This window comes from Rhinatrema bivittatum, chromosome 7 (genome assembly GCF_901001135.1).
Source record: "Rhinatrema bivittatum chromosome 7, aRhiBiv1.1, whole genome shotgun sequence".
Classification (NCBI taxonomy): Eukaryota; Metazoa; Chordata; class Amphibia; order Gymnophiona; family Rhinatrematidae; genus Rhinatrema; species Rhinatrema bivittatum.
Genome location: NC_042621.1, coordinates 55990779 through 56062867, shown reverse-complemented (window position 1 = coordinate 56062867; position 72089 = coordinate 55990779).

Here is a 72089-nt window from a genome sequence, read left to right as displayed (position 1 = left end):
TACTCCTACATTTTCAAAGGCTTCGTCAGAAACATAGCAGGTAGAACTGGGGGTTACGGGGGTAGAATGGCTGAATTCACCTATGTTCGGCCAGCTAAAAGTAGGTGTCTATTCTCATAACAAGGGTACTTTTAGGGGGCATGAGTTGGCATTAACCATGCAATAAATTGATATTCAAACACAATGTATAAGGCAGGGGTCCTCAAACTGGTCCTACGGGCACCCCCCCCCCCCCTGCCAGTCGGGTTTTCAGGATATCCCTAATGAATATGCATGATAAATATTTGCATACACAGGAGGTAGTGCATGTAAATCTCATGCATATTCATTAGGGATATCCAGAAAACCCGAATGGCTAGGGAGGAGGCCTGTAGGACCGATTTGAGCACCCCTGGTATAAGGCAACCTTGTGTTTTGGCTCGATTTCGGTGAGCTAAACAGTAAAGTATGTAGAGTGCCATCTAAGCACCCTATTAAAAGCCAACTCCCATTAAGCTTATTCTTTTGAGTTTGCACAAGATTTCTTCCTCTCTGTCTGATTACTCACAGGCCGATACAGTACAGTGTGCTCCGATGGAGCGCACTGTTAGCCTGCTCTGGGACGTGCGTTTTCCCTTACCCCATATTCAGTAAGGGGAGGAAAACGCGCGTCCAACCCGCGGCACTTAATAGCGCCCTCAACATGCAAATGCATGTTGAGGGCCCTATTAGGTATGCGCGCGGGATACAGAAAGTAAAATGTGCAGCCAAGCCGCACATTTTACTTTCAGAAATTAACGCCAACCCAAAGGTCGGCGCTAATTTCTTCCGGCGCCGGGAAAGTGCACAGAAAAGCAGTAAAAACTGCTTTTCTGTGCACCCTCCGACTTAATATCATAGCGATATTAAGTCGGAGGTCCCGAAAAGTAAAAAAATTTGAAGTCGGCCCACGGCTGTCGGGCCGAAAACGGGACGCTCAATTTTGCCGGCGTCTGGTTTCCGAGCCCGTGGCTGTCAGCAGGCTCAAGAACCAACGCCGGCAAAATTGAGCGTCGGCTGTCAAACCCACTGACAGTCGCCGCTCCTGTCAAAAAGGAGGCGCTAGGGACGCGCTAGTGTCCCTAGCACCGCCTTTTCCCCGTTTTTACCGCGTCACCTAATTTAAATAGAGAATCGCCGCACGCCGGGAGAGCGGGCGTTCGTCCGCTCTCCCGCAGACTTTACTGTATCGGCCCGTCAGTGAGAGGATTTCTTTACCAAATTGCTCTAATACAATTTTCACTCTGGCATGATGTCACTTTTCCTTTCCCTCTCCGCCCAGAGAGCATGCGTACACACAAACACTCACACACATACTTGCTCTGCTCTGTAACTGGGGTGAGATGAAATTAAACTTCCCAAAATGGAACTAAAAGATTTTATGAAAAAAAAAAAAAAAGTCTTTCAAAGACGCTTGTTAAACTCACTCTGCCACTTCCAATCTCCTAATTTTTTTGGGTTTGTCCTAGGGAGGGTAATTTTATAGCGTGCGAGTTGTTAAAGTCTACTCCTAACTTCTGTGTGAAGACTTTACCCCACATTTTCTGAGAATTTAAGGGCAAAACTGTCCTCATAAAATGTGCTGTTAAGTGGCTTGGAAGGCACAAAGATTTGACCCACAGAAAGTTGCACCTGCTCTATGAAAGGTGTAACTTATGCTGATTAACTTCAATGCATGGGAGTACATTTTCACATGAATTATTATGGAAAATCAGCATATATGTACGTAAGTAGCCTGTGTTTGCCTACATGCTAGTTTATAATCGTGGAAAGATTACACGCTCACATTTCCCTGTACAAAAAGGAGCAATCTAGGGATGTTCCAGGGTGTGACCAAGAGGTAAGCACATAAGCTGTTATTTTCAAACAGATTAATGCAAATACATTAGGAAATTTATTTGCAGTTTTATACCTGTTGATTAACTAGCACAATTGATATCAGACTCATCTGCCGTGTAATGTTCAGCCGACCCTGGCAGCGATGCCACAGTCGGCCTTGTTTAACCCCAGCCATCACGCTGGAAGCTACGATCTTCACTGCTGCCATGGCATTCGTAGGCGCACGCACACGCCTCTGGTTCTTAAAGGAGTCACCGCGAGAGCCTTACTCTTGGTGCTGAGGGATGATGTCGGCTGGCCAAGATATTTAAACAACAGCCTCACCCCAGCCTTCACCTTCATAATAGGTTTCCTGTTGCTTGCTTGCAGTGCTAGTTGCCCAGTGTGATTCTGATCATTCCTGGAATTCCTTTTTGTTTCTTCTTCCTGCCTTGTTCTTGATATAATCCATGTGAGTCCTGTCTTGTCCTGTTCCAGTCTCCACTGTCCTTGTCTACTCCTCTACCTGTTCCTGTTTAGTATCCTCATCTCTTTGACCTTGGATCAGACCTGGACCTTGCCTTACCTTCTGCCTGCCTTGTCCTTGGACTGGACCTCACGCTCGCTCTGCTTGGCCTTTGATCCAGCCTCTCTACCACCTTTGGAACAAGTATGATGGCTGCCAGAATCTTCAGGCTCAACCCAAGGGAGAGATGGTTGGTTAGGCAGAAGACCTACTCCCTTGGTGCATCACCCGCTGCCTGTTAAGTCCTATCTTGTACAAACTTAACAGTGGCACAGAGGCTAACAATCCCGTGTCTGCTATTTTTGGGTGAGATGACTGGGTCTACTTGGGGAAGTCAGGATGAAGTGCTAGGAGGTTCTCAGTGAACTGGAGATGGCCTGGGTGGACTGGAGGGAGGTATCAGCAAACTAGTGACTTCAAATGCGTGCACTTATTGTAAAATATACCTACCTCCATGTATAAATCATGGTTTTACATGTACATGTTATATTTTATTTGCACATATGTTTATAAAGCAAATAGAGAAAGCATGTGCTTTCAATGCATTACAAACATTCATGCATACTGAAACATATGTGCATACTTTCAGAGCAGAACTACACGGAATTTATTAACTCTGTAGCAACCCACTGCAGTTTATAAAGTACTATGATACATTTTCTTGCATCCACTTGCATGTGCAAATCCAGTAATACAAACAGGTTTGGAAGTTGTCCTCAAAGTTTTTAAAATACAAAAGTATATTCGTAAGTCCCAACTTGCCCCCTGAAATGCCCCTCCTCAGTTCGCATATAAAGATGCATAAAATCAGGTTACATGCATAATTAAATGTGAGTTGAGCTCCAAGCTACTTAAAATAGTCATTTGCTTGCATAAAACTGTGTTTTATGCACATAAAAGGCTTTGAAAATCTGGCCCTTACTGATAACAGAAAAAGTTGCCCTTCAGATGGGAACTTACAGACATAGGGCCTCATTTTCCAAAGCTATTGCAGGCTTGCACTGTTAGCGCAAGCCTGCGATAGCTAGAGAAAGTAGCGCAGGCCTGCGCTACTGAAATCGGGGGAGAGTCGGCCCCGGAAGAGGAGGAGTCGGGGCATCACCGGGGCCAAGTCCGCGATGATGGCGTGCACAGCGAAAAGGTAAGTGCCTTTTCGCTGCCTATTTCGCGCCCAATAACTACACCTTCTATGGTGTAGTTATTGGGCGCGATGCCGGCAGGACCACCCCCCAGTAGCGCAATTTTCTAAAGTATCGCAGGCCTGCGATACTTTAGAAAATGAGGCCCATAGTGACTTGAAAGCAAGGCAGCTGATCAACCTCTAGGATAGGAGGAAATGCAATGAAAATCAAAAGGTTTGGGTGAAAGAGTAATTTGCTATCACCTCGTTCTTTTTCAGAGCTTTTCATGAACTGGGTACACTGTACCGCAGTCTTAATCTCTCCAAGTAGTTGTCAGTGAACAATTTAGAAGGGCAAGTTATTTTAGTCGAAGACATTGATGATTAGAAATGGGCCCTTCTAGTTGTCAATTCATATTCTAGGATTTTCAGACACAAGAGCCTTAGGTGATTTGAGATCATTTTCATTTGTCATTTCAGCCGGCTCCCAGTATTCTGCTGATACTCTTACCTGCTTTCTAGTTCTTTATCTGCCTTCTCTTTCAGTAGACAAAGAATTCGCTCAGTCCAGCTTTTAGAGGAACTTACAGTTCCTCTAAAACGATGAGATGTATGCTCAGAAATGGCGAGAAGCTGAAATACCTAGGAACAACCAGAAGCGGAAGTTTTCATGATAATTCATGGATCCTTTACATCAAGCTACCAGAAACCCATGTCACTCTCTTCTCCTTTTCTGAACAATGCGAGCAGGAAACTGCTCTCTTTTCTCCTCATCCAAACTACTTGCCTCTCTGACTCCCATTCTCACCCACCATTCCTTTCTGTTGCATTCTCAGTCTTTCTACAGCAATTTTCTCTGCCTTGAAACATGCAGTAATCATTCCACTACTCAAAAATCCTTCATTGGACCCTTCCTATCCTGCCATCTATAGTCCCCTCTCCCATATTCGCTTTATCTCCAAACTACTTGAACAAGCTGTCTGTCTCCACTATCTCAACTGCTTTTAATCTCAGGATATTCTTGATTCACTTCAAACTGGATTTTGCCCTAAACTCCATCAAAATAGCTCTTACCAAAGTCTCCAATGATCTTCTCATAATTAAAGCCAAAGAGTTGCACTTCATCCTTATCCTCCTTAATTTATTTGCTGCTTTTGATACTGTTGACCACCATCTACAACTCAACAGTCTATCCTCCTTTGGACCTTGAGATTCAGGTCTATCCTGGATCTCTTCTTACCCTTCCCAGCATTATTCAGTGGTTCCTCCAGTGAAAGTTCTTCCACTGTGCCGCAAGGCTCTGTCCTGGGTAAATTGATGTCCTCCCATGGACTCCAATACCACTTTTATGCAGACAACTTCCAGATATATTTCTCCACATAAGAATCCAATTGCCTGATGTTGCTGCTTGGATATCCCACTGTTGCCTCAAGCTCAACAAGAACAAAAGAGAACTCTTAATTCTTCCCCTAAAGCATCCTCCCCTCTCCCCCTTCTATTGATCATTGATCATTGTTAATAACACTACTATTCTCCCCATCCCCTATGCCTACTTTCTTGGGGTCACTTTCAACTCTTCTCTCTCAAACTCTGATCACATCCACAACACTGTTAAGAATTGTTGCTCCTTACAACATCACCTAAATCCATCTCTTCCTCTCTAAGTATACCACCAGAACCCTTATCCACTTGCTGATTACCTCCCACCTAAACTACAACAACCTGTTCATCACTGATCTACCGCTGAATGACTTCTTGCCCATCCAGTCTGACCAAAATTCAGCAGCATGATTAATCTACCACTGATGCCACTGCAAACATGTAACTCGTTTTCTCAGTTCACTACAGTGGATCCCCATCTGCTTCCACATAAAATTTAAGATTTTTATGTTTGCCTATAAGTACATTCACTCTTCAGCTCCTCTCTACCTCTCTTTTCTCATTTCCCCATATATCTCTTGTCTCAAACATTGCTCTTTGGGTAAGCAGCTCTTAGCTGCACCCTTCTCCCCATTGCCAAACTTCATCTCTGCCTCTTCCACCTGGCTGCACCAATTGCCTGGAATGAATTTCCCAGGCAGATGCACCAGGCTTCCTCTCTAGCCAGATCTATGTACAATCAAAAAATAGCATTCAACTTAAATTTAAATATATTTTGATTATACATTTACAAATTAATAGAAAAATCAATATCAAGAAAACACAGACAAAGAAATAGAGATGAGGACCTTCATAAAACCTGTACGTGCAGCACAATTTTGCAGCACAAAATGCCCAGGTCATAACTAATCATAGGTCAATCAGTTAAGCATGTACACAGTGTCCCATTGTTCTCAAATTTTTTTTTAAAGATTTCTTATGCAGATTAAAAAAGGAAAACTTCCCTTAGTTGAGAGTATCGGCAACAGCAAAGCTCGTTCTTAACGGCAGCCGCACCCGACATAATAATATTATGTTTCATCCAGTACTGCATCAGGGGCGCTCAAGCCAGTGTCCGTGTCTCTATCAAACCTGCATCTAGAGCCTCTCATCTATCACTAAGGGAAGTTTTCCTTTTTTAATCTGCATAAAAAATTCTTTTAAAAAATTTGAGAATGATGGGACACTCTATACATGCTTAAATAATAGACCTACGATTAGTTATGACTTGGGTATTTTGTGCTGCAAAATTGGTCTGCACGTACAGGTGTTATTGCTTTGTCTGTGTTTTCCTGGTATTGATTTTTCTATTATTTGCGAATGTATAATCAAAATTTCTTTAAATGTAAGTTGAATGCTATTTTTTTTGATTGGACTATTTGGGCTGCATTTACTTTGTGACTCTCTTTCTAGTTTGCAAATCTATGCACAACCTGAAAAAGTTACCTCTTTGAGATCGCTCTTAACACCTGAACTCTGACTCATCCTGCTCATGTAACTGAATCTTCTGAATATACTCTGTTAAAAGTTGCCCTTCCTCAGTTTAATCCAACCCACTATTAACATGCTCAGTCATGGCCTTGCTGTCATACCCATCTGGTTTTGGGTTTTTTTTTCCATTGTGTGTCCTTTCTGTCTGTTTTGAGAAGACTGTAAGCTCCAAGAAGTAGGAACTGACCATTTTGTGTCTCTGTACAGTGCTGCGTACATTTGGTATGCGCTACACAAATCAGGATTATAATAATAGCAATTGCATTCCTTTAAACTGGAATCTGCATGGGATTTCCAGCAGCCAGTGCTAGCAGACCTGGAGATTCCTAAGGGAGCTCACAAGTTTTAAAATGGCCAGCATTTTACATTTTTTGTAGGTAACATTCATCAATCTTATGTTAACTCTACTAAGATTAATACAACCAATGAGGGGAAGAGGGTTGCTCTAATGGTGTTATTTAAAAGACCATACTTTGCAACTGCGAAATCCATACAATATGACCATACATCTTGGTAATGTCATGAGTTAATGTAAGTAGATGGCATTCAACTGTTTCAGTCTGGGTCTAGAATTTCCATTCTAGGCTTCAAACTGTGCCTTTCAAATATTGTTTCAATCATGCATCAAGTAATGGATCAAGCGAGGCTCTGGATTTTTTTTTTTTTTTTTTTACTGAGACAAGATCTTCACATCTATTTGGAAAAGCTGTAAATCAGTCATTCCCTTGTACAGCGAGACAACTACAAGGGCCAAAACATCTGTCATCAGTTAATACCCATGATTTCCTGTGGAAACAGACGAGAGCCAGGAGGGAGATGACTTCTACGACATGGGAAGCAACTGTGGGCTGTAAGAGGGTGGTGGTAGTGGTGGAGATGTGATGTTTGTAGAGTGAAATGAAGATTTTTTTTTTCCCTAATGTGCTACAAAAGGCAATTGTAGATTAGTAACAAAAGGGTCTTATCTGAGCTGGTCTTGGTGAAGGAATGAATTGTGAAGACCTCTGCACCTAGTGTTTTGTCAGGATTCTGATTAATAGTAAGTTGCACTTAATAATGTATAACTTTGTATAATAATTCTATCAGTGAGCACCAAATTCCCTTCGAAAAAGATGCAATTAGAAAAAATATTACCCATAAATTGTTTTCAATACTTAGCCTGAGTCCTAAATTTATGATCCTCATAATGTATTTTTTTTTTTGCAGGCATGTAATAAACTGTATAATTAATTTTCAAATAACCTGTTACTAAACAACGAATGAATTATGAAAAGATTAGCACATTGCCTATTTAAATATATAAATATACACATTTCTGAAAAACTTCCATATGGACATGCATTTATAAAACTCTGTTTTCCCTGCTCCCCCATCCCCCCAATTCTCTACACACATACGTATATATTACACACATTTCCCCTCCACTCCAGAAGTGTTTTACAGTAAAAGTGCAAGAGTTCCAATACACTAAAAACAAATACAAAATATGAATTCGTATACTCGCAGCCTACTTTCTCCATTTGACTTGTGGTTTCCCTTTTTCCTGCTTATGACGTCATCAATAGGGCCTGAGTCAGAATGGATCTTCAGCAGTCCAAGTTAAATTTAGCAGTCATATTTGTGGAGGGTGAGTGGACGGTCTGCTCAATTAATCGCACTGAAAACATTTGTTGTCTTGCAGTGTTGCTTTTAGAAGTGCCCAAGAAAATTTGCAAGGATGAATGACAAGAGAAAGACTGTATAGGAAAATGAATTAGGTTGTTATAGGATAGAAATTTAATTTAGCTTAGTTAATATTTGATTGATCACCTCTCTTTATATTATAATCAAAGCGATTTAAAAAGGTTTATAACATTTTTGTAAACCGAAGGAAGAGGACAAGAGAGTAATTGCACCCAACAGACAGCATAGGAGAAGGTTAGATAGGAGGCACATCAGAAGTTGACAGAAGAGCGGAAAAAAGGAAAGCCTTGCAGGATAGGCGAAGAGGCTGATGTATTAAAGTACCCCGAATTTCACACAGAATTTGTGATTTTACACACATTAAGATTTCTAGTAGAATCATATGCAAATTACCCCAGTAGAAAAAATTTACAGGCAGAAGTTTATTATGGACAGCTTCCCAAAAAAAAAAAAAAAAAAAAAAGAGTAACTACGCTTCGTTATAACTACACTTCATTAAGGTGTAGCTAACTTCTGTGAAAACTTGCAAGGCCCTTTTGTTCATGTTTTAGCACTACGAACATAGTTATGGAGCTGCTTTGCATGATTCTGCATTGTAGCAGCTCATTCATTTTGAATTTACATACAATTTTGCAGCGTAAACTTAAGTTTACGACATGCACAGCCAAAACATTTTTGCAAAGTCTGCTTTGCATGTAAAAAGGAAACCTTTTGCATTTATGTGCAACTTGGAAGCACACGGTGCCGTTTTTATGTGTGAAGCGAACTACATAAGGAGCACTTTAGCACATCGGCCTCGAAGACAGGTGTAAATACAACTTAAAGAAACTGCAGAGAAAAAAAGACTGTAGAATGTGTACTCAGGGAAAGCTGGCAAAGAGAGAAGCTAGGAGAAAACCAACAGAAAATAAAACAAACTGACGGAAAAAGAGAGGACACAAATTGCAGTTATTAAAAGAATACTCACTTCATAGCATCCTTTCTAGGCTATACTTTATGGCATATAAGTCTATTCATGCTAAACATTTAGAAGTCGATATTCAGGGGAGAAGAGAATGCTGGGATCGGAGGGCGCTGGGGTTTGGATGGAAAGGGGAAGAAAAGAGTGCTGGGGTCAGGCCGGAGGGGAGGAAGAGAGCACTGGGGTCAAGCTGAGCAGAGTGTCATAGTGTGCTGGGGTCAGGCCGGAGGGGAGGAAGAGAGCACTGGGGTCAAGCTGGGGAGAGTGTCAGTGTGCTGGGGTCAGCTGGAGGGGAGGAAGAGAGCACTGGGGTCAAGCTGGGGAGAGCGTCACAGTGTGCTGGAGTCAGGCTGGAGGGGAGGAAGAGAGCACTGGGGTCAAGCTGAGCATAGTGTGCTGGAGTCAGGCTGGAGCACTGGGGTCAAGCTATCCCCAGCTTGACCCCAGTGCTCTCTTCCTCCCCTCCAGCCTGACCCCAGCACACTATGACGCTCTCCCCAGTTTGACCCCAGTGCTCTCTTCCTCCCCTCCAGCCTGACCCCAGCACACTATGATGCTCTCCCCAGCTTGACCCCAGTGCTCTCTTCCTCCCCTCCAGCCTGACCCCAGCACTCTTTTCTTCCCCTTTCCATCCAAACCCCAGCGCACTCTGATCCCAGCATTCTCCTCTCCCCTCCCCAGCACACTGCGACATCCTTCCCAGCTCTGGCACGGCATCCTCCTCCCTTCCTGCTCAGTGTGATTCCTGCACTATCTTCCCAACCTCTCCAGCCCAGCTCCAGCACACTCCCAGGATTCTCTTCTCCTCTCCCCAGGACCAACCTACTCTGATCCCCCTCCCTAGCCTAATCCCAGCACACTCAGACCTACCTACCCAGTCTGAACCAAACACTTCCTCTCCCCCCCCCATCACCGCTATCTTGGATATTTGTCATCCCCTAGCCTGAACCCTGCATTCTCAGCCCACACCTCTCCCTTCCCCCTTCCAACCCACGCAACCCAATCCAAGTAATCTTGCATTTTTCCTTCTCCTTCCCCATCAGTCACAAGACCACTTTTTCATGCCTCCCATCATCTAGCTCCCTCTGGTCCTGCAGCTCTGTTTCCCTGTGGCCTTGTTGATGGCCCCTGTGCCCATTGGAGTCTCACAGAGAAGAATGAGTGCATTCACTCAGCACGTACACAAATAGGTTCCCAGCCCTATGCATAGGTCAGCACATACAGGGGTAGATTTTTAAAACGTGCGCGCGGGAGTACATGCGTGCGCGCTACCCGGCACGCACACATGTACTCCCGATTTTATAACATGCAGCGCTGCCTTCCCCCATTCCCTACCCCCCATCCCACATTCCCTTCCCTTCCCCTACCTCCCCCGCTCTTTCCCCCCTACCTTTTTCCTTTTTTCACTTTTGTTTGAAAACTTACTTCAGCTCTGCTGAAGTAAGTTGCGCACGCCGGCCAAATGCCGGCACGCGATCCCTGGCACAGCAGCAAATGGCCGCTGTGCCAGGAGCCTCTGACCCTGCCCTGCCCTCTCCCCGCCCCTTTTTTGCAAGCCCCAGGACTAACACACATCCCAGATTTACATGTGTAACCTTTTGAAAATCTGGCCCACAATGCATAAGTTCTGAATTACGCATGTAAGTTCCTCAGTAGCCAGCAGGGTACACTTAAGAACATGCCATACTGGGTCAGACCAAGGGTTCATCAATCCTAGCATCCTTTTTCCAACAGTGGCCAATCCAAGCCATAAGAACCTGGCAAGTACCCAAAAACTAAGTCTATTCCATGTTACTGCTGCTAGTAATAGCAGTGGCTATTTTCTAAGTCAACTTAATTAATAGCAGGTAATGGACTTCTCCTCCAAGAACTTATCCAATTCTTTTTTTAAATACAGCTACACTAACTGCACTAACCACATCCTCTGGCAACAAATTCTGGCTCGATGTCTCACCAGTTGCCACCAAATAGACATCCCTTACTATAGACATTAGAGTCTTCACAGACCCTGGATATGTGATGTCACCGACCAGTTGGGAGCTGTCTTGTCAATAACTGTGATTTCTCAAAACTTTGACTCAAGATCTTTTGTCCAGTCTCCCATCCTGGGACGGTGCCTGAGTCCTCAGGCCTTCCAGGAGATTTCCTGGGGGTCTGAGCCTGAGATTGGAGAGAACCAAAAGTGGTGAAGAATAGTGAAAGAGGAATTAGTCCCATACTCCTTACATTTCAATGCAGATTTGACTTGAGGGTTTGCAGAATGGATTTCTGATTGGAGTCGGAGTAAGGCCTGCCAGACTGCCAGAGTGGCTGCTTCGGAGGAGCTCAGCAGAATCTCGTCTGGTCAGGAGAGCGCTCCGGTTCAGCTACTGTACCGCAGAGATCTGCACATCACACAGCAGATATCAAGAAGGGGAATGCCCAGGGAGGGTCCCATTCTCCTAAAAGTACCTTAAAGCTAATGGGTAGTGGAAGAAGAAAATCCTCTAGCAGATTTGCAGTGAATAAGATTTTTGACTGTGTGCTGTCAGATTTTGTATCCCGTATGGATTACACCATGCCCCATGCAGCATGCTGCTTATTTTATTCATCTGTATCAGTGAAGGATTTCATATTTAACAATACCATAATGTGTGGCAGTGTGTTATTTTTTTACTGGGACTGTGTCAGGAGATAGCTGGACAACCTATACACCTTGGAAGACTTTAATTTTACCCCTGTCAAGAAAGAAACCAAGAGCATAGGTCACCACTCGGCCTCAGCACTCCCATGGGGGGTCTGCTGCTCCCAGCGAGAGGATGAGGCAGGGGTTACATATAACTAGATTATATTTATGAGAGGTTTTTGTGGCTTTTGTGACAGCTTTTAGTTTTCTTCTTTTTCCTGTGCATGCTCACTGGCAGGACACTGATTGGACCCTGGCTTTGTGCTTTAGTGTGTTGGTCTTCTACAGCTGCGGGGGAACTGTCTGTGGATCCTGTGGGGTTGGCTTTGTTTTGGTTTTTTTTTTTTTTAATTAATACAAGAATTGTTTTCACTTTAATTCAATAGAAAGGTGTAAAAATAATCCTTTTCCTCCATTTCACTCCAGGTCATAGTCTACTTCTTGAAAGGCCCCAACAAACATATTGTTAGGCCACAGAGTTCATTCGCTGCCACCTAGTGGCTGCTTTCATTGCGCTTAATGCAACGGTATAGAGCTCAGTGGACATTAAACAGGCAGAACAAGCGAGGTGAACATAATAATTACTTGCTATTCTCTAAATGGCAGACCGTCTGGAACAAGTCACAGTATACGGAACACTGTCATGGGATGTAAATCTTCCCATCAATATCTGTCATTTTTTTTTTCTCTCTGCCTCTTCCTCCTCGCTTTGATTGTGCTTTACCTCTTGCTCACGTTAGTAATTAGCGCAGCATTAACAGCGCCAGAAGCCGCCCTGTTCTGCAGGCTGAGCACGAATGAGGGGAGGGGGACGGGGTAAAACAGCAAGTTAAATGCTCTACACAGCCGACGAGGGGAACTCAGGCTCGCCCGAACAAGTAAGCGCCGGCCACCTCCATTTTGCTGAGCTGCATTCTCCCGGGCAAGCACAGGATTGTCCTGCAGATTCCCCACCCCACTTTGCAGTCCGTTGGCGAGGCTGCCGGTGTCGGCCATGACAGATTTATAAGCCATTCATTCATGGGAACAAAAAAAAAACCCTGCCAGGGCCGGCCATGGAACATGCCGGAGCAGTTGATTCAAAAGATGACGGCTGCGATACCTCACTTCCCTGTTCAGCGCCCCATGGCAGGCAAATGCCTTGGAAGTAATAAATGCCCCTTGCTTGTATTTCCTGAGCAAGGCCGGTGGAAAGCTGCGGGCCCGGATCTGTTCACAAAATGACATCAGAGAGCAGCGGAGTACATTCCCGGCCAATCTTTCATGTTTCTATCCTGGGGTCTCTGGCGGTATTAGCAGGCTACCTAACTTAACCCATTATGTCCCTATTTAGGGGATAGCTTCTTAAACATTTTGGGACATAACGAGGTTAAAAAGCAGCACTGAGGATCTCTCATGCCTTGCGGCTTTGGTTAATTAGTGCAGGCCTTTCCACCAATAAGTCACCCAGTTTGGGGGGGATGGGTCACCAATAATTTCATTAACTCAAAGCCTCTTATTTGGGTTGGTTTTTTTTTTGGTCTGTCTTGTCAGTCTGTCTTGATTAAATTGTAAGACCCGGGTTCTCTTTTGTGCCTCCGTACATCCAGTCTACGCCATTCAATTGATTATGAAGAATTATAATAATCATCATACTTTAAAGTTAAGTAGTAGTGTGAAGGTTTATAGTAACTGCACTGTGAAAAATATTACTTCTTCATTTCTTTCTTTCTTGCATAACATTTAATGGCTGGAATTGTCTGGCATGACAGTAGGAACCTGCAAATTTATATACTTTTATTTCTCAGTGTTCACATACAGGCCATAACAGGGCATGCAAACCTTTCTTTTTTTTTTTCTCTCTTCAGAAAATTAACCAACCCCTTTGCTGGTGGGAAAAAAAATATTTATTTATTTATTTTTTGCATCAATGGAGAATTACATTCAATTTTATAATTGTTCTTGCCATTCAAATTACCTAAAATGACAAATGCTGGGAGATACTATAATTCATCTTCTAAAGAGTGTCTTTATGAGTTAAGTCTTCAAGATTTTTAATGGGGAAATTGCCTGATTTAAGAAAATTTAGAGCAGGTACCCTCCACGCCAAAAGTAAAAACCCGTTTATAACCTTGGCTTGCAATAGCTCGTTCAATCGTCCACAAACAGGTCACAAAGAAATCTCATTTCCACAGCTAGGATTTAAGCTCACCTTAGGTAGCCTTTACACCCCAGCTCGTTTATTAAGCAAACAGTTTAGGCAGTAATTTCCAGCAGAATTAAAAAAAAAAAACTTAGAACAAAAAAGTTTTCTTCATCAAATATTCCAGAAAAGTTAAAAGCTGCAGTAAATGCCCGATTGTCAGTGGGAAGAGGAATTATACTCCGGGGTGTAATTCAACTGTGCAAAGGCCCCTACACATTGTGAGAATTCGTTGCCACGCCTCTGCCTATGGTGCAAAATGAAAGTCCTCGGTGAATAATTATATTATAGTTATATGGTTACAATGTAAAAATAATCCCGTAATCTTATTATTCTCCTTGTTAGCATGTAAACCGATGTGATATTCCCCAATGAATGTCGGTATAAAAAAGCAAATAAATAAATTGTAACCCCCAAAATGTGGTTGTGGGAGAAAGTAACTCCATTTACTATTCTGGGTAGGAGAACCCCTGAAAGAGACAAATCTTTTTAAGATCTCCTCAGCACCCGATACAATTGGCAAAGGCTTTGGGCCTGCGTCATTCTCTTTTCTCTTCGTGGCCTGGCTTACTTGAATCTTTATTGGCTCCCAAGCGTACATAGTCTGGCGTTTCATAGCCATTTCTTAACGATGCACTGTACACTTAACGCTTCACTTGGGTTTTGACTGCAGTCTTCTTAAAAGCACTTCTGCATTGAAGCAAAGAAGTTTCTTGCAGCTGAAAAATGCCATGCCCAAGAGTAAAGTTTATTAATGCATCTTTCACAGTCCCTTATTTATCATGTGCATTGGTATCGAGGACGTCTGTGGGGGAGAATTCTAATGGACATTTTACCTTCTATGTGTGGCTGCTGGAAATCTGGCATTGCACCCAGAGAATTGCCCGTAACACCGTTCAGATGAAAAAAATGTAAAAACCCTTACTCAAGATGGTGATTGCTGAGAGATACGCTGGGCTTCTGTGCAGCTACTCAGGTCTCCTGCCCCTGTCTGCATAGAAGAATGAAAAGTGTAATCCCAGGTCTTCTATCAATGATTCATTCTGCGGCTTGCACGCTACTTAGCTCTTTCTCCCTGTGCTGTGTTAAAGATGATATCATTTCCCTATGGAAGGAGCAGGCCATGGAGCAATCCACTATTCTGCAGGCAGAGCAGCTTCTGTCCCTCTCTTGTCAGAAAGGTTAAGAACGTCTCCAGCCAATCGGGAAAACCTTTTGTGTACTCTGCTCCTCTCTGTCCCCGGTTGCATGCTCATCCTCTGAGGGCCAGACGCCTGGTGAACACAGGGCTAATTACCCTTGGTTCCAATGTAATTTGTAATCCATTATGCGTTTGGAGTAGCCACTAGCAGCCAAATTGATTTTCTAGGTATAAATTACCTTTAGTGCTAAGTTAGGAGGAATTTTCTCTGAAAGGAAGTAAATTTAGGAGCATCGGAGCTGTGTGACCTGTTGTTCCTCTGCTGTATCTTGAGCAGATTTAGATTGCTTGTGCAGCTGCTCTGAAGTTGGACCTTTTGAATACATGTTCTGGTAAACTTAAATCTTCATGTACTGTACTTTCTGTGGTCCCAGCTGGTGCCATGCTTAGATTTATACATGTGGAAAAACTGAGATACCTTAGGAAATATATTACCCCTGGCCCATAGCACCATGCAGCTTCTCATGTTAGAAACAGGAAATTGTTGAAAGGTGACAGCTGATGCAAGATATAGTGCTAGTTCACGTTTGCCTTAGCACATGATATTAAGAAGCATAGGTAGATGCATCCACACTGCAAAAGTTATAGTATGCATAGCATCACCCTGTCGCTACAGCTCTGGCTGTTTTTAGGATTATGTATATTTGACAGTAATTATAATGGTCTTAGGGTACATTATTTATGAGAACGATATTTATTAAGTAAAGGCAGCCTTTGTGGGAGCCACTTCATAGTAACATAGTAATGACAGCAGAAAAGGACCAGATGGCCCATCCAGTTTGCCCAGCAAGCTTCTTATGGTAGTATCTGCTGCTCCATGCAAGCCACCCCCAAGCCTTATGATAAGAGCAGTAATATTTACAATCAAAACCAAGCAACTGTCAAGCCCATAAATTACTGCTAGCAACATTTTTGCTGGGTGAGGAGTCTTCTTGATAATTCAGACAATGCTGCTTAATGTTCTTTGCTTTGGGACTTATTATCCTCTGTTTTTTTTCCTTTATGTCTTCTTAATAATTCAGACAATGCTGTTTGACATTCATTGATGTTCATATACCTTTATTTTCTGTAGGGTGACCAATGAATGTTATCCAGATATGTCCTACAGACGTTACACTTGTGTGGTCCGATCTGCTATGGAAACTATTTCAGACAATGAAAAGATTGCCAGTTCAGTCCCAGATTCTGAGAAGAATTAATACATTACTTTGCTTCAATTGCAGAATCCTCAGATTTATCTTGTGAAAGGTAAAGATAAACAAACTTCAAAGAAAAGCATAGCCACCCGGCAAAGTGCAATGCTTCAAATGACCATATGGTAAGCAGTAATACCCATGCTGTGCTAGATACTCTTTTTTTTTTTTTTCCTTTATTTTATTATTTTTTTTTTTCCTTTTTTGCATGATTATTTTTAAAATCCTGAACTCTCAACAGTCTTTTTCGCAGAAAGACATAAATTACTATACCTCACATGGAATGGTGTCTGATTGGTTCTTGCTATGTTTATCACTTGTGACATCATAGTCACTACAGACTAATCAGAACAACTGTATATGAGGTCATTTGTGACACTGTTCAGAATTCTAAGCAACAGCTGTAATAAGTGTATTCCTCAAGGACACCCAATAGGCAAAAACCTTTGAGGGCAATTTTCAAATAGCCCACACAGCATTACAAATCTCCATGTACATTGTACACGCAGACTTTACTGAGTATGTTCAAAGCAAACTTATGTCCATAAGTTCACTCTGAAAAATACTCAGATACCTGGCCAGGGACCACTTGTGTAAAGTTATACTTCCACTTCAGAGGGCATAATTTACACGTGTATACTTACGCATAAAGGAAGTAGTTATCCAAAGAATTTATGTACGTAAAAGTGGGTAAATGGATTTTATGTGTGTAAATGGGCTTTTGCAAATAGCTACGTGTGCAACTCCTTTGAAAATTCAAACAATTTTCTGATGGGTTTTATGTGCATGAATGGGCTTTTGAAAATTGCTATGATGTATGCTACTTTTACGCATGTAACTTCTTTGAAAATTCACTCCATACATTTTAAAATCCAAAAACATACACATAATTGCCCATTTTATGCCAGCTCCGCTCCCTGGAATGCCTCTCCTCCATGCATGTGAAAATATCCATTATGCGCATACTTTTACACTCATTGAGTCTGGAAGAATTTTAGAATATCCATTTACATGCATAAAACCCAGAAAATGACCCCATTGTGTGCATTTGTCCTTGTGTGCTGACTCCCAAGGTAGTCAGTCACTGTGACTAAACAATTGGAAAAGCTCTTAAGCTCATCCTATATTTGGGTTCATAAGCTCATCCTATATTTGGGTTCATAAAAAGAGGTATCACTAGTAGGAAGAGGAAAATAATATTATTTCTGTTCAGGTCTCTAGTGAGACCTTACTTTTACTGTGTGCAATTATGAAGACATTGATAAGGTAGAGGCAGTTCAAAGGATGTCCACCAAAATGGTGAAATGCCTTGCTCTAGGAACCATGCACACAGAGACTAAAGAGCTAAAGATGTACTCTTTAGAACAGTGGTTCTCAACCTTTCTAATGCCGTGACCCCGTAATACAGTTCCTCATGTTGCGGCGAGGGCGAGGCTTTGGTCATATGGGGCGGGGTTATGGATGGGGTTGGATTTTAGTGCATACTTATTTATTATGACATTTATAAACAGAACCACCATTCCTCATAAAACAATAAAATTAAGAAACATAAAGCATCAGTTATAATAGTAAAACCATACTAATAAAAGAATATTTTAAAATTACTGATAAATAGAATTTCTATTAATTAAAATCATATACATTTTTATAATTTCCCAAACACCAATAATATTTCAAAACAGCACATATATCAAATAACACACAATAATTAAAACTAATAAGGATTTTAAAAAGCCCCTGCTGTCCATACATGGGAGCTCTTGATTTCCAGTCACCCTGATATTGTCGAGGATTAGGAGGTTATCCTCTCTCTCTCACACATACTCTCACATGTCCATTCTCTCTCACACATACACTGTCACATACATACACATTCATGCTCTTATACCTACCATAACCTCTCGCTCTCACAGACACTGATACACTCTCAGGGTGTAAGACACTCTCTCTCCCCCCCCCCCCCCCCCACTCACACACACTCTTACTCCCCTGGATTTTCTCATACACACTCATGCTCTCACTCTTACTGGCTCCCTCACAACCTCAGAGCCTCTCAGATAAAACTCTATGCAGCAGAAATAATGCTGAATGTTGAGAATTGTGTTATGCAGACTAATCTGGAAAATGCACTAATTTCTACATGAGTCATAATGAATCAGTCCTCAGCTGCAGGCTTCAATTGATTATCCTGGCTCCCTTTAATTTAATGTTTGCCAAATACAGTTCATGTGTAACAGCAATCCTAATTCTCCACCAGATCAAGCTGATTTCACATCCCCCTTCATACTTTGTCACCTCCAGCTGAGTCAAACAATTAATCTAATTACTGCCACTGCTGCCACGTGGCTATTGGGGAGGCGCTGATTGCTGCTATTGGCACTGAAGCCCATTCTGCTGCCTCCTCTGTGCAGGCCCCCTGGGTTTCCACTTCCTCCATGTTGATCTCGTACATTGTGAGATCCGCCATAGAGAAAGTGCTACTCTTGCACATTCCCAAAGATTACATGTACCAATCAGTAAAAAGTAATTTATTTTTTTTTACATCTGCTTCCCTTTATTTTTTTGCCATTTCCTTTTATATTGCCTTTTGTTCTGTTTCTTTTCTCTCCACCTGTCTTCTTCCCTCAAACACACAGTCAGGTTCTCATTCTCACATGCATTTCTCTCTCAAACACACATACACACACAGGATCTCACTGTCACATGCTCTTTCTGTCATGCAATCATTCATACACACAGTCTCTCACTGGCACAGGCTGTCTGAGTCTCACACACAGGCTCTCTCACACCCCCACATGCTGCCTTGCTCAAGCACAGGCTCTCACTGTCACATGCTGTCTCTTTCACACACACAGAGGCTCTCACATGCTGTCTCTGCAAACACACACAGTTTCTCAATTCACTCTCACACACAATCTCTCAACTCATCTCATACTCACACACACCTCTCTCTCACCTCTGGGCCTCTTCTTTACGGGTTACCACAGGATGGGCTCTGCAGCGGCCCTAGTCTTCCCGGCCCCGCTGCTCCTCTTCTGCATGCGGCTGACGCGCCTCCTCCTTCCTGCCCATGCGGCTCCGGCAACATTTGTCTTCCGGGGCAGGGCGGGCAGGAAGTAAGTAGGAGGAGCACCGCGACGCGCTCCCTTTTGGGGTTGGAGGAGGCAGGTCTCCAGCTTCGCCCCGCCTCCCCGCAGCAGCCGTGGCGCCGCGGACCGGCAAAAAACCCCAACGGCCCGGTACTGGTCTGCGGACCGGGCCGTTGGGGTCGGTCCGCAGATCAGTTTTGGTCGAACGACCAAAACACAGGCGACCCCTGTGTTTTGGTCGTTCGACCCCCGCCGGGGTCGCGACCCACAGGTTGAGAACCGCTGCTTTAGAAAAAGGAGAGAGAAGGATGGTATTATGAAAATATTCAACTATTATCTAGCAGATCATGATCTATCAGATCATGTTCAATCTTTATTTAATATAACATAAACTGTATTTCCTGTGCAATACTGATAAAGCAATGTAGAATAATTTACATAAACATTCAAAAAATCAACAAAATATAATGCTTCCCTGTAACAGATAAACAACAGGTGTTCTCCTAGGACAGAAGGATCATAGTCATCAGATATGGAGCCTGGCATGCCACTATCCATGCATCCACGTGGGGTCCCCCTTCAGTCTCGTAACAGAATTACAGAAAAATGAAACAATAAACAGAGAAGAAACCCACGGGGTGGTGGGCAGGTTTTGTGAGGACTAACATCCTGCTGTCCTAGGAGAACACCCGTTATAGGTAAGCAACTCTACATTCTCCTAGGACAAGCAGGATGGTAGTCCTCACACATGGGTGAATCCCTAGCTACAGGCTGTTCCCGAATACAAACCAGACCAACATGCACCCAACCAGGTGCCAATGGGCACAACAACTGAGGTGCTGTTGGGAACAGAGGGAGACAGCCTGAACTAAAAAAAAAAAAAGGGCCCTAGACAGGAAGACTTGGGTTCTACAGCTGGAAAAGATTCCAGAGGACAGACTGGCCGAAGCTGCTATCATGTCAACCATCCCTGTCCCATCAGTAGTGAGCAGTGAAATAGTGGAGGGAACTCCATGTCGCAGCCTTGCAGTTCTCAGACACAGGGACCACCCTCAGGTGGGGCACCAAAGCCACCATGGCTCTGACAGAATAAGCCTTGACGGCTCCCAAGCTGCACTTCCACTTGTGCATAGCAGAAGGAGATGCAATCTGCCAACCAGTTAGACAGAGTTTGATTGGCAACTCCCAACCTGTTTTTATCAAACGAGATGAAAAGTTGCATAGATTGCCTGTGGCCTGCTGTCTGCTTCAGGTAGAAAGCCAAGGCTCTGTTATGTTGTGTGTGTTTAGAACTAGTTAGTGGGCCCTTGGGCCGAGGCAAGAGCTGACTCCACCCACAGGGAGGAGCCCTGTGGGGACTCACCACGACAGGCGGGGTCTCAGCAGTGATGAACACCAGAGGAAGTAGTTTATTATACAGCAAGATAACCCAAGGAGCAGGTTAATAGACTCAGTCCAGAGTAGATGACCTGTAAGCTGGTCTCTCTGGTAGTGGCCTGAAGCACGGGGTACGCCGGGGAATACTTCCTCTAGATGAAGCTTGTGTAGGTTGTCCCTGAGGTGGTCCACAGGGCGGGGTAACCCGGGGAATACCTTCTCTCATAGAAACTTGTGCAGGCTGTCTCTGGTAGTGGTCCACAGAGCGGGGTAGGCCAGAGGCTGGTGGTAGACGTTTGCCCAAGACAGTGTGATCCGGTAGTGGTCCACAGACCGGGGTAACCTGAGAATCCACACAGAGAAGAAGGAGGAAGTTGTAGAGCAGATCCATGGATCGTCTTCATACCCGGGTCGATGCTTTCGTCAATGACTCAGCTTCTTCTCCTTTACAGCCACCCCTGTTGGCATACGTGCCTTACTGGCACTTCCAGTGCCTCCATGTTTCAATGGTGACTCCAAGCTCTGCAGAGGGTTCATAAACCAGTGCTATATGCAATTTGCTCTGCAGCCCTTTGTCTTTCAGGACGACCTAACTAAGGTCAGGTTTATATTGACTCGCCTCGAAGGGAAGGCCCTGGCCTGGGCTTCCCCACCTTGGGAACGCTCGGATTCCTTGCTAAGAGAACTGGTTTGATTTGTGGCTGTATTCAAATGGACATTTGATGATCCAGGGCGACATGCTGTAGCAAGCACCAGTCTACTACATCTTCGTCAAGCACAACGAAGTCTTTTTCATTATAAAATAGAGTTTCGGACTTTGGCTACTGAGCTCGCTTGGCAGGAGGACTGCCTTCGAGCTTTCTACTTGGATGGTCTCTCCTCGCAGTTAAAAGATGAGCTGGCTGCTCGGGAGTTCCCCGCCTCCTTGGAGTTTATAGATTTGACAGACCGTATTGACCACCATCTTCAAGAGCCTCACCGGGAGAGTCGGATGCCCAAGACGTCCATGCAGGTTCACTCCTACTCACCACCCATTACTAACCCCACATCTAGTGACAGCAGAGTGGTCAAGGTGGAAGAACCCATGCAATTGGGTCTAGGGCGGCTGACACCATGATCACAGAAAGCAGTGCCTCTTTCTTTATATCATAGTGACTGCAGCAGAGATCAGAAAAAGCCCTCCCCCATGCCAATGCCTACATTTTTTAAGCTTTTTTTTTTAACTTTCAGAGAGCTTTGACATAGTGAGGGCAAAGGTAGCGCCGGTGCCATTTTGAAGATTGGCAATACGGCCCGCGTGCAGGAGGTCGCTCCTGGACCCCCGCTGGACTTTTGGCCAAAAGTCCCTGGGGGTCCAGCGGGGGTCCGAGAGCGATCTCCTGCACGCGTGACGTCGGGAGCCAGGAACCAAAATGGCGCCGGCGCTACCTTTGCCCTGTCACATGATAAGGGCAAAGGGCCACCGGCGCCATTTCTCAACGCAGCCGTGGCCAGAGAGAGAGGGAGATCGCGTCGGGACCCCCCCCCCCCCCCCCACTGGACCCCAGGTAATTTAAAACATTTTGGGGGGTTCGGGAGGGTGGGGGATTTGTTTTAAAGGTTCGGGGTGGGTTTTTGGGTTTTTTTGGTGTGCTGGTTTTCTCGCGCCCTATTTAACGATACAATACAAATGCCCCTGACGATAAATCGGGGGCATTTGTATTGTATCGTGCACTCTAACGATTTTGGACGATTTTAAAATTATCTGCAAAAAAATAGAGGGATTTAAATCTTCTAGCAGGTCATTAATCAGAAGGATATTTTTTTTATAGAGGCTGAACATTCAATAGGAGCAGAGTAAACATGAAGCAGGAAGAGAGTGAGGAAGGGTTGTTACTTATTGCAGGGAAGACCGTCTTTGTGTTCCTTCTCTGCTTCTTTCTTGGGGCTTTCTTAGATCTCCTTACAGACCCCATCCTAGTATTGACTCAATGAAGCATATTTGATCCATGAATGTAGCAGATTTGCCCAGGATATAATGGATATTCAAAAATGCTTCCTTTGATGATCTTAATACTTTTCTAGGTCAATACCAAGTCAGGCAATCTCTTATGCATTGCAGAAAAACACCTTGAAAGGCTCTGAATTTTAATATAGATAATATTTTAAACCAGTAACGAAAAAAACTGACAAAGCAATGGGAAAGCCCTATCACTCCTCTTCTACCCCATAATAATTTTAGCTGCTGTATTTTATACCAGTTGCAATGTATGTATGGACTTCTTAGGAAAGTCAACATACAGTGAGTTGCAGTGGTCCAACTGTGAAATTATCAAGGCTTGCATCACTATTTAAAGTTGGTTTGGTCTAAAAATGTACCCTGTTGCCTGACTACCTGTAATTTGAACAAGGCCCGATTTATTAATTCTGTAATTTAATTATCAAAATTAAACAGAGTCATGATATAAACTCAAGTTCTAAATCTGGCATTTTGAGGGACACGAAACCCCATCAATATTGGGCAGGAGTTTCCATTCTATCAGACCTTTTTTAACTATCCATAGTATTTCTGTCTTATTCCCATTCTGTTTAAGCATATTCTCAGCCATCAAATCAGATATTTCAGCCAGGCAAAGATTCAAAGACATGACAGTTTCCTTCAGATTGCATTACAAACGGAGGAACATTTGTGTGCAATCTGCATAAAAGAAGCTTTAAAACCTAACTCGCTGACAATTAACCCCAGAGGCAGGAGTTAAATTCTGAATAGGATTAGAGAAAGCGAGAAACCATGGGGGACACACTAACTCTTTGGAACCTATACGTTAAAAAAGAACTTAGCCGCCCGACCACTGTACCCCCAATATCTAATACTGATGCTTTTTCTAGAAAAAAATGTACAGTTAGCACAGTATCCAAGGTACTGGACAAATTCAGTAAAACCGATAATACACTACCACCCTGATCTAAGCACCATGAAGCAGCTTTGAAGTGCCAAAAAGCATAATATAAATAAATAGATAATATTCTGTCGAGGACAGCAAAACAGTCTCCCTTCTGAAGCTAGTCCTGAATCCAACAGGACGCATTCCAGCGTGTCTAGCCACTGCCTCCATTTATAAATACACCAGAAGTGGAACCTTCACCTAAATGGACCTAATCTTACTAAGAAAGTGTTTTCCTAACCTAATTGTAGGTTTATGGTTCATTTTTCTGTAGAGCTGTTTATATTCAGTATCTTATCGTCTGCTACTGAAGCTTGCAGCACCCTATAAATGCAGCATTTAACACAAGAACCCAGCAAGAATGCAGAAGAACTGAATTGTTTTGTCTTGCTTGCTGAACAGAAGAACAGGTCTGTCCAAGCACCTGGGTACACAAAATGAAGCAGCAGAGCTGCATACCACGCATGTTGCCTTCACTTACTATGCTGTTCCTGGAGATTTTTCTTTTGAGATGGCTATCCTTGGTCATGTGAACCCCAGTTCACAGAAAAACAGACTGCAATTTGAAGTTGCATCATTAACTTTGCCATGGATTTAGGATAGGCAGAAGAACCGGTGGGACAGGAGCAACTGGAGATCACTCCTGCTCCTTTTACCCTTCAAACAGCATTATGGGAGGGGTAAGGGGGTGGCAGTGGCCGTGGGGGGGTTTCGGGGGGGGGGGTATGTTTATTTCTTGGCAAATAGTGCACACTATTTGCTAATAGCACGCACTATGAGGTAGATTTTAAAAGAAGCGCGTGCTTGACTTTGTGCGCACGATTCCCGGCGCGCACACATGGACACGGCAATTTTATGACACGCGTGCTCCGGTGCGCGCACGTTATAAAATATATGGACCATGCGCTGGATTTTATGATCCACGTTCACATGTGCGGGCAGCGCACGCAAGAGGGGGAGAGTAATGCAATTTCCAGCCTTCCCTAGTTCCCTCCCAGTCCGCTCAAATTAAGGAGCGGACTGGGAGGGAACTTCCCTACCCCCTACCCTAACCTCCCTTCCCCTTCCCCTCTCTCCCAAACCTCTAAATCCTACCTTTTTTGGGGGGGGGGGGGGGTTTCTTGTTTTCCAACGTACTTCAGGGCCCGACCTGAAGTAAGTTGCATGTGCTGGCAGCCGGGACAGTGATGAATGGTGCTGTCCTGGCCCACCCCCCCCCCCAACCCGCCCCTCCCCGCCCAGAATATGCCCCTAGGCCTACCCTTTCAAAGAGGCCCGGCAGTTCTGTGCATAACAGGGGTTACGCTCGTGGCCGGGCCCCCTTGAAAATGCGCACAGCACGCACGAGGCCCGGCCACGCGCGTAACCCCCATTTTTTTTTTTTATGTGCGCAGCTTTTTGAAAATCTACCCTTATGTACCTAAATGAACACTGCAAAAATGTCTGTGTTTTTGGACCAATTAGGACTCACTTCATTGGAAAAGAACAAACGAAAAATGTGAGTATTTTCCATTCTGACTGCACATTCGTTTTAAACGAAGGCCCATCCCTACTGAAATCTACCAAGAATCAAAGTGATCGCATACCAGGGATTTCTGCCATCCTAATCTGAGGCAAGGAGAGAGTCATCCTGAGGGGCCCACAAAGATTGCAGGTACAAGGAAAGTCAGTAGGAGCAACAGAAAAATCCCATATTATGCTTGTAGGGAAGTCTTGGAGGTAAAGGAGGCCAGGTCGGCTTTTCCTGATAATGTCTGAGTTAGTTGCCTGTTCAGAAAAACTTATTACTTCATCTTGCAAAGCTGCGATTCAATGGTTGTAATTTGTTTTAATTTTGAGAATGTTTACTTTTTAAGCCACTCAGGAGCTGTAGTTATTGAGTGGCATATAATATTTTAAATAAATATGTGACTGTTTGTTACGGCCGCACATTCGTTGGATATGAAATAGGAAATGTTAATGAAATTTCCTGTTTCATTTCATTTTAAAATAAAATGAAAATTAAATTTCATTTATTTCCGTTCATTTCATTTTAAATGTAGGGCACCTCACTACAAAAAATGAAAAAAACCACAAACCCCCTCCCAGGCCCTCCCTCAATCCCATCCCCAGCCTCCCCAGCTCTTCTTATCCCAAGTCCTCTTTTTTCATTAGGCAGGAACAACCCCTGGTCACTCCTGCCCCATCAATGTTACAATTGTAAATGGTGCCGACAGACTGAGGCAGGTGCTGTTACCAATTTCTTTAATACAAGAAAATGGCGCCAAACTGGCTCAGCTCCTCTGGTTCTCAATAGGACCTGACTATGACATTTCTCCCCATCCAGATTAACAAAAAAGGAGAATGAAGACTTGTATGGTTTCTTAGAGCATTCCATATGTCTCTCTCGTAAGAGTCACCACAAAGCTGAGACCATTGAGTTACCCCTTGTGTGGTTGCTCCATGATTGCCTACTCATTCCTGCTCACTTTACTAGTTTTAAGCATTGTTTATTTCACTGAAAGCCAAGCTTAAGGATTGGGCAAAGTCTTGCAGTACTGTTTGTTAGGGATGTGAATCGGGTGCCCAATCGTTTCCGCTATCGGGATCGTCTGGCCGCGGGAAAAAATCGTTTTCCCGCGTTTTTCCCATTTTTTTTTTTTAGTGAAAAATTGTTTTTCGGGTTAGTGAGCACTAACAAAAATAGCAAAAAATAACAAAACGTAACAAAAATAAACATTTTTTTGTTAGTGCCCACTAACATGAGTTAGTGGGCACTAACCCGAAAAGTGATTTTTACGAAAAATTGGGGGTAAAAATTTATCGTTTCCTTCTTTTAACTGATTTTTAACGAATTTAGAAATATCGTACGATATTTCAATTCGTTAGAAAAACTATTTACATCCCTACTGTTTGTGCATCTTTTAGTTTATGCAAAATTGTACCCATCTCTAAATGTAATCAAAACTTGTGGTTTTCCAAAATTGTGCAGGCTAAATGATTTGAGGCCTACCGGTGCATTTTTTGTGCAGTTGATTCCTATGGGGTTACTGAGCTTCACAGATGACTACACGTGAATAATACTTGGACTACTCTTGGGCTATATAAATTGGAAGGTGTAGCAGCCATTTTGTAAATTCCATGAGACACTGTGCTAACCTATTACACAGGGCTGAGTAATGCACACAGATAATATCTTGTATGGATGTGCAGGGGAAAAAATTATTATTTTTTTGTTTTTCATTTCAGTGGTGGGGGGGTATTTAGGGTTGAGTTTGTTTAACATTTATTTTGTTTCAGTTCATTTCATTTTCTCAAGCAAAATAAACATAAAGAGGGAAATTTTTAACAGTCTGCAGAGGGGCAAAGGTTTATGTGTGCAAAAGAAAAAAAAATAATAAAATGGTCCCCTATCACCCCTTCCACAGGAGTCTCCAATGCAGAAAGAGGCAGAAGCGATTCCCTCTCACTCCTATCCCACTGGATCCTGTTCCGAAATGGTGTCAGCAAGCCTATGCAAGAATGGTGCCATTTTGTTTTATGACCAAATGGAACCAGTGGGGCAGTGTAGTCCCTGATAAAGACGTGGTGTCCTCTCACAATGCAACAATATTCTATAGTATAATTTTAAGAAGACTTCTATTATTAGAGAGTACTTTAAAATTCTTGTATTCATTTTCCCACATCATCTGCAATGCATCTCCCCTACAAGTATTAACATGTGGGGGAGAGCATTATTAGCACCTGTCACACATTCACAAAATAAGCTGAACTAGCACAATTTTTAAACCTGTGAGTAGTTATGCCAATCATTAAAACACAGTTGAAAACAAACAAAACCATGGGGCCTGATGGAGTACATAAAGGAGGTAATGAGTTTACCCCTCACAGCTGTATTAAACTTATCACGTGAAACATGCAAAGGGGCGGATTTTAAAAGGGTTACATACGTGTGTAACCCTTTTAAACCCCTCCTGCGCGCGCCGAGCCTATTTTGCATAGGCCCGGAGACGAGCGCAAGCCCCGGGACATGATTATGTCCCGGGGCTTGAAAAAAGGGCAGGGAGTGGGCAGGGCGGGACCAAGGTCTCCGGTGTAAATAGAAAAATAAAGGTAGGGGGGGATTAGGTAGGGCTGGGGTGGGTTAGATAGGGGAAGGGAGGGGAAGGTGGGGGGGGGGAGCAGAAGGAAAGTTCCTTCCGAGGCCGCTCTGATTTCGGAGCGGCCTCGGAGGGAACGGGGAAAGTCATCGGGGCTCTCCTAGGTCTCGGCACGCGGAAGGTGCACAAGTGTGCACCCCCTTGCGCGCGCCGACCCCGGATTTTATAACTTGCGCGGCTGCACGCACACATTATAAAATCGGGCGTAGATTTCTGCGTGCCGGGTTGTGCACACAAATCTACGCCCGCATGTAGATATTATTTCTAAGATACTAGAGATGGGAAGACATAGTACTGCTTGTTATGGTTACGTGTGTTTTGGTGGATCCTTGGGTGCTCTGGAGATGACCATGCCCACGGGGAAGAGCCCCTTGAAGAGCCACAGCACTGGGCTAGACTCGTACTACACAAAACACAAATAGTTCTTTATTTAGACAGCTTGAAGAGAGCCACCAGGTGGCAGTAATGAGGCAGTCCGTAGTGCAGTCTCAGGGACCTCGGCAGAGGGAGCCCTTCTCTCCTAGATGACCTCAGGAGGTTCTGCAGTAGGTCTCCCAGCGAGGAGATATTGTGGATGAGATAGACTGAGAGTTAGAGTACTCACTAGGTGTTTGCTGTTGATATGCGATTCCACCAGGGATGTTATAGATGGTACAGGCACCGAGGCAGGGAGAGCAGGCCCTCGAGGAGCGAGTACCTGTTCCCTATAAGGCACCTGAAAGAAAGCAAAGGGCCCTCGAGGAGCGGGTACCCAGGTTAGCAGTTACCCCGAAGGGCAGACAGAGAGCTTCCTGCGGCAGCACGGAAGCAGCAGAGTAGCGTAGACAAGAATGGATTCGAGTCCTTGCTAACTCAATGAGCTAGCAAATTAGTGGTAATATACCTGGATGGCGTGACGTCAGCATGAGGGAACACCCTCAAGGTTCGCGCCAAGGGTGGTACAAAGACTTGGCCCTAGTAGGTACCTGCAAGGAGCAATGGCGGGAGGCTGCACCATAGCCATTCTGGGGACGCCAGAGAGGTCGGCTTGTAGCCGCGGCGGCAGCCATCTTTCCCAGGTAAGCAGGAGGAGCCGTGAATAAGGTGAGGCAAACGGGGCGAAGCCATCTAGGACTGACAGACGCAACACTGCTCCACTTGGGTAGGAACAAAGAGGGTGGAAAACTTACAGGCCTATTAATTAGACATCAGGAATTAGCAAAGAAATTGAAACACCACTGAAGGATAGAATAATGCAGTATCAAGATCCTAAGCAACATGGTTTCAAAGGAGAAGATCTTGTCAAACTTGATTGAATTATTTAAGGTGACCAGAGTAGTAGATCTGTATATGCAGTAGATATATATATATTTATTTATTTATTTATTTATTTAAGGGCTTTTATATACTGATTACCGTTTGCACATCATATCGGTTTACATGGAACATTGAGATTATATAGTGTAGAATAACATTTACATGGAACGATTGGTAGCATATAGAGTTAACATATAAAAACAAAACTATATACATATTGATAAATAAGGCGAGAAAGAAATCAGGATATTTGAAAATAGACCAATTAACATGAGAAAAACTAATGGGAGTTTTAACAAGTAATGGCAAATGTGTAAGAGAGTGCGAGAGACGATAGGGGAGGGAAATTCTGTGTAGAGAAAGGGAAGCGGAGAAGTGGGAGAGAAGGGGAGGAAAGGGATGGGGCATGAGCATGCAAGGATATTAGGCGAAGGCCTGTTTGAAGAGCCATGTTTTTCATTTTTTCTTAAACATCTGTGTGCATGGCTCTATGTGGAGGTCAGGGGGCATTGCATTCCATGTTGAGGGACCTGCTATCGAAAATGCTCGATCCCTTGTGGAGGAGAGATGTGTGAGTTTAGGGGAAAGTATGTGGAGAGTTCCTTTATAGGCGGATCTGGTGGGTCTATTGATGTATGGAAGTGGTATTATGTATGGTATCTGGAATCTAGAGATCAGTAAGGCCATTCATACTGTTCCACATAGATGACTGGTGAGCTAGCTAGCTAGTCTGTGTTATGACCGCCAGCCATAGCCGCCCGTGGCAGTCTCAGTTCACACCATGGCATGCTTGGCTCACTATTTCCAGTACAGTCATGGCATTGGCCAGTCGCTGCCGCCGCATTCCTTCTGACTCCCTGTACTCCACGTGGTGGCTGGGACGCCGCCCACCAGCATTCCAATCTTGGGCCTCCCTAGGCTCGCGCGCGTGCCATCTGTCCTCCCTTTAAAGGGCCAATGGCGGGAACTTCAGCCTCATCCCTGGCTGATGACATCACAGGCCCGGGATATTTAAAGTCTAACTCCAGCCACCACTAACCGACTTGGCAACAAGTTCCATGGTCCCTATCTGGTGCCTTCTCCAGTACTTCGGACCTGTTGTTCCTGCTCTACAGATCTCTAGGCTGCTTCACCTGAGACCCTGTCTCGGCGCTTCCTACTCCTCGGGCCCTGTCGCAGCACCTCTACACTTGTGATACTGCCTCAGTGCCCTCCGCTCCTCGGGACCAGCCTCAGCACTTCTACATTGGCAGTTTAGTGATATCACTGAGGCAGGGTTTCCAGGCACCTAATACTGCCTAGGCCCATATTTTAGTTTCTGCCCTGGGTCCCAATGTGTCTAACACCCAGCCTGTTCAGGTACATGCTACTTGTGGGTCTGCAAGCTAATTTTCAAAGGGCCAGCAGGGGAATGCAGGTACTTTGTATCTACATATTTTGAACATGCTTTGAAGTAGGCGCACAATAAACATGTGAAAGTACACCCAAGGATTTCAGTAGTAATCTGGCAGAGCACGACAATGGAAACTGAGATGCAATGAAAATAGAAGATGCTCCGAGATGATCTTGAAAATAATACTAGTCATTGATCATGGAGGCTTGTGAGGGCTAACAGAAAATAATCCAATTTACTTTAAGAGTTATAATGGAAGGAAAAGTAGGTATAATCTAATCTCCACTGGAGAGATTATGACTTCTCCAAACATCCTGAAGATTAAATTTAACAATCATTTCATATAACCCAGTATTTAAGAGAAACACCCCTAGCTCTGTTTCTGCCACTATCAATGCATTTGCACCAGCCTTTGGCAATTATAAAAGAAATTTGCAAGATATCATCTAAACGCTTGTTTAGTTTATCAAAACAGGAAGCATGACCTATGTTTAGCCCATATATATTAATCAATCCAAACTGAACTGAAAACAGATTACATATCAGAATTAGCCACTATCCTTCTTGATGAGGTGTAACCTCATTAATGATAGGTGTGGATTTATGAAATAGCACATAGAAAACTCCTGCCCAATCCCAGTGACTTTTAGAACTGAATAATGGAAAACGAATGTCCCACCCAGTCCCTTTGTAATTTCTGATACTGAACAGCATCGAGTATTTTTCTTTTTAAGAAACTGAAATATTTTCATTCATTTTGAAGGGGATAATATACCTCAGACATTATAGTAAGACAATGCCACTGGCAGATGGTGACAAGCAGCTGTCATGATGATATATGTAATCATTTTTTGGGTGGTGACCAAAAAATAAAAGAAGAGAAATTACAGTCTGTCAGATTTTTGTTTTTTATTATTTTAACCACAAACTGAATTACACAAAACAAGAATAAAACAGTATACAATATTAGCAAACTCAAGTATTCAGGCACTGAGTTACACTCTAGTGCTTGGATCCTAGAGTTCAGTAAGATAAAGTGAGTTACAGGATGTTGGGACCTTAATCAAATATCTGAAAGTAAAATATATCCCCTGTACAAGCACTCACATTCAGCATAAACTAAACAAATGCCTTGGTTCTAAGGTGGCAGGACCCTCAAGACCCTGAGCAAACACCAGCTCTCAACCCAAAGAGAATCTGATGCCAAAAAACCAGTAAACAAATAAAGATACATAGACCCATACAAATAAGATGCAAAATATAGGAACATTACATATACTCAGAGGTCACGATCATGCAAAAAGACCATTACATATAATAGTTCTTCGGTGTCATCTGTCAAGGATCCATCAAGCCTAATATCCTGTTTCCATCAGTGGCCAGTCCAGTCACAAGTAGCTGGCAGGATCCAAAATAGTAGATAAGCTTCACGGGGCAGATTTTCAAAGACCTATTTTCAAAAGGCCCAGCAGCGCGCATAAAGCCCCAGGATGCACGTATGTCCCGGGGCTTTTCTGAATGGGCGGGCCGGGGGCGGGATGGGGGCGGGGCAGACGGTCCGGGGGTGTGGAGGGGCGGTCCAGGAGGCGTGGCCGAGAACTCTGGCACAGGGGGATCGCGCACAAGCAGTTGGCCGGCGCGCGTAACTTCCAAAACAGAGGTACAGGGGGCCTTTCTTTAGGGCTGAGGAGCGAGACAGGGATGGGAAGGTGGGGGGGATGAAGAAACGTTTCCTCTGAGGCCGCTCCGATTTCGGAGCGGCCTCAGAGGAAACGGGGAAAGTCAGCTGGTCTCCCCGAGGGCTCGGCGCACGCAAGGTGCACTAGTGTGCATCCCCTTGCGAGCGCCGACCCTTGATATTATAACATGCGCGCGGCTGCACACGCATGTTATAAAATCAGGCGTACATTTGTGCCTGCCAGGTAGCGCGCACAAATGTACGCTGCGCGCGTACCTTTTAAAATCTGCCCCCATGCTTCTTATATCCAGGGATAAGTAGTAGCTTTCCCCAGATCTACCTAGTAAATAACGGTTTATAAAAGTTTTCTCCGGGAACTTGTCTAAACATTTTTTAAACCCAGTTACACAGTCTTTTTAACATCCTCCAACAATGAATTACGGTACTTAATTGCACGTTAAGTAAAATATATTTTCCCCAATTTGTTTTAAATGTGCTAATTAGTAACTTCGTGGCTTGTCCCCTAGTCTTTGTAGTTTTCGAAAGCATAAACAATCAATTCATGTTTACCCCTTCCACTCTACTCATGATTTTATAGACCTCTATTATATTTCCTCTCAGCCATCTCTTCTCAAGCTGAAGAACCCTAACCTCTTTAGTCTTTCTTCATAGGGTAATCTAGGGATGTGAATCGTTTTTCTGTGACAGGGGCCGGCCAATGGCACAGATACCCTGTCACATGGTAAGGGCAAAGTGCCATCGGCGCCATTTTTATTAGTGGCAGCCGATGGCCCGAGAGCGGGAGATCGCTCCCGGGACCCCCACTGGACCACCAGGTACTTGTAAAATGTTTTGGGGGAGGGGGGTCGGGAGGGTGGGGGAAGCTAAGGGATCTGTTTTAAAGGGTCGGGGTGGGTTTTTTGTTTATCGGCTCGGGCGCAGCCGATAAAAAAAAACGATCGGACCGCACGAAAAAAATTTCACGATGTGAATCGGAACCGATTCCAGTTCCGATTCACATCTCTAATCATTATATCCCCATTATCATTTTGGTCTCCCTTCTGTCTTTTTTCTAATCCCAGTATATCTTTTTTGAAATGTGGTGACCAGAATTGCACATCTAGGGGTAGATTTTCAAAGAAGCGCGCGGGCATGCATGGACGCCCGATTTTATAACATGCACGCGCAGGTGTGCACATGTTATAAAATCGGGGGTCGGAATGCGCAAGGGGGTGCACAATTGTGCACCCTGCGTGCGCCGACGCCTGCAGCCTTCACCCATTCCCTCCCAGGCTCCAATTTTGGAGTAGCCTCGAAGGGAACTTCCTAACCCCCTAATCTAACCTTTCCATCCCTTCCTCTAACCTATCCCCCCCAGCCCTATTCTAAACCCCCCCCCCCAACATTTGTTTACCTTCTGCCGGCACATGATCCCCTGGCACAACGGGAAATGGCCACTGTGCTGGGAACCTCTGACCCCACCCCACCCCCCAGACTGCCCCGCCCCCTCCCCGCCCCTTTTTCGAAGCCCCGGGACTTAGACGCGTCCCAGGGCCTTATCCCCGTGTCACTGGGCCTTTATAAAATAGGCCCGGCGTACATAACACACCCCCACCCCCCCGGGTGTGTAAATCCGATGGATTTATATGCCTAGGGCTTTGAAAATCCGGCCCATAGAGCGATATAAAGGCATTATGATATTCTCTGTTTTATTCTCCATTCCTTTCCTCATAATTCCTAACATTTAGGTACAGATTTAGGGTTTGGGCGCTCCAAGGCACTTTTGGTGCTTTTAAACCCTCCTCCTCCAGTAAGAGTCCGTTACAGGTTAGTAAAAGGCTGTTTAGCAGAGCTGGATGGCAGCAAATCTTACCCAGCTTGCTGTCCCTAACTGTTTGTCACTCTAGGCACAGATATAATGGGTGCTATTGATAAATCCAGCGCTGCTAATATACTGTTGGTTTTTATGACTGCTGCCTTACACTGAGTTGAGGATTTCAATGCACTGTCCATGATGATGCCTAAATCCTTCTCCTGATGGTGACTCCTAATATGGAACCTAAAATGTTTATTTTCTACTTTTTCGGGTACTTCAAAGCATCTACAGATATGAAATGAGAAGTTGGATACCACGGAACGGCTGTACATATGGTTTTAGAGAAATGGTTTCATTTCACTTGTCTTGACATCCAAGATGACAGGAAGCACCAGTTAAAATGCTAGTACAGTTATTTTCTCAAGAGATATTTCAACAAGAATCCTGAATATGCAAAGTGTGAGGCAGTCGCTGCAATAAGCTGTAATTACAGTACTGTGATCAGATCTGAAATGCCAGTATTATTTCTTCACTAACTCTTTAATATTAGCCCTGTCTGTCTGCAAGTGATCCACTGTCAGCAGATTAGCGTGGTGATATAAACAGATTATTGTAACCACATCCAACAGCTGTAATCTGTCTGGGCACTAAACAGATTATTTACTAGCCTGCCTATGTCATATCTACAAGTCTTGACGCGTCTATGAAGCCGGAATCTTTTGCATTGTGAATTCCTCACCTTACGGAAGTGTCTAGGATTCTGGCAGAAAACTAGAAATAGCCTCCTATTTTTGGTTGAAGTTTTGACAAACTTTTTTTTTTTTAGATGTCCATGAGCAGTAACCACCACATGACCCTTTTCCAGATGCACATGATATAATTTGCAGGGCACATACATCCTATAAGGCACGAGAGAGCGATATTTCAATGAGGAATAAAATGCATTCTGTGGCTAAGAGCACAGGCAGGGCTTGTAAGCCAGGGAAAACGCCCAGTTATTCAAAACATATCCCTATTTTGATGCCTCTACCCCGCCTCCTCCAAATCTCCCTACAAATACATATTGGGCCCAAGATGAATTGAGGCCTACCTATAAAAATCCACTTTATAGAATTCTTCAATAAAAGATCATTATAAGTGACTAGTTCAGTGGAGAAACACTAAGAATAGAGGTCCTTGATTTGATGGATGAAAATCTGAGGGTACTATTGAAACAATAAATATTACTGCATTAAAGCTGATTCAGTGAAGGAGATGAGAGCTCAATAAAACAACCAGAGAGGCAGAGACTGAGATGTGAGGCTTCTAGCTTAAGGGGAAGGCAAAAAAAAGAACAATGTCACAGGGACATGAGCTTCAGAACAGGCTTGCAGTCCCTTGTGGAAAACTATTTAGGAGTGGACTTCAGCCTGGAAAAGTCCTGGGGCTTTTATAGCTTTAATCCAGTTCTGGTAAGGTGGAAAGAAAAAAAAAAAGCAGTTCTTTAAGGGATTCATCTTGCGACACTGATTTATAAGGATTTAAGTCTGCCAGAGAATGAGACAATATTAAAAACTATCCTTCTGCACTGCATACATTGCGGGTTAGAAATAAAACGTATCGCATATGACGAAAAACTTCCACTGAAGAATTTATTCCATGCATTTTAGAAGTTTTTCCTTCAGGAAAATTCCACTGGCCTGGCCATGATTTGTGATCTAAACAAAGAGGAAAAACCCAAACAGTAATTATAAACAGACTGAGAGCAATGACTAAATGTTTATTTAGTAGTTTCAGTTACTGTATATGGAAAACAGCCATGGTAACTAAAGTTTAAATTAAAACATATATACTCTGTTCCCTTGTATTTTACTGTGCCTTACACATTTTCAGCTCGGACAGGAGATATTGGGTAGTTTGAATAAATCTTTCAGTCATTGGCTAAAGCCATATTAGATGGCATCATTCTCAAAAAGTATATATCATCTGTAAGTCGCCTAGAGCCTGGCACTAGGTGACTAATAAATAATGCCAGGGGCTGAAGGGGTGGCAATGCGCAGGAGGATCTGGGTTTGAATCCTACGCCAGGAATCTGCTTCCTAGGTCAGTCAGAGCTATGGATTAAGAGGGAGTAAGCCCCAATCATCACACAAGGACAACGCCTAGTGACCAAACTGTGACCTCATAATTACAGGATTCTGAGTGGGATATGGGTTTTGTGCCTGTGGCTGCAGTGGCTGGGTTAAGTGAGTTTGGAAGGGGGGATATGAAATAGGGGGAAATCCCTGGGTAGCTGAAAATGTAGTCTAACGGCACTGGGTGCTTGCCCCAGTTCTGATAGAACTGGAAGCCCCAAATTGCCCCTCCCCGATTATTAAATTTTATTTATTCAATAACCCGTTATTCCAATAATGTTCAAAACAGTGTACAATAAAATTAAAATGATATCCCCTCTCCCCAAAGAGCTACTTTCTAAATATCATTGCACAGCTAATACTATTGCCCGACTTTAGAAACAGCATGATCCAAACAGCATAGCTTGCAGAATGAATATTATTTCTGGCCTGGCGTGCCATGAAAGTTAGGATATTCTAAAAGTAGCTGGAGTATCAATTGTCCTTCAGCAAATATCGCTGCTGCAACAACTGGAAAATGTCATTCATGGATAGGGGAAAAGGGTCAACTCTCAGAAGGGTTTCATCTACTTGTGCTGAATTTGTTCCAAGTTTAAAGGCTAGCTAGCTTGCCTCCCTTGTGTCCAACGCTGGGGATGGGACAATCTATACAGTCTTTCTAATCTGGAAAAGGTGCACTTCATTATGTAGTAATACAAAACATGTATGGATATAAACACACACACATTATATAAAGATATATAAATATTCACACACACACACACATATCCATTCTTATTGTCTTTTTAGGCTTTTCTGTAGCATTAAACAAGTCTTGTACAAAATGAAGCTATATGCTACAGTTAGAAGCAGTAAGGGTATGCCTCACCTTGTCAAAGATAATCAATACGTAGCCTTTAGATCTAATATTTTAACAGGGAAAGGTTCCTAGACAACTCACAGAGCGTCTAATCCCAGCAGAGCTGCGATACCTGGCGGGTGTGTTTTGGGACCATTCCTTATCACTCCAAATCTGATTGTGTGCAATGCTCATGGCACGGAAAATGTAGGAGCGAATAACCAAACTTGACATTTATGCTCTAGTAACAACAAAGAGCAAAATTACGATTGCAAAGCGGAAGTTAAATACCAGAGTTAAAAAAAAAACGATTCAAAAAGATTAAACACTAACAGTGAATACAGGAAAATACTGTAAATGCATTGTTCAAAAATCAATAAACTCAATTTAATGGGACTATAATCAAACGGCACACGTTGATGCACAGTCTTCAGGTTCTTTTTAGCCCATGAGTTTTGTACCAGCAAAGGTATTGCCCGGGGATAATGGAGATTTGCCCCCATTTTTCCAGCAGGTACATTTTTCCCTTTGAAATAACATGCACGGACTTGAGAATGTCATTTGCGTGCATCGCCTCCCTTCCCGCTTGCTTGGGAATGCCTCCAGAATAGGCAGGCAAAACACCACGCATTGTAGAACAGAGCGCCTGGAAGGTAGGACAGTCGTCAAGCTGCCAAAATGCTGGTTTACCCCCAGTTTGAAAACTGCTCTTAATCTGTGTAAGCACTAGTTAGAAAAATCTTGGCATTTCTGTCAGAGGATAACAGCTGAGTCAGCTGCATTTCTGCTTTAGAATAAAGGCTTGACAAAAATAAAAGAGGCTCTTTTAACTTAAAGCATCCTATTTTCAGATTATCGGTAATTGTTTTCATTCAGTTTGATCATACCATATGTTGTTTTTTTTTCTCCCCCCACCAATATCTTGACTCACTTAGCCAGTATTAAATAACTGGGCAGTGCTTCAGACAAAAGTACCACCCAGTAAGTGAATCAGTGCACGAAGGAATAAATAAAATAAATAAATAATGGAGTCGTTAACTATATGGTATCCACAATCTGGGTGTTTGCATCCATAATTGCAAATGGAATTAATATCTTTATTCTGAAGCAGGGAAAAGAGAAAAAAAAAACGGCTACAGATAACGGCACAAAATGAGCTCTCAATAAGTCCTACAGTTTTGATCTTTGTCCTATCAACTGAGCCAAGATGAGCGGGGCAAGATAACCAGGGCCAGTCAGGTCAAATTGTTGTGAGACAGTGGACAAGTGGAGAAGCTGAGCGACTTTTGGAAGACAGAGTTAGAGAGCTCCATGAAACGTATAGTAAAGAAATGAGAAGAGGCGGGTGGCACCTTATAGACTTAGGGGGTCATTTTCAAAGGCTTAACGCGTGCAATAAGCATCTATCGCACACGAAAAGGCCCTTTTAGCGAGTGATAGCATGCTGGGGGCGGAGTCATGGCGGCAAGGGGAGGCGGCGAGGAGGCAGACTCGGCGGTGTCTTCGCTGGCGGTGATAAGGTTACTAACGTAATCGTCGCCAGTAGCGCGCCCAATAGCACCACCTTTCATGCTATTGGGTGCAAAAGCTGGCAGCGAAAACACCGCGGTGGTGCGAAGGCTGCTGGCTTTCGCAGGCCCGCCCCCCTTCGACCCCATTTTTGCTGGATTGACCATTCAGGCCCTTCTCTTTGGCACAGGTTAGGCTGCTTGCCTGCTCATCCCAATTCCTATTGAACTGTCCCCTTCTGAGCCTTCTCCTTGCTTCCTCTTGATGGTGGTGGTGACAGGGACGGTGGCGGCGCTCAAGGTCTGGGCCATCAGGCAGAATCTTACTGGTGGCGGTGCTCACACGGGCTCTCTAGGTTCGGCAGCTGGTGCATGCAGCAGGGTGAGCCTGCCACATGCCTCAGCAAGCACTCGCCTGTGTGCCCGTGTGGTTTCCTCTGCCCCTGCAATCATCAGCTATAATCAGCAGCCAAAAGGAAAAGGCAAGGAGGGAACCACGGGCAAGCATGGAGGCGTTGGCGGGAGCAGGCTGTTGCGATCCCCCCTGCTGCTGCGCTGCAGGAGGTCTCTTACCTTCCTCCAGAGGCCGCTCTGAAGCCAGGGCCTCGCCTGCGCATCATCCAGGACTTGCTCCAGGGCCTGAGAGGCCTAGCTGCTCCTGAGGCATGCCTGTGGCTTGCAAGCCTCAGCGTTTGGACTTCCTGCTTCCAGCCACGCCCGTTTCTCTAGGGGCTGGCCCGCAGCTCTCTACCCTAGGTATAGGACCAGCGGTGGGCGGTCCTGGCAAGCTCCTCCCAGGGAATTGCCTTCTACCTCCAGTACTTAAGGACTGTCTGTTCACTTGCACCGGGCCTTCGGATTGGGTTACACAGTTGTCTGTGGCCTCTCCCGATCCAGGTCCTCCGTGACTCCGACTCCTGCTTGTCTTCGGCCTTCGATCAGGCCTTACAGTTGGCTGTAACCGTGCTGATCCAGGTCTTCCATGGTTCCTAGTCCAGTGTCTTTGCCTGATGTCTGCTCCTGTTTCTGCCAGCCGAGGGGGCTTCGGATGTGAGTATCCCAGCATCGGAGTTCCTGTTCGCCTGGGTCTTCCCCGCACCCTCCTTCTCAGCATGGTCCGCGACCAGCCTTCCTGGGCTGTGTAGGGCGTGTCTGGGACAGGGTGGTCCGCGACTCAGTCCCACGGGTGGGCTGAGTAGGGCGCCCTGATGGACAGTGCAATGTTTCCGTCCAGCCTTGTCTACAGTGTCTGCTTCAGCCCTTGCCCGGATGTCTTCCTGTCTCTGCCTTGACCTGGTTCCTGAGCCTTCTGTCCTGTTGGGCCCTGGAGTGGCCAACAGGAGGGATTCGTCCCACGGGCTCTTGAGCTTCTGCCAGCCGAGGGGGCTTCGGATGTGAGTATCCCAGCATCGGAGTTCCTGCTCGCCTGGATCTTTCCTGTGTCTCGCTTCAGCCCTTGTCCTGATGTCTCCGTCTTGCTTCAGCCTGCTTCTGCCCCGTCTGATGTCTTCTGTTTAAGGACTCTGTCTGCCCTCGCCTCTGTCCGGCCTGCTGCCCATTGCCATTCCCTGCGGCAGGTCCGAAAGGGCCGGGAACAGTCGGAGGACCGTTCATTAGTCAACTTCCCCGTGTTGGCTACCATGGGCATGCAGGTCCGGCTGAGGGTCGGACTCCCTGCTTCTGTTCCTGCCTGCCTGGCTCACCATGCCTGCTCAGCTCACCTCCCACGGTGTGGCCTTGGGCTCCTCCTGGGGTCCTGCCGTGGCCCAAGGGCTCACCACCCGCCCGAGACGACCGCGCCCGCGCGCGCTCGTAACACAGGCAGCCGGCAGTTACAGAGCGACGCTCCCCACGACCTCCTCGAGTCCCCTTCTGGGGCCGCTTATCCACCACCCTCCTCAGCCTGGCACCTAGGATCTTTGGCCCCCTCCACCTTGATATGCCGCTGCCGCTGTACTGTTATCACGCCAGGAAGAAGGTCTTATTCCAAAAGTACCTTCGGTATTCTATTTTCCATCAACTCTTCACAACTCATATTTTTAGCTGAAGCTTCCCTGATTTACTAAACTTTCTCCCACCCCTATAAACACAGGAGCCGATGCAATACAGTGCGCTCAGACGAGCGCACTGTATAACCCGCAGTCAGATGCCGGTTAAATAGGTGCTAATCCACCCCATCATGCAATAGGGGGATTAGCGATTATTTAACGAGTGGCCGACGCAGAGCGAATGGGATAGCGCTCATCACATGCAAATGCATGTGAATGGATGCTATTACTCATTCACTCCAATGCAAAAAAAATAAATGTGCGTCGCAGACGCACATTTATCGCTCAGCAATTAACGCCTGCCTGGAGCAGGCGTTAATAGCTGAGCGCACTGAAAAGAAGAACATAAGAACATAAGAAAATGGCATACTGGGTCAGATCAAGGGTCCATCAAGCCCAGCATCCTATTTCCAGCAGTGGCCAATCCAGGCCATAAGAACCTGGCAAGTACCCAAAAACTAAGTCTATTCCATGTTACCATTGCTAATGGCAGTGGCTATTCTCTAAGTGAACTTAATAGCAGGTAATGGACTTCTTCTCCAAGAACCTATCTAATCCTTTTTTAAACACAGCTATACTAACTGCACTAACCACATCCTCTGGCAACAAATTCCAGAGTTTAATTGTGCGTTGAGTAAAAAAGACCTTTCTCCGATTAGTTTTAAATGTGCCCCATGCTAACTTCATGGAGTGCCCCCTAGTCTACTATCTCAAAGAGTAAATAACCGATTCACATCTACCCGTTCTAGACCGCTCATGATTTTAAACATCTCTATCATATCCCCCCTCAGCCGTCTCTTCTCCAAGCTGAAAAGTCCTAACCTCTTTAGTCTTTCCTCATAGGGGAGCTGTTCCATTCCCCTTATCATTTTGGTAGCCCTTCTCTGTACCTTCTCCATCGCAATTATATCTTTTTTGAGATGCGGCGACCAGAATTGTACACAGTATTCAAGTTGCGGTCTCACCATGGAGCAATACAGAGGCATTATGACATTTTCCGTTTTATTCACCATTCCCTTTCTAATAATTCCCAATATTCTGTTTGCTTTTTTGACTGCTGCAGCACACTGAACCAACGATTTCAATGTGTTATCCACTATGACACCTAGATCTCTTTCTTGGGTTGTAGCACCTAATATGGAACCCAACATTGTGTAATTATAGCATGGGTTATTTTTCCCTATATGCATCACCTTGCACTTATCCACATTAAATTTCATCTGCCATTTGGATGCCCAATTTTCCAGTCTCATAAGGTCTTCCTGCAATTTATCACAATCTGCTTGTGATTTAACTACTCTGAACAATTTTGTGTCATCTGCAAATCTGATTATCTCACTCGTCGTATTTCTTTCCAGATCATTTATAAATATATTGAAAAGTAAGGGTCCCAATACAGGTCCCTGAGGCACTCCACTGCCCACTCCCTTCCACTGAGAAAATTGTCCATTTAATCCTACTCTGTTTCCTGTCTTTTAGCCAGTTTGCAATCCAGGAAAGGACATCGCCACCTATCCCATGACTTTTTACTTTTCCTAGAAGCCTCTAATGAGGAACTTTGTCAAACGCCTTCTGAAAATCCAAGTATACTACATCTACCAGTTCACCTTTATCCGCATGTTTATTAACTCCTTCAAAAAAGTGAAGCAGATTTGTGAGCCATGCTGACTTTGTTCCATTAAACCATGTCTTTCTATATGTTCTGTGATTTTGATAGAACACTTTCCACTATTTTTCCTGGCACTGAAGTCAGGCTAACCGGTCTGTAGTTTCCCGGATCGCCCCTGGAGCCCTTTTTAAATATTGGGGTTACATTTGCTATCCTCCAGTCTTCAGGTACAATGGATGATTTTAATGATAGGTTACACATTTTTACTAATAGGTCTGAAATTTCATTTTTTTAGTTCCTTCAGAACTCTGGGGTGTATACCATCCTGTCCAGGTGATTTACTACTCTTCAGTTTGTCAATCAGGCCTACCACATCTTCTAGGTTCACCGTGATTTGATTCAGTCCATCTGAATCATTACCCATGAAAACCTTCTCCATTACGGGTACCTCCCCAACATCCTCTTCAATAAACACCGAAGCAAAGAAATCATTTAATCTTTCCATGATGGCCTTATCTTCTCTAAGTGCCCCTTTAACCCCTCGATCATCTAACGGTCCAACTGACTCCCTCACAGGCTTTCTGCTTCGGATATATTTAAAAAAGTTTTTACTGTGAGTTTTTGCCTCTACAGCCAACTTCTTTTCAAATTCTCTCTTAGCCTGTCTTATCAATGTCTTACATTTAACTTGCCAACATTTATGCTTTATCCTATTTTCTTCTGTTGGATCCTTCTTCCAATTTTTGAATGAAGATCTTTTGGCTAAAATAGCTTCTTTCACCTCCCCTTTTAACCATGCCTGTAATCGTTTTGCCTTCTTTCCACCTTTCTTAATGTGTGGAATACATCTGGACTGTGCTTCTACAATGGTATTTTTTAACAATGACCACGCCTCTTGGACATTTTTTACTTTTGTAGCTGCTCCTTTCAGTTTTTTTCTAACAATTTTTCTCATTTTATCAAAGTTTCCCTTATAAAAGTTTAGCACGAGAGCCTTGGATTTGCACACTGTTCCTCTTCCAGTCATTAAATCAAATTTGATCATATTATGATCACTATTGCCAAGTGGCCCCACCGCCGTTACCTCTCTCACCAAGTCCTGTGCTCCACTGAGAATTAGATCTAAAATTGCTCTCTCTCTCGTTGGTTTCTGAACCAATTGCTCCATAAAGCTATCATTTATTCCATCCAGGAACTTTCTCTCTAGCATGTCCCGATGATACATTTACCCAGTCAATATTGGGGTAATTGAAGTCTCCCATTATTACTGCACTACCAATTTGGTTAGCTTCCCTAATTTCTCTTAGCATTTCACTGTCCGTCTCACCATCTTGACCAGGCGGATGGTAGTATACCCCTATCACTATAGTCTTCCCCGACACACAAGGGATTTCAACTTTTTTTTTTTTAAGCAATTTACTAATTCATTTTAAAGATCTACGGGGATTTCTGGTTTGTTTTTCCTATCTGCTTTCTACCCATTTCTGGGCATTGAGTTAGGAGTGGGGGAGGGGGGTTGAGCCCTACCAACCCCCTCCCCCACCCCTGCTCTAGGACCCCTCCCTGTGACTCGTATGGTCACCTTTATAGATGTGGATCACTGACCTATCCTGTCAGGAAATGAACCCTGACCCTCAATCAAACCTATGGATGTGCCCTAGGAACCGCCCGCTGCTAGAATTCCTCATGATAAAAAAATATTAATTAAAAAAAAATGAATTTCGTAACATGGTGCATAAGCTGGCCAGCAAGCATGCACGTAACTTATACTGCTTTTCAAACCGCACTCAGAAGGCCACTTTGAAAATGTATTGCTGCAAAACAGATCACACACAATGGCACCCGCTATTTAGTGTGAATAATTTTGCAGAGAAAATTTACGTGCATGTTTTATAAAATCACAAAGCATGCACGTTAAGTCCCAACCCCACCTTGAATCCACCACTCGGAGTGCCTCTCTCCAATGTGTCTAAATTTCAATTTGCACATAATATGGATAGAATGCCACATAAATATTGCAGCAAATAAATAAATGTGTTTGAGAGGTGAATGATTCTTAATAAGAGATTTTTACATTAGTTTCGGCAAATTTGGGATCATAGATGATGCCAGCAGATAGGTGGATGTTTCTGAAGGTGAACAGACTCCGAATACTTATTAAATATTAAGAAAAAAAAAGAAAAGTTTGGTAACAGGTTGCAATCACTATCTGTGACTCCGGGTTTAGAAAAGGCTATAACCTTTGGGAGAGAGCCACTAGGCATTGTGGGTATGCAAAATAGGCAGCATATTCAGCTAGGACGAGAGATACATATGAGGTAAAAGAACTCATATTTCTCAGGGAAAAGATTCATTCACTGTGCACATTTTTTATTTTATAATCTTTCAGATATACATATATATATATATCTATTGTTCTCACCATTATCAGCATACTGATCTCTGTAGCTGGATCGTTTCAATAACCCTTTATTGAAACTCTTGGCCCATCTGTACTTCATCATCAATCTTATTGGAATAAAAAAAAAAAAAGATCATGTTAATGCAAACAAGTTTGCCATGCTGTAAGCTGATCGTTTATCTTTTTATTTATTTATTTCAATTTTTCAGCTGCTTGATTGTTGAAAACACTCCTGCGGATTATAGCAAACTGAAATCATGCCACGCTAGGCATGCATAGCCATGAGAAATAAAAAAAAAATAAAGCCAAAATGTACTACACATTATCATGTATAAAATCTAAATTAGACACAGGGGGGGTAAGTTTATAACTGCACATTTGAGTAAAGTCTATGCATACTTTTTATGTATAGACTTTACCCCTAATTATTAGAGCAGATTTATGCAGATCTGTTATGCTCAGGCTTGTGGGCCCTTGGCTGACGAGAGGATGGTATACCTTTCGGAGGGTCCGTAGGCTCTCTCATCGGGTGGCGAGGCAGAGCAGGAGGCAGGACCAGCTGACCCTTGGCACTGGAGGCTGAGGCGAATACGGAGGCGATGAAGAGATGAGATGAGGCGCTGTGTCTTCACCACTGGTGGTCAGCGGTCCCCCCGGGAGGAGCCCATAGGGACCCGACTGCTGGGACTTAGGTGGACCTAGGGAGGTCAGGGAATGGTGCAAGGGCCAACTGGAGCTTCGCCCTGGAAGCCCGCGGTCCCCCCAGGAGGAGCCCGTAGGGACCCGGGCCGCTGGGACTTAGGCGGGCCCTTGGAGACGGTAGTCTTGAAGAAGTCCTAGGTCAAGTGCCAGAGGGTCGTAGCTCACCAGTCCAAAGTTGTACGCCAGAGAATCACCACTTGCCAATCCGAAGTCAGGAACCAGGAACACCAAGACAGAACAGGATCCAAAGTTCAAGGACTCACCAAAGCAAGCAGACTGGACAGCGCTGGAGGACGTTGCCAAGTCACTGGATGAGCAGAGGAAGCTGCCTTTTATACTTCCTCTGCCCTGGCTGATAGAGAACAGGTGAGGCCATTTAAAGGGATGGGTCCCTTTAATTCTGTGGAGGGGGCATGGCCTCATGCCCAAGCATGGCTGCGGCCATCTTGGATTTCCCCTGCGGAGGGGAGACGCCACTGGGGGGAAGCAGGACAGCTTCCCCTGCAACGGGCAGCGCCGGAGGCCATGCGGGCGCGATGGCCCGTCAGAGCCCTCCCCCGGGGCTCCCGCGGCGCCGCGAACCAGGTAGAGGCCGCGGTCATGGGGCACCACGGCCGCGGAGCACAACAAGATCAGTTCGCTTTGAAAGTTCACAGGTAATTCACCTGGAATGCGCACAGAATTATGCGTTCAAAGCTATGCCCCCTCTTTGGAGGGCAGAACTTATGCGAGTTGGGCCTAAGCTCCACCTCCTGGACCGCCTCTCCCTGGTTTGTGTAAAAGAATGCATTACGCCCATACTTTTATGTGCACCGAGCCCCAGGCTATCTTCTAACAGCTGCTCATACATCAAAATAGGTTTTATGTGAACATCAATGGATCCACAATGGGAAATTTCCAAGGGACTTCTGCAAATAAAGTAGTGCTTTAGCCATATTCAGAAAACGGTGTGCCCGATAAATACTTAAAGTTGCACACTGAATTCACACACTTTAATGCACAAGGAGAGAGGCATTCTTTGTTTTATTTTAAAAAGTTAGCACATAAATTCTCTTGGCAAAACCACGCACACCAAATAGCAGGTGGTATCGTGTGCGCGTAGTTTTGTCAGAATAATTTTCAAAGCGGACTTACGCATCCATGTCCACGTCGGAAAGTTGTGTTAATTTGTGCGCATATTTGCTGGCTAGGTTATATGCAATGATAAAAAAGAAAAAAAAAGTATCCCCTAAAAATACATAAGCTCAATACAATCCTGATCTAGCCCTAGATTCTGTCCAACAAGTATAACCACACCTGGGCCCAGAAATGTTATAATTATTGCCAAAAACATGTATTATCTTGTCATTGTTACCTAAGCATAAAAACAATTAAATCAGCAACCACGCCTCACTTCTCATTCACCAAAGGCCTTTCTAAAAAGTCAAAATTCAACCATGTTACCAAAGGTCAGATAGCCCTTGCAAACTCAGCCTTCTAAGGGTTGAACATACATACATTGGCCTTCTGGCTGCCAATGTAGTTTGTACAGAAAAAGAAAAATCCTGACCTTGTAACTCACTCTGAATATAATACTTGCTGCAGAATTAAATGAATCTGCTATGGTGCACATGTGCTTTTAAAAATAAGAGGGAGGGGGGGTAGGGATATGGAATCGGTAAAAATGTGTTGATTTTCCTGATCATTTTAAAATCCCGCCAGCTTTCACTGTCATGTAATGATTCTGCAGTTGGAGTATCACATTAAGAGGACTGGGAGCAATGTTCCTCTCCCTTTAACCAGTGATCAGCCAAGCTATCAGTGACTAAAAGGGCAGAGGGAGCTTCCTGCCTCAGAGGAGAGTCGATATGCTGCTATAGGTTGTGGCTTTCACACTGGAAATATTTTGTGCCTTTACATTTGTATTCATATGTCCTCCCCTACAAGCCTTTTATCAAACGAATGGAGAATTATTATAATTTTCTTGCTGCAAATTGGAGGGAAAACTATGGGTAACTGAATTAAATTGAAATGGGGATAGCAACCATGCAAGAGACCATCATTGCAAGCTATTGTGTTTGTGTTCAGGGGAAATCAGAACATAAGGCAATGCAATAAGCAACTTTAACCTTGGAGCCAGGTAATGAAACCCAACGGCTTTTCTTCTGCCATAGAATAACCAAGGCATAGAAAAAAACTTGTTTGCTCTAGAAGTGCTGTCCAAAGTGGTTACACTTCCAGGTACCTATCCAAGGTGCCAGCAAACGACTGACTATTGACAGTGAACTGGATTTCAGTTTCCTTATCTAGCAGGAGTTGTTCACTTACATTTTGTTTTTTGGGGGGGCTTTTCATGTTATTTTCCTTTTTTTTTTCCTTTTGTTTGTTTCTTTATTTGAAATGAAATGAACAAACCAAAACAGAATGAAGATGATGGGATTTTTTTCTCCCCCACCAACCCCCCCCCCCCCCCCCAAACTATTGCCAGCACAGCAAATTTTAAATATTGAAATTCCCCCATCCTGGGCCTCCCTTGGCTCCCCCCACCCACCCACCTTTATCCCATCTGTGGATCTGTAGAAATGCAATAAAAGGGAGTCAGCATCAGGGCCAGCCAGAACCATTTTTAAGAAGGAGCCCGAGGCTACGCGCGTATCTTATAAAATCGAGCGTACTTTTGTTCGCGCCTGCTGCGCGAACAAAAGAACGCGCTCGCGCAAGTATTTAAAATCTGCCCCTAAACCATCTCCAACACCTCACCTCGACCTATTAGATGGCCCTCTAATAGAGTAATAAATAGGTTCACACAGTGAGGCCTCCCAGAGACTTTCTCTCCCCTCCACTGTACTCTCCCCTCTCCCAAACCAAGCCCAGCAATAGCCAAAATGCAATTCAAAAATTTATTACAAATTACATTATGGCCATTTCAGGCATATTACACAGCCTAACACCAGGAAAAAAGTTGTAGTTATTTCTGGCATTAAAACTGTGCGATAGCATGCATTATGCTATCACACAGTGCGATAATAACCCTCATTTAACTAAATCCCACCCAAACTCCTCCCTGATCCCGACCCTCCAAAAACTTTGCATTAATTCTGTGCCTTATGAACAATAACACGAGTGTTAATGCCATAATGCATTTTGATGAATGACCCAGACAGTTGACTGCCACAGCACAGATGACAATTTCAATGTGATATCAACTATGATGCCCAGATCATTTTCCTGGGTGCTAACTCCTAAAATGGAACCGAACATTGTGTAACTACAGCATGGGTTATTTTTCCCTACATGCATCACCTTGCACTTGTCCACATTATATTTCTTCTGCCATAAGGACACTTAATCGTCCAGTCTCACAAGGTCCTCCTGCAATTTATCACAATCCTCTTGTGCTTTAACTACTCTGCATAATTTTGTTCATCTGAAAATTTGATCACTTCACTCATCGTACCCCTTTCCAGATCATTTATAAATATATTAAAAAGCACTGGTCTAAGTACAGATCCCTGAGGCACTCCACTGTTTAGCCTTTTCCACTATGAAAACAGACGATTTAATCCTACTTTCTGCTTCCTGACTTTTAACCAGTTTGAAATCCACAAAAGGACATCACCTCCTATCCCATGACTTAAGTTTTCTTAGAAGCCTCTCATGAGTGGCTTTGTTAAATACCTTGTGAAAATTCAGATACACCACATCTGTGGTTCATCTTTATCTATGTGTTTATTCACCCCCTTCAAAAAATGTAGCAGATTTGTGAGGCAAGACTTCCCTTGGGTAAATCCATGCTGGCTGTGTCCCATTACATGATATCTATATGTTCTGTGATTTTATTTATAACAGTTTCTATGATGTTTCCTGGCACTAAAGTCAGGCTCATTGGTCTATAGTTTCCCAGATCACCTCTGGAGCCTTTTTTATATATCAGGGTTAAATTGGCCACCTTCCGGTCTTCAGATATAACGGATGATTTTAATGATAGGTTATAAATTCCTTGTAATAGGTCATAAATTTCATTTTTTTTTTGTTCTTTCAGAATCCTGGGATGTATACCATCTGGTCCAGTTGATTTGCTACTCTTCAATTTGTCAATCTGGCCTACTACATCATCCAGGTTCACCGTGGTTTGGGTCAGTTCATCTGAATTGTCACCCTTGAAAGCCATCTCTGGAATGGGTATCTCCCCAACATCCTCTTCAATAAACACTGAAGCAAAGAATTCATTTAGTCTTTCCACAATGGCCTTATCTTCCCTAAGTGCCCCTTAAACCCCTCAAGTATCTAACAGTCCAACTGACTCTCTCACAGGCTTCTTGCTTAGGAAATAATTTTTTAAAGTTTTTATTATGAGTTTATTATGAGTTTTTGCCTCTAATGCTGTCAGAAGCGGGTTAAATAGGTGCTAATCTACCCCCTAATGCAATATGAGAGCAGGCGTTAATAGCTGAACTCATGTAAAAGAAGTACAGAAAAGCAGAAAAAACTGCTTTTCTGTACTTCAATAAAAAAACAAAAAAAAAAAATACCTCGGCAGACCGCCAAGTTAATGAAGACAGATTGAATGCGCACCAAGTTGTACGCACCTCTCAGATCCAACTTGGAGAAGATCCGTGCCCCTTCAAGACATTTGGTTCACTAATGAGGGGCAGCGGCTATCGGTCTTTGCGGGTTATGGCATTGAGCCCCCTGTAATCCATACAAGGGCATAGACCACCATCTTTTTTCTTAACGAAGAAGAATCCCGCACCTGCAGGGGAGTCAGACGGACGGATGAATCCTTTTTCTAGGTTCTCTTTAATATACTCAGACATAGCTTGAGTTTCAGGTTGAGACAACGGGTAAGTTCTGCCTTAGGGAGATTTAGTGCCCGGCAAGAGTTCAATAGGACAATTGAACTTGTGAAATGGAGGCAGGGTATCCGCTTTCTGCTTCGAGAAGACATCGTTGAAGTCAGAATACTGCGGAGGCAAACCAGGAACCACTGGAGATACTGAGTGCAAACAAGTTTTCTGGCATTTGGAGCCCCACTGCACCAACTGCAGGGAATGACAATCGAACTGGGGTTCGTGGGTCTGGAGCCAAGGCAGCCCCAGGATAACTGGATGGGTTGATCACTTCAGAACGTAGAAGGACATCTCCTCCTCGTGGAGAATGCCCATGGTAAGACGAACAGCCACTCTCTGGTGGGTGATGAGTCCTGGAAGATGGTCCCCCTGGATGGAGGCGATGCGGAAACTCACTTCCAATGGCTGTAGAAGAATGTTCAGGAGCTTGACAATGTCATCCATAATGAAGTTGTCGCTTGCTCCGGTATCAACAAGAGCAGTGGTAGCGAAGGTGTAGGCCTTGGTGACCAGGGGTACAGGAAGCAAGAGTTGAGGGCCAGTAACAGTTGCTCCCAAGCTCGGGACCCCCACCGGGCTCAGGCATTGCAGTTTTCCGGCCAAACAGGGCAGGACTGCAGACAATATCCAGAACAGTCACAGTAAAGGCAAAGACCCTCCTTCTGTCGATGGAGATTTTCAGTCAGAGACAAACACCCACGGATCACCTCCATAGGTTCCACCACGGAAGAGGGTGGTGGTGCTGAAGTCTTCACAGGAGGATTGGAAGCACATGTGGGGCATGCTACAGGAGAGCTGGGAGCCTTTACTTCTAGGCGTAAAGACCACATCACTCCCACATTGATCTCCACTGGCTCCCCATTCACTCACGAATTATCTACAAGACCCTTACCCTCATCCACAAAAGTATTACTAACGAACATTACAACTGGCTAAACCCACCTTTCCTCCCTCGTACCTCCACTAGACCCACCCGTTCCTCTCTCCGTGGAACCCTTATTCCTCCTTCCATAAAATCCACGAGACTCATCTCCACCACCAACAGAGCCCTTTCCCTCGCAGGCCCCTCCCTTTGGAATTCTATGCCTCTTGACCTACGCACCGAAACCTCCACACCCACTTTCAAAAAGAAACTCAAAACCTGGCTCTTCCTCCAAGCATACCCCCAATCATCATCATCACCAACTAACACTCTAACCCTACCATCATCTCTTACCAACACCCCCCAATCAGGACCTACACCCAACACCTACCCCCTCTAACCCCTCTAAGGAATTACAAATGTCTCACTTAACCTTTTGCATATAAAGAATGTTACTTTCTACAACCTCACATATAACCTCACTTCAACGACTGTTGTTTTCTCGCTTATACAATTTTGTATATAACCAGTGTACATACCAATTGTTCCTCCATTCCCTGTACATATCTTATCCTTATGTGTCTCTGTTTCACCCTCCCCCTGCCCCCTCCCTTGTCTCGACTACCCACTATCCCTCCCTCCCCAAGTTATTTAGTTACTTGCTCTGTTACTGCGTTTATGTTGCATACTGTTTTTTGTAAAGGCATTGCCTATATATCTATTGGTTGTAAGTTAGTTGTAAACCGGCACGATGTGCAAACGGTTGTCAGTATATAAAATCACTTAAATAAATAAATATAAATAAATAAGGCGTCTTTTCCGGAGACGATGATCAATCTTACCAGCAAGGGAGATCAGGTCCTCTAGAGACGTGGGAGTCTCACGGACAGAGCGCTCATCTTTGAGAGCCCAGGAGAGTCCATCTAGGAAGATGGCTTGCAGAAAATCTTCTTGCCACCCAAGCTCTGTGCCCAGAGTCCTAAACTCCACCATATACTCGGAGAGGGTCCTTGCCCATTGACGAAGGTGGAGTAAGTTATGACTGGCAATGGCCTTGCGGCCTGGGTCTCCGAAGGTCTGCTTGAAGAGAGCGATGAATTCAGATAACTTGGAAAGGATGGGATCAGAATGTTCCCATAAGGGAGAGGCCCACACCAGAGCCTTCCCTTCCAGGTGAGACAGGATGAAGGTCACCTTGGTGATTTCCTTCAAAAACGACGAGGGTTGCAGTGCAAACTTCATGAAGCATTGATTAAGGAAGCCACTACAGGAGCGTGGATCCCCATTGTATCGAGGAGGTGCAGGAAGTGCCAACTATGCTTTGGGAAGCATGGTGGCCGAGAGGCCCACAGGATTGGCCAAAGCTGTATCTTGTAGCTGGGAACAAAGTTCTTCCACCGAAGAGGCCAGCGTTTCCAAAGCTTGATGATGTTGTTTAACTGAGGCGGCTAAACCCAGTAGGGCCCTGGAGGCAGGAGACTCCACTGAGTCCCTGGCCTTGGCAACCTGTTGCGCTTGGGAGTGGACGCTTGTCCTGGAGCAGTGGAGAATGGCGCCCTGGTAGGGACCAGGAAGCAACTGCCCCAGGGGGCGGAGCACTGGAGGAGACAGAGGCTAGGATGAGCTTCACCACTGGAAGCCCGAGGTCCCCCGGGGAGGAACCCGTAGAGACCAGGGCCACTTGGACTTAGGTGGTCCTCGCAGGGTCTTCTGGAAGAATGGAAGTCCAGTGTGCCCAGAAACAGAAGGGGAGCGTGGTCAGGTTCGAGACTGGAGTTCAGATGGAACAATGTGTGATGGTAAATGGAACTCTCTCTGAAGAGAGAGCGGTTTTAAGCGGTGTACCACAAGGATCGGTGTTGGGACCGGTCCTGTTCAATATCTTTGTGAGCGACATTGCGGATGGGATAGAAGGTAAGGTTTGTCTTTTTGCAGATGACACTAAGATCTGCAACAGAGTGGACATGCCGGAAGGAGTGGAGAGAATGAGACGGGATTTAAGGAAGCTGGAAGAGTGGTTGAAGATATGGCAGCTGAATTCAATGCCAAGAAGTGAAGAGTCATGCATATGGGGAGTGGAAGTCCGAATGAACTGTATTCGATGGGGGTAGAAAGGTTGATGTGCACGGAGCAGGAGAGAGACCTTGGGGTGATAGTGTCTAATGATCTGAAGTCAGCGAAACAATGTGACAAGGCGATAGCTAAAGCCAGAAGAATGCTGGGCTGCATAGAGAGAGGAATAACGAGTAAGAAAAGGGAAGTGATTATCCCCTTGTACAGGTCCTTAGTGAGGCCTCACCTGGAGTACTGTGTTCAGTTCTGGAGACCGTATCTCCAAAGAGACAGAGACAAGATGGAGGCGGTCCAGAGAAGGGCGACCAAAAAGGTGAATGGTCTTCATCAAATAACTTATGAGGAGAGATTGAAGAATCTAAATAAGTACACCCTGGAGGAAAGGAGGAGCAGAGGTGATATGAAACAGACTTTCAGATACTTGAAAGGTTTTAATGATTCAAAGACAACAAACCTTTTGCGTCAGAAAAAAATTAGCAAAACCAGGGGTCACGATTTGAAGCTCCAGGGAGGAAGACTCAGAACCAATGTCAGGAAGTAGAGGGTGGTGAATGCCTGGAATGACCTTCCGGAGGAAGTGGTGAAGACCAGATCTGTGAAGGACTTCAAAGGGGTGTGGGATAAACACTGTGGATCCATAAAGTCTAGAGGATGCGAATGAAGAGTGGGTGGCTCGCGGGAATGACGGCTACTACCTGGAGATAATACCCTTATTCAATAAACATACACACGGTTAATGCGACTCCAACATTGCTCTAAGCTTCAATGGCAAGAAGAAACGTGGAAAAAAGGATTTGCATTTACAAAAAAGCGGGAAGTAGCTTGCTTGTTGTGGCGGTTACTACCCCAAACAAATAAGCCTACTTCACTTTCAATGCATATCCAGCATAGCTCTCTGCTTCAACGGCAGAGGAGAAAGACTGATACATCACGCATATCCAGCATAGCTCTCTGCTTCAACGGCAGGGGAGAAAGTCTCACACTTCACTTTCAATGCATATCCAGCATAACTCGCTGCTTCTACGGCAGGGGAGAAAGACTGATACTTCACACATATCCAGCATAGCTCTCTGCTTTAACGGCAGGGGAGAAAGTCTGATACTTCACTTTCAATGCATATTCAGCATAACTCTCTGCTTCAACGGCAGGGGAGAAAGTCTGATACTTCACACATATCCAGCATAACTGTCTGCTTCAACAGCAGGGGGAATGAAGAAAAGTGGATCTATATACAGACAACAACCAACAAGGACTGAATTATTTAGTCTGGGTAAACAAATAAGCATGGGTATAGCTTGCTTATCGCGGCAGTTACTACCCCTAACTAATTAAGCTAGAGATTTCACTTAGATGCAGTTCCAACACTGCTCTCTACATTAATGGTGGGGGTGGAAGGGAAATAGAACCAAAAGGTTACTAAGAGCCAAGAGTAACAGATAAGTATGAGAAAAAAAAAAAAGTACGAAACTTGCTGGGCAGACTGGATGGGCCGTTTGGTCTTCTTCTGCCGTCATTTCTATGTTTCTATGTAAGGAGGACCAGAATAGCGTAGGTGATGACAAGGCTAGGAACAGAGCCAGAATCTAAAGACATGGTCAAAGAGGCAGAGGTCAGAGTCCAGGGGCCATAACGACAGGTAGACAGCAGCATTCCTGACTGGGCAAGTGGCTAAACCCTTTACCACAGCCAAGACTAGCGCTGGCCCTTGCCAAGCTGGTCAGTCTTGGTTCTCTGGATCAGAGAACAATGCTATCATCTGACACTGCCACCATCTGAAAAGGTAGACCGGAGAGATCGGACACATATCTTGTGGATACCATCAGCTCTCCCACCCTTAGAACCTTGAAGAAGGCCAGGCTAAAGGCTGCTCGAAAGAGAAGGGTTTTGAAAGGGAAAGTCACCACACCCAGGATAGCCAGCAACAGTCGAAGCAGTTGGCTGTGTGTGATAGGGCACAGGCCATCCGGCTGGGAGGTCTCGCCGCAGGTCCAACCCACCATCACGCACTTGACAACAAAATAGGAGGCAGGATTGGGCCATCCCTGTAGTTTGGCAAAGAAGGCCAACCCCGCCAGGTGTGATTTTACAGAAGCTCTTGAGACACTAGCGATCTTAGCTTTGAAGACGTATTCCACAATCGGGTCCTTGGGAATGACCCCACCTGCCTAGCCTCTATCCTGCAGGAATGCAGTTACCGCCTCAAAGCCTCTTGCGTAGACTCCACATTCCAGGGACCATAGATCTCCACAGCAGTTCAAATGCAGCACTGTTCCACAGGTCCAGAGGGATGTCGGCACTGGCTGTCCCTCCACCTCCATATCTGGAGCCAGCTCACGGAAATCTCATTTTTGGCCCCCAGTGCATGACCCCCAGTACATGGCAAGGCTTAGCAGCAATATTCAACTTCAAACATGCTAACACAAACTTGCATAAGAACTCAGAAACAAGTGGCCAACTGAGAATTAATGGCCTCAACCACAGCAGCATTGTCACACCAGAACACCACAGCCCTAATGCTCAGTTCAGATTGCCAGATATGCAGCGCGACTACAATAGGAAGGAGCACCAGGAAAGTGATGTTTTTCATGACCTCATGCTGCACCCAGCCTAGTGGCCATATGCTGGCACACCAAAAGCCTTGTAAGTACATTCCAAATCCAGTGGAGCCAGCTGCATCTGAAAACAATTTGAGGTCATTGCTGGAAATCGGAGGTGGCAACCAGGCCGTGATCCCATTGAAGCTCTTAAGGAATGAGGACCATACCCTTAGGTCTCCCCATATTGCCTTTGTGATCTGGACACAGTGATGGCATAAATTAGATAGTATTAAATTATACATCTTTCAAAGATGTATATATGTGCCTCACTGTAAACCGTTGTGATGGTATACTACTTAACGATGGTATAGAAAAGATTTTAAATAAATAAATAAATGGTCCTTCCGGGTACCTCTGGTAGAAAGAATGAGGCGTTAGAGAAATCCGTAGGGCTCACCTTAGTAGTAAACGCCAGGCTGCCAATCAGGGACCAGATTTGCTTCAACGGGAGCTTGGGAGAGCAGATTGCAATTGTCAGGAGGCCTTGGAAAGCCCTTAATTTATCTTGAGGGAGCCTGCAAACCATAGCCTGGGAATCAAGATCTATTCCCAGGAATGTGAGTATGGTGCAAGGGATCTGCGATTTATCATCAGCTAGTGGTACACCGAATTCTCCAGCCACTGACTGAAATACTTGGAACAGTCTATCACAGACAGAAGATCCACCTGGACTGATGAACAAGAAATCATCCAGATAATGGACGATTGAGTCCACCTCCCCTGAAGGGCAACTAACTAGTGTAGAAATGAGCTGAACATCTCAAAGTATGCACATGAGATGATTAGCCCATTGGCATACACTTGTCATAATAATATAATCCCAATAATTTTAAATCCAGCAAAGGGAAGGATTCCAGATGCACCGGTAAAAGGCGGAAAACAGACTCCATGTCAGTCATCAATGACCCTCTACCACACCTCCTAAGGATGAGCAGAGTGCTGTTGAAGGAGGTATAGGTTACCAAGCACCCATCCCGTTGGATAAAATCATTAACCAAGGAACCGACCGTGTACAAAACATTATGTATCAACCGGAAATTGCCCGCCTTCTTCTTGGGCACCGCTGAAAGTGGGGAGATGATCATCTGCTGGAATTGTGGGATTGCATATGGACCACCTACATGGCCCAGCTGCAACTCTTTATTCAGTTTATCCTGGATAACCTCAGCAAGATGGCTGGAGGATGTGGAATTTGGTGGATCTCACCCTGTGAGGGACCCACTGTAGGAAATTCTGAAGCCCTCTTTGAAACCTGGCAGGATAGTGGATGCTGCCTGCTTGTTAGGATATTTAGCCAGCAAAGGAGCCATGGTTTCCCAGTGAACCTGGCTGGGGGCACTGCAAGCTCCCCATCTTCATTTTCCTTGAGTGGTTCCTTGTTTTTTGGGGCAACAACAGAATAGGTGAGGGCCAAAACTCTTGGAGCAGTTGTGCATGAATCTGCAATCGGACGTGGAACAGTTGTTCCTGTTAAAATGCCAGCAGACACTGACCAAGGCAGCGTTCCCCCTACCTTACCCGGAGCTGCCAGCAGTAGCCCAAAAGGGGTGTGGGCCAGACAGGGAGTTGGATGTCCATGCGTTCGATGCGTGTTTGGCCATATGGGTTAATCATAAATTGGTATCTTGGGTCCCCACATTACCCACCATTTTTTCTCTAAAGGCTTCATCATAATTAAGCCACGCAAATCCTTGATATTGCTTGTATACACCCAGGATTGCATCCAGATAGGCCCATAGGGGAAGTATCTGGGACATGTCAGATATACAGACAGTTGTGGCTAAACGCTCGAAGGCTCTTGCTCAATTAATTACCTCATGTTGGGCTAGCTTAGCAGACTGCTCCTCATGACACATTTCACACCTGGTCTGCCCCTGCCTCCTACGATCTTGCAGTAGGCAAAAGATGTCAATGTAATGAAGTCTCCTGATTCTCCTGCAAAGAGACCTAGGGATGGTGTCCCATAGGCGTGGGTAATTGGAAGCAATAGGTCCATTAAGGGAATCCTTACCTTCTACAGATGATCCCCTAGATTCACCAGAGGAGGAAGATGAGGGGCTTCATGAGCCTTCATTGCTAGAACTATGGGATCTTCTCCGAGTGCTGCTTGTGCTTCCTCAAAGCCAATATTGTCGTATTACCTTGGGATGCCACTGCAGGGGCTCCAGATATTTGCTCGCTGACCTCCATGGTGGCCAATGACACGGGCTCAGGAGTATGATGAATGCTTCCACCAGATACCACAGCAGGTGAGTTCCTGGACAACTGTGGATGCATCATCTCCATGTTGGAATCAATCTACACATGTATTTCGTTGTTTCAAATGTAAACCGGAGTGAAGGCCTCTAGCTAAACTTCGGTATATAAAAACAAACAAATAAATAAATAAATAAATAAATAAAATAAACCTGATGAGCACCTTGATGAGAGGCTGCTGAAGAACACCTGTGTGGACTCCACCCAGTGCCAGTGGATCCCATCTCTTACAGGGACCTGGAATAGAGGAAGGAGGGGAACACATACAAGGGAAACCTCTGCCTGTGCTGAGGAGTAGTGGCACCTGCCGGCCACCGGGGGGGGCCATGAAAGCTGCTATAATAGCGAGACAACAGGCCCAGTGGGGATTATCAAAGAACTCCCACTGAAACCCAATTCATCTTGGGGAATCCCAGCAGGGCTCCCAGTCATGAACACTTAGCTTGGGTGGCTGGGAGCAGGATCCTTCAAAATCATACCACCTATGTGAGTATTCCTGTGATGATTGTGCAAACCTATCCAGGTGCATTGGATACCTGGGAGAACTAGACCTGCTAGCCCAACGTGCTCGGGCCTGGCATTGAGCGGGGCTAGCGCCTCTGCCAAGGGTCGCTAGAAAGTCTCCTGGTGGACTTATAACTGGGCATCATTCCCAGCCTGGGACAGGAGCTCCATTCCAAGTCCAAAGGGGAAAGGGCCCTGCCCAAGGGATAAAGCTGCAGGCAACTCAGATGCAGCAAAGAAAATGCCTCCACTGCATGTGGGGCCAGCCCTATTTGCGTCCTTGCCCTCAATGTGGATCACCGCCACCAGGACACCGATTGGAACTAGGGGTTCATTATCCTGGAACTGATGGTACGGGGTCGGCCTTTTTCCATGCGTAACCTCACCCCAAGCAGGGGCATTAGCAGAGATGGGGTCCCTGCCTCCAATTGGCTGTCCCTCCTCTTGATGACCCAACCCCATTGGGCTCCTGAGGTCTCATCCTCACCCTAGTGCAGCACTGCACACTTCTGGCTTCCTGCAGGTCCAGTGCACCCACTCACTCCACAGGGCAGGGGTAAGGCACTCCTGCTCTAAGCCAACCTCTCCCACGGGCTGAGCTGAGCTCATTGTGGGAGCCCAACAGGCCTGTGTTGTGGTCACTGCCTTATGGAACATATAGGGAAGGAGCAGAAGGCACTCACAGTAACAGCAGGCAAGTCACAGAGCAGAGGGTCCCTTTTTCCTTACTTTGTGACTTGCAGTTTGTTTTTTAATTTAATTTTTGGGTGGATTCAAACAACCAACCTTCTATGTACAAGGAAGCTCTCTGGCAGCTGAGCCATTGAGGAGCTGCCTACAGAAGGACCTGAATCACTATTTGTCCCCTTTCAGTACGAGGGGGGGAGGCGAGCAGCTGGCTGGCTGGCGGCAGCGATCTTGAAAGGGCCGATCGCCGCCACCGCCAAAGTTTTAAAGGTCCCTGGGTCCCGCCCCCAATGCCACAGGACCCACCAATCGCACACCCTGTCGGCTGGCTCGGCGTCATCACGCAGCCACGCGGGCTGCTGGGAGATCTCCCAACTTGCCCCACTCCCTGCCGGGCGACCGCAATGACACGGACCATGACCCCCTCCAGGTGCATCTCCTCCCCTTTCCAAAGACCCTTACAAGCCCCCCCCCCCCCCACACCAGAGCCAGGTAAACCTGGCATCAGGCATGTTCCCACTCCCCCCCCCCCCACCGAAGCAAAGTGGCCATGCCAGCCAGCCAGCCAGTACTCAGCGCGGGAGGAGAAGGGGGGGGGGTGCAGCCTGAATGAAGGGATGCCGCCTGCAGGAGCAGGGTCTCCCTGTTACTGGCGGCACCACCCACCCGCCGTGGGCCATGTTGGGGAGGGGGCTGGCCACCTATTTTCCCCTTGGAGTTGTGGCCTCAAATGCACTCAGAACAGGTGTGTTAGGAATCACCCAAGAACCTGATTAATCACCGAGTACACAGAAAGAGGACACGTCCAGTTGTAATCTCGACTATTTGCAAGCTGGATATTGATTCATTTTTGCAAAAATCAGTAAACTATAATTTGAACACCCAGTTCTGTGTCCTCTTTCATCTGTCCCAGTCTGCAACACTACATCCCATCAACTGATTTACAGACACACATCGTTGATAACCACACCTTACCACCTGGGCCATAAGCTACAGTCTCCCCCCACAGAAAGGATCAACACCTTGGGGGTACAGGAGGGAAGAAGGTATAACAACGAAGCTAGCCACAAAACTATAAGATACTTTCTGTGCCCTTGTAAAAAATCCAGAAAAAAGGGATGCACATCTTTCATAGAGTACACCCTCCAGAGAGAAATGATATAGACCCAGAATTAGGGATGTGACCAGTCAGTTTAAGAAAGCTGGAGTCAATCTGAACCTTTTACATCCATATGGATGTAAACAAAGTCGGCATGGCTTTACCCAAGGCAAGTCTTGCCTCACAAATCTGCTTCACTTTTTTGAAGGAGTTAATAAACATGTGGCTAAAGGTGAACCGGTAGATGTAGTATACTTGGATTTTCAGAAGGCGTTTGACAAAGTTCCTCATGAGAGGCTTCTATGAAAAGTAAAAAGTCATGGGATAGGTGGCGATGTCCTTTCGTGGATTGCAAACTGGCTAAAAGACAGAGAGTACGATTAAATGGACAATTTTCTCAGTGGAAGGGAGCGGTCAGTGGAGTGCCTCAGGGATCTGTATTGGGATCCTTACTTTTTAATATATATATAAATATATATTTAATACATTTATAAATGATCTGGAAAGAAATACGACGAGTGAGATAATCAAATTTGCAGATGACACAAAATTGTTCAGAGTAGTTAAATCACAAGCAGATTGTGATAAATTGCAGGAAGACCTTGTGAGACTGGAAAATTGGGCATCCAAATGGATGAAATTTAATGTGGATAAGTGCAAAGTGATGCATATAGGGAAAAGTAACCCATGCTATCATTACACAATGTTGGGTTCCATATTAGGTGTTGCAACCCAAGAAAGAGATCTAGGCGTCATAGTGGATAACACATTGAAATCGTCGGTTCAGTGTGCTGCGGCAGTCAAAAAAACAAACAGAATGTTGGGAATTATTAGAAAGGGAATGGTGAACAAAACGGAAAATGTCATAATGCCTCTGTATCGCTCCATGGTGAGACCGCAACTTGAATACTGTGTACAATTCTGGTTGCCACATCTCAAAAAAGATATAATTGCGATGGAGAAGGTACAGAGAAGGGCTACCAAAATGATAAGGGGAATGGAACAGCTCCCCTATGAGGAAAGACTAAAGAGGTTAGGACTTTTCAGCTTGGAGAAGAGACGGCTGAGGGGGGGACATGTTAGAGGTGTTTAAAATCATGAGATGTCTAGAACGGGTAGATGTGAATAGGTTATTTACTCTTTCAGATAATAGAAAGACTAGGGGGCACTCCATGAAGTTAGCATGTGGCACATTTAAAACTAATCGGAGAAAGTTCTTTTTTACTCAACGCACAATTAAACTCTGGAATTTGTTGCCAGAGGATGTGGTTAGTGCAGTTAGTATAGCTGTGTTTAAAAAAGGATTGGATAAGTTCTTGGAGGAGAAGTCCATTACCTGCTATTAAGTTCACTTAGAGAATAGCCACTGCCATTAGCAACGGTAACATGGAATAGACTTAGTTTTGGGGTACTTGCCAGGTTCTTATGGCCTGGATTGGCCACTGTTGGAAACAGGATGCTGGGCTTGATGGACCCTTGGTCTGAGCCAGTATGGCATATTCTTATGTTCTTATATATTACAGATTTATTCACTAGAAGAAGCCAAGTTTAGCCAATCGGTTTCAAAACTGAAGTCATCAAATCAACTCCTTGTGTAATAATCCTAAATCAGCAAGAAAAGCATGTCCATTGACATGTTTCTAGAGTCTAGGTTGCTGCAACCTCTGTAAGAGGAGACCTGGCAATTTAATCATGTTTGTATTTTTAAACGAGCTAACGTGCATAAATTTAGCATATATTCGCGTAAGTAGCTTGTATTCATGCTGTTTTTAAAAAAATCATACATTTTTTGTTTCGTGCGCACATTTACGTGAGCAAAATAAGGAGCGGTCTAGGGACATTTGGGATGGGGCCAAGAGTTAAGTGCCAAGTTCCTATTTTATAAGAGATTTAAGAGAATATATTTGGCAACTTTTTTGCACAATTTTATACCTGCTAATTATTCAGCACAATTGACTCGTCTGTTGTCTGCTATTGTTGTATGGGAGGTCTGGGTGAACTGGGGGCAGTTCAGGGTGAAGTACTAGGTGGATGTCAATGAACTGCAGATGAATGGATAAACTGGTGGAGTTGTCGGCAAACTGGTGATTTCAAGTAGATGCGCATATTTAAAATCAGGGTTTTACGAGAACAAGTTATAAAGTTTTCATGCATATGTTTATAAAACAGGTAAAAAATGTGCATTCTTCCAAATCATTGCTGCTATTCACAAGTAAAAAAAGGGAAGTGATAATCCCCTTGTACAGGTCCTTGGTGAGGCCTCACCTGGAGTACTGTGTTCAGTTCTGGAGACCATATCTGAAAGGAGACAGAGACAGGATGGAGGCAGTTCAGAGAAGGGCGACCAAAATGGTGGGTGGTTTCCATCGAATGATTTATGAGGAGAGGTTGAAGAACCTAAATATGTATACCTTGGCGGAGAGGAGGAGCAGGGGTGATATGATACAGACCTTCAGATACTTAAAAGGTTTTAATGATCCGTGGTCGTCAACAAACCTTTTCCATTGGAAACAATTTAGTAGAACTAGGAGTTACGATTTGAAACTCCAGGGAGGAAGACTTAGAACCAATGTCAGGAAATATTTCTTCACTGAGAGGGTGGTGGATGCCTGGAATGCCTTCCAGAGGAAATGGTGAAGACTAAAACTGTGAAGGATTTCAAAGGGGCATGTGATAAACCACTGTTGTTCCCTAAAAGGCTAAAGGATGGGATAAATAAAAAAGCTAAATCGGCACAGAGCGGCAGTTACTACCCTTAAGAGAAACATGGGGGCAACCTGCACGGAGCAACAGTTACTACCCTTAAGAGAAACATGGGGGTAACCTGCACGGAGCGGCAGTTACTACCCTTAAGAGAAACATGGGGTAACCTGCACGGAGCATCAGTTACTACCCTTAAGAGAAACATGGGGGTAACCTGCACGGAGCGGCAGTTACTACCCTTAAGAGAAACATGGGGGTAACCTGCACGGAGCGGCAGTTACTACCCTTTCGAGAAAAATGGGGGTAACCTGCATGGAGCGGCAGTTACTACCTTGGGAAGCTTGCTGGGCAGACTAGATGGACCATTTTGGTCTTTTTTCTGCCGTCATTACTATGTCACTATACATACATATGTTGGAGGGTGGACATCCAGGCATTTTATAATCTGCGCAGAACAGATACGTGCATGACATAAAATAACATAGCAAGTCTCTGCGTGTACATAGGGCCGGGCAAACTTCATTGAAAGTTATCTTCTTTGATTGTACATTTAAAAAAAAAAAGCCTGTCTGGCACTCTACCAGAGTCATTGTACCACAGATTGCATACATTTTGAGGCTGTTGTGTGCTCAAGTTACACCAGTTTCAAAGTGAACATACGCAAGGAGTTTCCAATTGGAAGAAGACCAAGGGTACTAGAGTCCTTGCAGACTGAACATGCTTTATAGTAGGCAGTAAAGTACGCACAGGGATTCCAAAATGTAATCTCTACCTTCTCCTGCCCCTTTTTCTTGTCTCCTAAAGTAGGCACACTGTTTTACCATACATGTATTTTTTGTTTGTTTGCCGCTATGGCAAAAAGGAGAAAGGCAGGGGAGGGAAGTTATGTATGGAGGGGGGGCTCATTTTGAAATCCCTGCGTGTACGTTACTGCGTGGACATTGTAACCGCACCCGCTGTCAAGCAGATGTAAAGTCCATGGGTGCAGGAACTTCTGTGGTCCCCCCGCCAGGCGCAAACATTCAAAAGAAAACTCCACAAGGCGTTTCCCCTTGAGAACGAGCTTGCAAGTCCGCTGCTGGGAGATACCCACAGACCTGCAAGTTCCCTGTAGGGTTTTAAAACTTACATTATATCAGAGCCTAAAAGAACTTGTTGCTGCTATAAAATGTTTAGAGTACTGAATGAAGAGAGTGAAGAAAGAAAGAAAGCGGAGTTTACCACCTTATGAAAATGTTGATTGTTCTTGTAAAGTGAGGTCACTTATAAATAATTATCACTGGCAAACTTTAACATCAAGCTAAGCCCACAAGTGAAGTAATATTACATCTCTCAGTCTCATTTATCTTTACTGCTTAAGGCCCCTCTGTGGTCAGCATGCTGTGAGCTTCACGGACATTTAATTATGAGCACATCATAAATGTGGTCGACAGGGCAGAAGCTGGGTTCAGACGCTCCTGGGATAAAGGAAGCACCATTGTAACTATTTATACTTGCTGCAGTTTTTTTCAACAGCTAAAACAATGTGCAAAATTATAAGCATGTTCTGAACGCATGGACTATTTGTCCTCTTTCTTCTCTGGAAAAAAATATATTTTAACAGCTTTGCAGGTAACCGATTGTTTTGGAAAACTGGTGCCATAGGTATCATAGTTCAGAGTCACTGCCAAAGGACTCAGATACCCATGGCAGCAGCAGCGAGGACGGCAGTGGTCCTTCAAATCGAGAATGACATTTGTCGGGCAGCACCGGTTCAAGAGTATTGGGCATCCTAGGCGAACCTTCAATCTTGTGCCGTCCCTCTTACATTTCTGCCTAGCATCCGCAGCTCTGGCACTGCATACTCCTCTCTAGCCCTGCTCAGGATATACCTCACCCTCTGCCAAGTCTTCCATCCTGCTCTCCTTGCCCCCCTGTCCACAGTGCCCATCGCCCCTTCTCTCTCTCTATCCCTGCACAGCATCTCTCTTTTCTTCTTCTCCCCATCCTCCTCCTCTTTCTCCCCTTCACTCCCTGACAAGAACATCAATATCACCCCAATCTCTTTATCGCTTTTTGCAATGCCCAACATCCTTTCTCTCTTAACCCTCCTCCCTGCCCATAATCCTCTCTTCCCTCTTCCCATCCTACCCTCACCAACCTAAAATCCTCTCTCTTTCTCCACCTGCCCAGCCCCCTCCCTTCACAACTCCCTCACCCCTCATACCTACATCCACGCCCCCCCCCCCCCCACTAAAATCCTAATATCAAATAATTTATATAAATAAAAATGTACATGTTCGTTTGTTCAAAATCTTATATCTCCGAAAGTTCTTCACCGATTGCTTTGAAATTTTGACAAACGTTGCATTCGGTTTCGCGCGTGTTTTTATATACCTATATTATATAGATGTCACACCTGGGACAGGTAAAAACATGCTTTTTGGGAAAAACAGCGCCATCTGTTGGATGTAAAAGCGACACATGCTATCTCTGACCGACAGACCACAAATGCGCAGTAGAGAGCAGCTCTACCGCGCATGTGCGGACCATAGAGCTCTGCACTTCGTGCTGGGTGTCACGGAGGGGAGGAGAAAAGGGCAGACGAGTCACCGCTCCAAGAAACGGCTCAGCCCGTTCCTCCACTGCTGAGGAAGGGGGGAGGGAGTAGGGACTGCCGGACAGTTACACACAGGACGAGGAAAGGGTAAAAGAGTCGCTGAGCCAGTCCGTCCACCTCCGGGGAAGGGGGGGAGGGAGTTGGGACGGCCGGAGCAGAGCTAATGCGCATTGTGAAATTAAACCAGACTGAGCCACAGCAACGCGTGGCCGGGTATAGCTAGTATTAAATATTAAAAGACATACAGTCCAGCATCCCATAGCTTACCCTAAAAAAGTCACTCAGAATTCTCTCATCAAACTCCTCCCACTCTACAAAAGATACAAGAATTAAAACAGGTATGCTATACGAAAAAGGCACATTCTGACCATCTTCCGAAAACCCAAATATTTCTTCTGCAACTGGCACTCTCTAAGAAGAATGTTCCACATTACCGGGGATATCACAGAGAATGCCCTAAACCTATATTTCTGCAGATGGACTTCTTTCACTGTTAGAACATCTCCTCCTGCAAAGAAAGCTGTTGCGCGTCCCAGCTGCGTTGGCACCACGGCCGGGCCTGCTCACTTCGCGCTACTGTCGACCAGCTCCGGGCACCCCTCCCTTGCGGCTGCAGCCAGTTCACGACATCCTCGGGCTCTCCGCTCCCTATCCTCCTCGCAAGCCTCATGGTGGAGCTCCCATCAGGGCTCCGCGTTGTCGACGTCCTCAGCCATGCCCCTAGGCATGCGCGGGGCCGACGTGCAGCCCTTTAAAGGGCCCAAGGCAGGAAAACCCACAGGGGTGTCTCCTCATGATGTCAGTCTCCCTACTTAAGGCGAGGCCCCATCCCCAGGACCTCACTTTGGCAATCGGGTCAATTCCCTGCCAAGGACTTAAGTCACTACTGCCCTGAAGTGCTCGCCCCAGACCCTGCCTCAACTGACCGTCCCCAGAGCACCGTTCTGCCCGTTGGCTCCTTCCACGGTGGTTGGAGTCTGGAAGGATCACCACCGAGCATGACATCGGGTCGACACTGTTGGTGTACTAGTTTGCCTTTGTGTTCCAAGTGTCTCCTGTTCCAGTGTCTCCTATTCCAGCGTCTCCTGTTCCAGTGTCTCTGTGTTCCTGTATCCTTCTCAGGTAGTACCTCTCTGGACTGACCTTTGGTACTGACCTCTACCTGCTGGACCATTCTCTTGAATGAACAGAGGAATCACATTGTCTCTATATCTGAACCCTCCCAAGATCTTTGCTACTGTGTTCTGGATAAGTTGAAATCTATTAAGGCAAAGGTAGGCAACTCTGTTTCTGGAGTACCACAAATAGGTCTGGTATGCAAATATATCTCATGGAGGGTGATATTCAGTATTACTTAGCTGGATAAATCCTAACTTATCCAGCTATGTAATGGTGGCTGAATATCCAGCACTACTGAATAGCTGCTACTTAGCCAGATAAATAGTTATCCAATTAAACAGTTAGCCAGCTAAGTGGCTGGGGGGATGAGGGCATTCTGGGAATGATCCATCTAACTCAGATATTCAGAGATAACCAGATAATTTATCTAACTCTGATTGACCCATAAGGCTGTCCTAAAGTTAACTCAAGATCTATCTCTAGCATATTAATTGTTGATACCCTGAAAACCAGGACTCCAGGACCAGAGTTGCCTACCTTGTCCAACAAATTCCCTGTGGCAACCCTATAAAGATGACATTGCAATAATCCAAATGGGAGATAACATGTGCATGGGTCAAGCTGGTTAAATTCTTCACAGACAAAAATAGTTTCAGTTGCTGAATCATCTACAAATAACAAATAAACAAAACAAAAAGTTATCATAGAAGAAATGTGAGGTTGAAATGACAAATCAATGAATGGGAAAAGGTCAACTTTTGCCAATTCACCATAAGATAGCAATCATTTGGAAGATTCTCAGGGCCTACCCATAAGGCTATAGACTTCAATAGATTCAATTTCAATTTATAACTCATAAGCCAATCAAATAACACTGTTGTGTCTGTGGACTCTTTGGCTGAGGCACGATTGGCTCTACTTGTAGGGAAGAGCCCTGAAGGTTCTCACTGTCAGCAGGTGGACTCAGGCAAAGCAGAGACCAGACAGGAGCTTCACCTTTACCTGCCACCGTTCCCCTCGGGTTCAGCCTTTGGGTGCCTGGGCTGGCAGGACTTAGGAAAGGGTCACTATGGTGACTGGAGACTAGGTCCAAGGCCAGGCGAAGGTTGTAGGCAGGTGCAAGTAAATGTTTCAGAATCCGGGCAAAGATCAGAGGCAAATAGTGGTCAGGCGTATCTAGAGTCCAGGCAAAAGTCAAAACCAGTTATCTGTCCTAGGGAGAGGAAGATGAATGGATAGGGCAGGTAGACAGGCAAGGCAGGAGTGGGTCGACAGGTGAGGACTGGACCAGCTTGAAGACTAGGACAGAAACAGGTTTGGGAAGCAACACACATGACACTTAGTAGCTGGACCTGTTGCTGAGATAGTGAGGGAGAGACAGAGAGGGCCCTTTATAGGGCTAAGCTCATGATGTCATCAAGGAACACCACGGGGCTTTTCCCACCATGTGCCCTTTAAGTAGGCCGCTGTTGAGCACGCGCATGCCTAAGGAGAGGCGTGGCAGGAGAGGCTGGCAGCATCCTATCATTTGGAGCTCAATGGTGCGTCGACAGGTTTCACTGCGCCTGGAGGCAGCATGGTCAGCCTGGCCGGGAGGTAAGAGTGGCAGTTCGCAGGAACAGCCCGAAAACTTCCAATACAAAAACCACTTACAAACCCCCATTTAAGCTCTCAAAATCAGCCAATCTATTGTGGGTTACCAGTCAGAATATCTGAATATCTTCCTTGAAAACGTAGAAACTCAATCCTTGTGCACACAATACCTTACAGAGTGGAACTATGCAAATTAAAAAGATGAGAAGAAGAATTGGAACCCTGGTATACCCCACTTTTCAAAGCTATCAAGGAAGTCCTAGCCTGCTGCATCCCACATTTGCTGGAAATGAGCCTGTAAAAATGAGAGCCATTGAAATATTTCACCCATTACAGTAACATATTAACATAGTAAATGATGACAGATAAAAATCAAATGGACCATCCAGCCTGCCCAAAATGTTCTTAGACAGTCCAACAATAGGTCATGGTTAATAGTCTAAAATTGTTCTGATACATCAACCCCAAGATGCAGAATTATATCACTTATGTTAATGGGGAGGAGAAGAATGTTTTGCTTAGGCTCTACTTACTGCCTTTTTCTTCTTGTCTGCATAGAAATTATCTAAAATCAAATTTAGTCTCTAGCTGTTCTTCTGCCTGTTGTGCAAACAACAGCATGAGGTACCAGGCAAGTGTTAATAATCAATTTAAAAATTACATTAACACATAATATATTATTTATCTCAGTACTAACCAGAACATAGATTTCATATCAAATCCATTATTAATAAAATTAAGGATTTATTTTGTTCAGAAGCAAAAGAAGGCAGATAAGGAGTGGCAGACAGCAGGACGGTTTCTATTGGATGAATAAACTGTGTGCATGAATTTAGACCCTGCTGCATATTCAAGAGGACTCTACATCCACGGCCTATTGTGTGCAGGGTCACCAGTGGAAAGATCATCCATCATGTGTGCCTTATAGAAGTTTTAAAAATCAAAAAGGTATTTTAAAAAATGATAAAAGCAGTTTGGTGACAAAAAAAAATTACGGGGGCTTCTTAAATCCATATGTCTGCGTGTACATTTTTGTTAAATGAGTACACACACATTCAGTGTTGCTTCTAAAACTGGACTAGATAGAGAACCCAGGACTTATTTCACAAACCGGAGTGAAATATCTGAAGTGGCCATCAGAGTGCAAAGCCTTGCATTTCCCAATCAATAGTGTGCTTGAAGTGATCACTGTAAATGCATCACAAATGAGTAAACAGTGCTATCCAGCTCTCGTTAAAAATATATACATATGCAATTTTATTTTCTAAAGAGTATATTCATGCTGTTTTGAAGGCTAAATGTGTTCTTTCATCAAAAGTAATTGGGGAAAAATAAAAGAAGAATAAGTGTAAGTAAGAATAAATGTGTATGCAAAGACATAACCAGTGTCGGGCTTCAAAACAACCATCCTCTGTAGTGCTGAGGTACATATTTCCCTACCTACCTCCCCAACAGACTACAGATAGAAAAGACAAAGCATATAATAAACCCCAGTGCAGTGAAACAGCTCTGAAGAGAAAACTGAAAAGTACCTATCATGTTGGCAGATAAATTCTACACACAATTATTCATTCCTAGCCTCATGACATGTAGATTAATGAGTTTGATAACCCAGGCTTCCAAGAAGTAGATTCAACTCTGTTTCACTGGGTTTCTTCTTCTCTTTTTTTTTTTAAAACTACAAACAACGCTTTGGTCTATTGAGCAAAAAACACAAATCGATGCATTTGCCCTGGTCATCAACATCTGGGCAATTGAAGTCCTAAAACAAAACAATAGGATCTCTTATGGGAGCTTAAGCTCTTTACTGGCCCTGTAAGGAATTCACGGGGGGGGGGGGGGGGGGGAAGGGGGGGTCATATGATCGCTGGAGGGCGGAGCTTTTGATTCAGCAATTTGTGTGGGTTCAAAGTAGCATAGCAGACAAGTTAAAAACTAGATAGTTCTAATGATCCTACATTTACTGCATCGGGCAACGTACATACAAATTTTCTATTTCTTCCTTGAGGCCAAATGACCTTATCTCAACACTTTGGTTAATGCTGACTGATCAAAGAGTATCTTAAAAGCAAGTGCTGTAACAGATTCCAGCTATGATAACTTTGCAAGAGGTTGTGTCCGCCTTTGACATTCACGCAGGGAGATGAATATTCTGAAGAGAAAAAGCTCCAGTGCTTTACAGATTATTCTTTGTTAAAGCAAGCATTGCACTCTAGAAATGTTGCATTCTTGATTTCCAAGCACTTTTAAGTACGTTTTTTCATCATGAATATTATGAGTTCACACTCCCTTGAGAACAGAAAATCCTATAGAGCTGCTTAGGATTTATCAGGGTTGGGGGTGAGGTGGAGTATTCTGATTAACTGTATTGGATCACATAGCACTTGTTCACATACAAAGAAAAAAAAGAGTAAATAATATATGGTTTTGCATCCAAATTTATAGGGCATTATTGTCTATTTTGTTTAGATGATGGGGTCCTAAAATTAGATTTTCTCTGTTTCACTTCCTTCTAAGAGCATTATAGCATAGGCCTCTTTCACAAAATTTCTGTACGCTGGGAAATGAAAACCTACTTAGATGTAAAAGAATCTCATTAGCAATGGTGCTGGTAAAATTCATGCTCTTGAAGCAAAAATGAAGCAAAATGGACATATAGTTGTAAATTTTAAAAGCCCTGCACTCACTAAAACCAGGAGATAAGCGCACAAGTCAGGCCAGCACGTGCAGAGCATATTTTAAAAGCCAGCCGAGGATGTGCGTTATCTCCCACCGCACGCACAAGTAAAAAGTTTCTTTAAAAGGGGCGGGGGCTGGGCGGGGCATGGGTGTATCGGTGTTACGAGCGCGGAGGCGCATTCGTTTCTGGAACAGGTGTTGTGAGCCCTTGGGCCACGACACGACTCAGGGAGGAGCCCCAAGACACACTGCGGGAGGTGAGCTTGTGTGAGCACGGGTAACAAGGAGCAGGACAAGGCTGGATCGAAGACAAGAAGATGGAAGGCCTGACCCTCTACCAGACCTGCATGCCCCAGGATGCCCAACAACGCAATGTTTATTTATTTTATTTATTTATTTTAACATTTTTCTATACCGTCGTTTGGTGGGAACCATCACAACAGTTTACATTAAGGCACATAAAAAGAAGCTAACATATCTTAATTTACATAGGTGCCATTTAAGGGTCGGTAACATAGTTTGTAAATAATATTAATTGGTAAGTGTAATGATTCATTTCCAATTCACATTGTAACAGTTTAGGTTACTAGAATACCTTTAACATTGTACTTTTACTCTTTTGCTGAGCTTTAAAAGAATTAAACTTAATCTGCTTAAAAGTTACACACATATTGATTTTGGTTATGTGTTTGTAGTTCAATTGTTTGTACCTGCTTTCCCTTGAGTACTATTCTCCTTTCTCTTTTTGGTAAGCTAGTTTAAAAAGCCAGGTTTTTAGATTTTTTTCTAAAGGTTTTGTTGTTGCTTTGTAGTCTCAACTCTGTGGGCAAGGTGTTCCAGAGTATGGGTCCTGCCAAGGATAGACCTCTTTCTCTTACTTGTGTGAGTCTAGCTGTTTTGACTGATGGAATAGTAAGGAGTGCTTTGTTGGATGATCTCAGATTCCTATTTGGGACGTGAACACGAAGGGCTGTGTTCAGCCAGTCTGCTTTTTCATTGTGTATTAGTTTATGTATGGTGCATAGTGTTTTGTACTGAATTCTTTGTTCAATGGGTAGCCAGTGTAATTCTGCCAGGGTTTCTGTGATGTGTTCTCTTTTGCTTTTGCCGGTTAAGATTCTGGCCGCTGTGTTTTGTAATATCTGTAGTGGTCTTAGTGTCATGTATGGTAGGCCTAGCAGAAGGGCGTTACAGTAATCGGTACTTGCGAAGATCAGCGCTTGGAGTACTGATCGGAAGTTGGCGGTTGTTAGGAGAGGTTTAAGTCTTTTTAGCACCAT